Source organism: Antennarius striatus, chromosome 15 (genome assembly GCF_040054535.1).
Source record: "Antennarius striatus isolate MH-2024 chromosome 15, ASM4005453v1, whole genome shotgun sequence".
NCBI lineage: Eukaryota > Metazoa > Chordata > Actinopteri > Lophiiformes > Antennariidae > Antennarius > Antennarius striatus.
In genome coordinates, this window is record NC_090790.1 from 7,187,635 (window position 1) to 7,248,582 (window position 60,948).

General features: G+C 37.8%; 3 protein-coding genes across 4 annotated transcripts; 1 reads left to right on the top strand and 2 right to left on the bottom strand.

The window, feature by feature from the left end:
* Positions 1–43,102: 43,102 nt before the first annotated feature.
* ppp1r3c2a (protein phosphatase 1 regulatory subunit 3C2, duplicate a) lies at positions 43,103–44,787 on the top strand. Of its 2 annotated transcripts, none has more exons than XM_068335228.1 (3): positions 43,103–43,227; positions 43,370–43,442; positions 43,597–44,787. In XM_068335228.1, the coding sequence occupies exons 2-3, from the start codon at positions 43,429–43,431 to the stop codon at positions 44,582–44,584; spliced, it is 1,002 nt and encodes a 333-aa protein (XP_068191329.1). In that variant the 5' UTR covers positions 43,103–43,227; positions 43,370–43,428; the 3' UTR covers positions 44,585–44,787. The 2 variants fall into 2 exon arrangements, with proteins under 2 accessions (XP_068191329.1, XP_068191330.1); XM_068335229.1 differs by having other exon boundaries at positions 43,133–43,190.
* Positions 44,788–48,552: 3,765 nt separating this feature from the next.
* On the bottom strand, positions 48,553–50,826 carry LOC137608613 (phospholipase A2-like). The gene is made up of 3 exons (XM_068335110.1): positions 50,489–50,826; positions 50,255–50,388; positions 48,553–50,079 (listed from the first exon to the last, which is right to left on the bottom strand). The coding sequence occupies exons 1-3, from the start codon at positions 50,680–50,682 to the stop codon at positions 49,961–49,963; spliced, it is 447 nt and encodes a 148-aa protein (XP_068191211.1). The 5' UTR covers positions 50,683–50,826; the 3' UTR covers positions 48,553–49,960.
* Positions 50,827–52,970: 2,144 nt separating this feature from the next.
* Positions 52,971–60,371, bottom strand: prkab1a (protein kinase, AMP-activated, beta 1 non-catalytic subunit, a). Its single transcript, XM_068334388.1, has 8 exons — positions 60,289–60,371; positions 59,041–59,215; positions 58,766–58,935; positions 58,454–58,547; positions 57,590–57,704; positions 57,315–57,448; positions 56,102–56,170; positions 52,971–54,482 (listed from the first exon to the last, which is right to left on the bottom strand). Exons 2-8 carry the CDS (start codon positions 59,188–59,190, stop codon positions 54,405–54,407), a joined length of 810 nt encoding a protein of 269 aa, XP_068190489.1. The 5' UTR covers positions 59,191–59,215; positions 60,289–60,371; the 3' UTR covers positions 52,971–54,404.
* Positions 60,372–60,948: the final 577 nt, after the last annotated feature.

Below are 60,948 nucleotides of genomic sequence, written 5' to 3' on the forward strand. Positions count from 1 at the left end.
TTGTACCTATTCAGATGGTAACCCCTGGTGATTATTCTTAATGTTTATTATTGTCTGAAATGGAAGAGTACTACAAGTCACATTCAAATTGTTAAACCTTCGTTCTGTGGCTCATTATAACTCTCTAATGGCTTGCATATATAAAATTGCCTTATCTCTGCTGCAAATAAAAAAGCAACTGAGACCAAACCTAAATCCATGAGTGATTACCCCCAACAATAAGTAAATCTGCAGAACTAAAATTCAATTTTCAGCAATCCCACAGTCCTACAGCTAGACGCCATTCAAAGCTCGGGAGGATTTGGACTTAAGGAGACTTAGAGGTGATTTATGCAGTAACCCAAATGGTTGTGCAAGGAAGAAAACTAGGCACAGGCCCTCCTGTCTGCATGCTATGACTCACTGTATCTGGCTGCTCTCTGCCTAGCAAGGTAGGGTATTGCCATGTATTAGCCTGCCAAGGATTGTGCTCTACTGGGTCTCTCCAGCACACACCATCCCTGTGTCATACAGTTAAAGATGATGTTTTCTCACTGTGGGAGAGAGAAAGAGAAGCAAGATCAATCTTAAATGTCAAAGCTATTCGAGATATCTGACATGGTTAGTTCTGCTACAGTATACCAATCTATAAAAATAATTAGATTTTGCATCACTGTATATCCCAGTGGATATTCTGTGATATAAATATGATGTGTCAAAACAAAAATATAGAAATACACATTGCTATGGAAAAATGTCAGATTGTTAGGTAGGTAGGAAGGTGGTAGGATGCTAATTCATTGATTTTTGAGTAAGATGTTTCCATGAATTTGGTGGGACAACCTATAAACCAATTAAATATTGAAAATATACCTAATGAAAAGTAATAATACAGTCGATAAAATGACACTAAAATCTGGTAATGATGATATACTGTACAATGTGTTGTCATCAGCATAAGAAAAAATCTCTGCAAGCCTTATGCAATTGCATTGCTTACCTGCACAGTATACATATTGATCTTGGCACTTAAATAAAAGTCTGTTCAGTCTTGCGGGATGTAATGATTTAAACAATCCCCAACATGCTTAAAGGGGCGGCACAACTATCTTGTTCATTAAAAGCATAGCTTTTTCATCACCACTTCATATAGGCACACAATAAAACTGACTGGGTGCTGATTATCAGTCCACCCTAGGATGATTGCCATATGACCTAAATAAAGCAGAGTGTTTAAAGGTTCATATAAATTATTTATGATGTTGTTAACTATTTATTTACTCGCTAATGAATTCATGGCATGTGAAATAGTAACCCTGGCTAACTTAAGCCAGGGTTAAGATTCTATATTAACCCTTAAGATAATATTATCAAACATTAGTTCAAGGTTTTAAAGTACTGTATCTGTAAAACAACATATGCAGTGAACAATGAATGTAGATGAATGATAAAAGGAATTTGTGAGAATACAGTTCCCTGTTAACAAGCTCTATAGATGTTCATTTCATTTAGGCAGCTTGTTTGATTTCACACATTCATTCAAAAGATCATTGACTTCCTTTTCTCCCTCATTCTGAGCAAAAGGAGGGCAAAACACATTATTGTTTCCATTGTTTTGATCAGTTATTGACCTTTTTTTTTTTTTTTTGTTTTTTCAAACATGCTCATACGAGGACACTTTCTGGGGAACATTATCAGCAGTAATTCTTTAACATACATTTTTCACTTACCATGAAGCAGTGATTGGATGAAGGTCCTTGCACAGCCATCCTTTGACAGTACTGTCAGCACTAAGGAACAGTAGACAAGCTCTTGCTGATGATGATGGCTATTTCAGATATCAGTCACAGGGTGAGGTGAGGGGAATGAATAATAACCAGACAGCAAATAAAAAGGCTTGTCAAGTGCCATTAAGGAGTCACTTTCAGAATGAGAATTGCTGCATGACTGAAGGGGTCTAAATAAGAAATGAACTGAATTTCCATCGGAGGCTCAGAACAATAACAGCCATGAACTGTATTGTATTTCATCTCAAAAACAACATTTGTTAAACAAAATAAAGAAAATATCACTTTAAGAGATTAAAATGGTCAAGAGTCACATCTTAAAATACATCCTAATAAAAACCAGTTTTTTTAAAATACCAAATATCCATGCATATGGCTATCACTGATATCACTTACAGAGCAGTGAAGTGGAAAAATTCTAACGAGAGAGGGTACAATGTGTTTCTCAAGTGTTTCTGGCTGTCAATCATCATCTAATAATCTCAAACGACTTTAAGAAAATGCTCGCAGTTAGGATGATTTGACCCTGCAGCTGCCATGATACAATTTGTACATTGAGTGTTTGGGGTTTTTTTTGCTTATGACAAAACAAGTTTGCTGGAAGGACACTGTTATCTCTCAGTGATAATAAAAACAATACACTCAACATATTTCTTGAAATTAAGAATAAAAAGTAATTTCCTGATTAAAACGTATCTTTTCTGATAGGTGGTCAACTTAGTGAACCACAAATAGTCAGAGTTGCTTAAGCATTATTTGGCAGCATCCCGAAGGAAACAATTCTTGATTGATGGAGCTGCCATCCTTCCATCCATCCATCCATCCATCCATCCATCCATCCATCCATCCATCCATCCATCCATCCATACATACATACATACATACATACATACACACATCCATCCATACACCCATACATCTTCTTGTAGACCAGACAATTGCAATTGCCTCGTCTACAGCCAATTATCTGCCTTGTGGGTTATGGTTTGTTTAGGTCTAGCTGAACAGGTCAAGGGCAAAAGGCAGGGTGTATTCCAGACAAGATGCTACCTCATCACGGGGCATGAATAGAACATACCTATTGGTATGCTATGTACTTACATTCCTCCCTTTCTGTCAGGACCTGATATTTTGCTTCAGATCAATACCAATACTTCCGAAGTATTATTACCTGAAGGGAAAAAGAGCTTATAATTAAAAATAAGCCCAAATTCTGTCTAATTTGCAACATTTAACCTTGCAAAGTCCGATTTGGACAATCGATTAACTGCATTTTAAGAAAGACTGAAGCACCGCTCTCCAGGAGCAAAGCCAAATGTATCCATTCCCTAAATTATTTTTTCTGGGTTCATTCATCACTGATGGTATCATTTTAGTTTTATTAGTCCCATTGACTGAAGAATAAGGCAACTGTTAAAACCTGAGGGGGTCTTTAAAGCAATGGACAGCAGCATTGATTATACAGAGTCTTGTCCCTACATACTAGAATCGGCTTTTAAATTGCATTAATGAAACTAAATTTCAATTTCAACGAAAATGTGATGTGAAAAAAAAAGTACAGCAAGACAGCGCAGAGAGCTAGTGAGAAAGACAGCCGCCTGTCTACTTATATTTTTGTGAATTTTTATTTGCTGTGAAAAGGCTTGTTACTATTTATTTTGTTTTTACCTCACTGACATTAAACAAGCGTAGAAAAAAACAAATAATCCATATAATAAAACCTAGATAGATGATTCTGTAGACTTTAATAGATGTCAGAGATCCAAATTTTTACTCCCCTCTTGGTTGCACTACATTGATCCCATGATGCAACTCAGTAGTACAGTGCTTGATTTCCACATTTCTCTGCCTGGTGAATATTCATATCTTATTAACTATGCCTCTGGATTTCAAATTCAATCTGAAGCCAAAATAGTATTAAAAATAAGTCATAACAGCACCACACACATTTTTTTTCAGAATGGGTAACAGTCTCCATAATTACTGCACTGATCCTCATATAATTAGTTTTAAGCCCATACAGTTAAAAATAAGAAAGCCTCCGATGCATATCACGAAATATCAGTGTTTTATTATCATTCTGGCTGTACTAGAATTCTGTTGCTGTGCTAGAGTAGCCTGTCTATGTCTTCTGAACTTAGAAAGAAAATCCCAACAATAAAATATAACATGACAGAGAGAACCCATATTAAGATGACGAGAAGAATTTGTTTGTTTTTTTCTGTCCCTTAGACAGAAACAAGACTTGAACATTAGTCATCTGTGAAAGGAAGGAAATCTAAGCCTCAATGACCTTTCCTAAAATGTTTTGGATGTAAAATGATATATAAACAATCCACAGTTGAAACAAACAAACAAAGAAAGAAACATTAGAGCTTAAATTGGTTCACAAATTGCACCTGTAGAAAACACTGCTGGCTTCTCTTCAGCAGACAGAAATTAAATGCAGTTGAGAGTCATAAAAGAAAAGGAAAATCATATGGTCTCATGTAGTTGCAGAAAACTTTGTAACATCCATTACTTTTTATCTGAGGTGCAATTCCTCAGAGTCACAAGCTGGCTGGAGCCTTGAGATTTTATAGGCACACATAACCCCGTTGTCAGCATAATAATGAAAATTTATAGTGAGTTAGTGAAAGTCCAAGTTTTACCATGTACACAGAGAATAAGAATAAGAAACTGAACCTTTCAGGAAAGCAGAATGTCACCCAGGGACCTGTCCCTAATGCCAACTGAAAAATGCCAGTAGTCAGTGTTTCAAAAACCAATGTAGTAACAATTCTTACTTGTATGTAATAGTGGGGGGAAAATCTCCCCCATCCCCACCTTATAACACAGATGTCAATTGATACCGCAAAGCAGTTATGTATTGTAATTGTCAGTGTTTGTGTGTTCGTCAGTCAGCCCGTCTGTCCGTCGACCAAATATCTTCACAACCGTTGCAGATAGAGGATGAAAGAGAAAGCACATTACTACGGGGGGCAAAGGGGATGAAAATGAGATGATGACCTTGACCTTAAGAAAACTAGGTGAAGCTCAAATTTCAACTTTTGTACTTTTTTTTGCACATACTGTATGTATGTTAGAAAGACGAAACAATAGGTGATACATTCAGGGAGGTAAGGGTATGAAAATTTGATCACAACCTTGACCTTTAAAAACTAGGTCAAGGTAAAATTTTCACTTTTATATCTTTTTAGGTACACATCTCTGAAACCTGATGGGATATATAACAAAACGAAAAGCAACATTTTCAGGAAGCCATAGGCACAAAGATGTTATAATGGCCTTCACCTTTGGAAAACTAGGTCAATGTCATACTCGATAGTAGAATATAGAATTCATTGCTGCAACCGTTATGAAGGCAGGTCAGGATAAAATTTTGAATTCAGGGGTGTCGCGGGATGTTGTAGTCTCTGATTTCTTTGTTGATTATTGTTTTTCAATTGTTTTGGAATTCAGTTGTGTGCAGATGTTGAAAGTGGAGGTCTGGTTGTCACACCCCATTCTAACAGCATCCCTCCTCAACGAATGGAGAAATAGAGATCACAGAGCAGTACTAGCAAACAATGTCAAAAAACACTTTAGACTGAATACAGAAAGATAAAGAGAGGATATCTGAACAGGTGACACAGGGAGGAAAGAGTCAAAGACAGGGGGGGATGATCAAATAATCACAGTGAAGGGAAGTAAGTAACAAAAACTGAAAGGGGAAAACATACGGCGGATGCAATAATAAACTAAAATGAGAGAGTAAACAGACAGAGAAGAGCAAATGTGAACTGAAAACAGATTGGTTAAACACTGACAGAGGAATAAAAGGGCTAAATTAGATCATAATAAAATACAGGATGTGTAAAGCAAGAGACATTATGGAGAATTCAATTGACTGTCTATCTGTCTGTCTGTCTGTCCATCCATCTGTTTATCCACCTGTCCATTTATCTGTCTATTTAAATACCAGTTCTGTACAGACAAAAGATAACTTTAACTTATAATACAACAACAACCTAAAAAACAATCATGCAAACATTGCCCCGTGTGCTGTGTGTCTTTGCAATCTTTTGATGATCAGAATTGTGTAAACAGAAAAGAATGCAGCATATTAATTACTACTTCTTCCAAGGTCTTAGTGTTTTCTAATGCGTCTACTAAAAAACAAACCGAGTGGCTCATATAAAGGTGAACAAATCTTTGATCTAGAAATAAGTATTTATGTGAATGTGTGGTGTGTAGTCTCTGCTCCTTTGGATTATCTATTCAAAACAGGTTGGGGTTATGGTATTCATCACTGTGACAGATCCGCCTAGCTGAAATGTAATTAATTCGCAAATATGCTCATGTTTAAAGCTTTGCTGACTTTATATCCATACTCTTTTGACAGTTGCCTCTATCTGGGAAATTATAACACCAGAAGACCAAAATCAAGTGCTGTTGACTTTAATAAAGGACATCTTTTTATACAGGATTTATGACTACTGTGGATATCAACATTGTAAAAATATTAGACACATACAAAAATGTCAATATAGTTCTACTCAGATGTTTAATTACAGATATGGCACATATGTCTTTTATTAAGAAAATAATTCTGACATATTAATATTTTGATGCTTTAATTTCTAAAACCTCATAGGTTCATCAATCATACAGGTTGAGACAAGAGGTGACAGTGGCAATCCTTCAAATTTAGCCAAATAATTAAATTATTTAAAAATAAATAAATTAGCCCTTCCATTACAATCCCCTGATCAACATGTTGATGTTCAGGTGATAAATTCCCCAGCTCCTGTAATATTTAAGCATCAGTATCAGGAACTGAACTCTTTAGACCTTTACCTCACATTTTGAGACTTGTTCGACATCATAATGTCATGTTTGCATGGATGCTTACCCTTGACGGGCTAAAATGTGCTGTAAGAAAATAGCTTTTGAAATGCCACCTATCAGGGAAATTCTTCCTGCTAAAATGAGAGGTTCTTATTCTCTGAAGAAACATGAATTAGGGACACAGTGTGATGAACCATTTCTCAGTATGGAGAGCACTTTGAGAGTGTTACTCTCATAATTGTTACAGCATTTGGTCGTATACAGTCATTCAAGCCCATCCTAAAAAACAGATTAGCATTTTACAAGACTTGATGTTGCTTCAGATGTTTACCCACTGACTTCCTTTGAAATTGACACATTGGGGTCAGTGAATTGCCACTTGCTATATAAACAACCCTCCACCTGTAAATACATTTTCAACCCCCATAGGCACATTGTCTCCCAAACATTTTCTTCTCAAATTCCACCGTGTTAACCTGTACCTGAAAACACAACATGAACATCTGCAGAGCTTCATTTTTTTTGTCTTTTCTGATTGTTCAAACCTCAAGAATGCAAATGTTGTTCATCCAGTCACCCACAAAAAGTTACAAAATACAGTAAATAAAATTACATGCTGAATGTTAACTGCTTGCTTTTAAACACAGTGAAATTGTTGGGTGTCTTCTTGGCATGCTTTATATTTAACATGCAGACTGGTATCATACTGTAAGAGCTAAAGGGACACCGTCCACTAAGGCTTGCACAGTTGAATGTGTAAAGATGACGTTGGTGATTAACTGTCTCTCTCCTAAATCTGCTGAGCTCACGATCATGAAAAACACAATGTATTCTGTCCCATCTGTTACATATTTGTATTGGCACCTTGCCCATTGTACATATCAGAAAATCAAATTCTCCAAGCGGTTGGATACTGGTTCAGGCTGTGCACCTCTGCCTCCAGTCTATCCCTCTACGCAGGCACAAGCAAGCCTGTGATAATTTAATGCTTGCCGCCCAGGCCCTATGATCCTACGGGAGTGGCTATGCCCCTGTAAGTGAGGCTGAACGCTTTATCCCATGGCATTAGTCGTCCATGTTTGAGTTAATACCGTAGAGTAGAGCTTCTATCCAGAGGCATTAGTGTCTGACACTCAACAGCTCAGAATGGGGGAGGCTCTCACATCCTCCTATTGCACCAACACTCCCCCAACTCTTCTGTGTCTCTTTCATCCTTGCACTAAGGGTTTTGATCACAGTTGGCAAACTTAGCTGACATGGTTACTTTCCTGAGATGAAACATACAAGATAAAGCTACTTTCATCCAGAGGTATTACTGATGCACATCACAAGCATTCCTATACCCTGCTTGCGTGGCGCCTGCCATTTGTGCTGTCAGACCTTTTTTATCACACATCTACAGAGAAATGACTTGCGCATACTGTATGTATCATTTCAAAAATAACTTGTCCTCATTTGTTGCATAATTGTAGTGTGTGACTTTGTTAATTGAAAACAATTGAGATCAATCTAATGAGCTTATCTATCTCCTTCATTTTCCCAAACCTTTCCACTAATAATATCCACAAGATTCTGAAAAAAACGTATATGTTAAAAATATGTAGCAACTAATTACTAATATTGGAAATGATTTAAGAACCTGAAGGATTAGGATTTTCATAATCTAAAATATTTTCATGTGAGTAGTGTTTCACTACCATTATGCTTCTGCCCCCTCTCCCCATCACAATCACTTATCAAATAATTGTATGCTTTTACACACACGCACACACACACACACACACACACACACACACACACACACACACACACACACACACACACAGAGAAACCCAAGTGCAGACAAATTTGAATGCTACCTTCAGATTTGAATCTGTTTGTATCATTATGGTAATGAAAGGCATACAGCGTCTCTTGTCATTTAAAGCAATTAGAGAAAAAAATCCCTCTGCTTGAATCTATTAATTTTGCATTTCTGTGGAGCATTCCTGGATTAATTATTTTATCTCCATTTAATTTATTCTTCTGGATCATGGGTCAACAATTAGTGGCCTCTATCTGGACCATGAGAGGTTACTGATGAGACCACAAGACCGATACATCCTACAGCTGCTATGAGCTACAGTGGGTTTCAGTGAATACCCATTGTGATCAGTGCAGGTTTTACAAAGGCTGGCATTTCAAGCATGAAAGTCATGTGTATGTGTTCAAATTCATTCATGTTAGAGAGGAATGTATGCAAACATTATATTAGCAGTGTAACCGCGACAAAAAGCCTCGTGGCCCGATGCCTTATGCCATATTGTTCACGTGATTCGATGGCATCCCATTCGTCACCCAGTTTTGTTTGCAAGTCAGCCAATGTGGCTGAGTTGATTGCACACAAACAGCATGCTCAAGCTGATCCCACAAGTGTTCAATGGGGTTGAGGTTAGGACTGACGGCAGGCCGTTCCATCTTCTCCACTTCAAAATTTTGGAGGTACAGTAGTCCATGATAAACCTTGCTCTTCGGGGAAAGGCATTGAGGAAATAGTTTTCTTGGGGTGATGTCATCTATGGACAAGTTCAAGGCTTGTCTTAGACATTCCTTGTTATATGGAATTTGGCCTTTTGTTTGCAGATTATATGAGGGCTCAATCCAGACTATGCCGCAACTTGGTTTTGTGGAACACTAGTTTTTATCTCACAACACTGACCTTGTTTTTTTCCAGTGACTCTAATCATCCTATGCAACTCACGCACATGAAAACATATGCATATATTCATATTAAATATATGCGCATGGAATGTAATCTATATCTCTTATTGCTTTATTGAACCCTGCAAGGACCAATGATAATAAAGCAATGTCCTATAATAAATGGCTACAATATATCAAGCATGGATTAACACATTGAATTAGATTATATTCGTTTTTAGTCATAAAATATATGCAATACAGAGAATGTCAAAACATTGTTTTCTGGGGTTATTGACTGTTTTGTGGTTGCAGTCCAGACACCATGCCGAAGAGGGCGTCCACATTCTCAATGAATGGGGCAGCGAGTAATGAAACAGTTTTTGGTACAATTGTCGCAAACAGTTCGAAGCCCTATGGGGGCCATTCAGACATCACTACTACTGACTAGTGTAGCACAGCCTTTCACAGGTGGTGCCATTAAGACACCGGTTTGAGAGGATGTGGGGGTACTAGAAGCTGAAAAAGCAACAACAGAATAAGCTATTTGACGGGGCACAGATTTGTCAATTTTTTTATTTGTGCATCGCAGGTCCTTACCGCTGCTGCTCACCCCACAAATCCATGTTTCTTTGTGTGGTACCATTTAAAAGGGGGAATAAAAATTATTTCCAATAATTTAAGATTTATTTCCAAGTAGCTCTGTCACAACAAGGAAATTATCTACTAAACACAAATTTCTTTACTTTTTCTGTTTAGATACCTAAAAATATAAGCTTGTATTTGTTGCATGAAATCAAAAGTCCATAAAAACATCATTGACAACTATATGAAATGTCAGCTTGGGATGATGTAGTGCAGTCAAGTTACACACAGTTTCTACTAACCCACCTAGGCAACAAAGTGCAGAAATGAGGTCAAAAAACCAAATGGAGGAGACAGAGACATGATTTACCCAACTGTGATTCAGTGTACTATCAAATCAGTTAAGTTTGATATGATAGTATAATGCTGCTAGCTGTTAGGAGTTTTTGGTGAGAGTTTACTTTCCAGTAATATTAACACATTTCAAAAGAAAATTGATATTGCACAAGATTAATTCATTTTTGACCACTGATATAACACCCAAAGCGTATATTGCCATTCCTTTTTGGACCTTGGTAATGTCAATAATTACTGTAATCACTCTCTTTCAATTGCTCCCATTCTGACCCTGAACATAGTGAATCTGTCTCCATTGTAATAAAATGCTTCCTCTTTCACAGCTAAAATGAGACTTAAACAATCTATAAAGAGATTATCTTTCAAATGTGCAGTTTCTTCACATTTTGGAATTCATTCTTTGTTGCCTGATATTACTAGAGTTGTAATATGTTTCCTTGTGGAGCTGCAGTGAAAGAAACAAAAACACAGATTTTCAGCCATGGATTTTATTCCAAATCTCGTCCCTTAGAATCAGACTGGAGTCAGAGAATCAATCCCAGAACAAGTGTAAAGATATGTGTATGTGCGTAAAGATGAACAACCTCTGAAAACCAATGGATATAACTTTAAGAGTTATATCCACTGGCTTATTCATATACAGTAATCGCTGGTTACTCGCGGACCAGGACCACCCGTGAAAAGCGAAATTCCGCAATACAGTGTCCCCTCATTCCTCACGGATATACGTTTGCGGTATCTTGTGACTACCTACTAAAAATCCGCAATGTAGCAAAACCATGCATGTTGAAGCACGAACAAACGAGGGATTACTGTATTACTGGGCAGGAGAGTGAGCAGTGGGTAGTGCTCTTTATCTCACAACAAGAAAGATCTGGATTCAAGTCCCTTCTATGTTTAGTTGTTTGTCTTTTCTTCCTCTTCACTTATTTCATCTTCACTTACTGAGGTGTCATCTCATCTAGGGTGTAGCCCTGCTTTCGCACATAGAAGGCTGAAATAGTATTGAGAAAGGGACATGACCGATGAGATGATTGCATTTGTCTCATTTATAAGAAGATGGATGGACAAAATATAATTAACATTGGATTCACAAAGACTTAAAAAAATAAAGTGCAAAGAAACTGAAACAACTTCCAGTGGTCTCGTAATTATCTATATTTTCTTGCAGTAAAAATGCAATGAGCCATATATTGTAGTTATTTACGGGGGAAAAGACGATTTACCCACAACTCTCAAGTGCTCTTTCTGTGTATTTATTCAAGTGGATAGAAAGGTAGACATATGAGATCATTTGCATTTGGTTCCAATGCGTTTAGTAAATGAAACACCAGGAAAAAAGAAGTAACAGACCAGGAAAGAGCCAGAGTTACAAGACAATCTTAAGCATACTGAGCTGCTGTGAATTGATGTTGTGTGGCAATTAAAAAAAAAAAAAAAAAAAAGAACTTTCAAGTTGTGCTTATTATATAAAGATTATGACTTTCTGCTTTTTTCATTATGTTGATTGGTAGCTGCTTTTATTTAAGTGTACAGGAAGTGCTGAAAAGGATGTGCATGTATGGCTTTAGGAGATGATGAGATTCTGCTGTGATACTGCTTGACTGGGTTCAGATGTTTCAATGCCAAGAAGAAGTGCATAATGGAAGAGTTGCGTTGGATCATACAACAGGCATGGTTTAACCGTGCTGAGTTTTTATTATGTGACAGTTCGTTCAAAAGTTGATGGATAGCTGCTTTCGAAAACCAATCAAACGTAGTCAATAATCATAATCGTAATCAATAAGTGTAGCTGGATACGTTTTATTTGCAATGCAATATAGAGCAATTGGACTCCGAATGAGAATAACTTTTTTTTCCGTTTTCTGTTAAAATCTATTAACTGAGTTTTTAGTATAAATTGTTCACAGCTAATGTGTTCTGTGAAATTAGGACACAACATTGACTGGCTTGAATGTTTTATCAGAGACAGAGAGGTAGAGACAGACTGTGTCTAAATGTTTCAGAGAGAAGCTGTGTCCCACTTCATCTGCTAGATTCTCTAAAGTCTGCATTTCTAGACCAAGTGTCCCAAAAAGTCCAGCGTGTCCCATTTCAAAGGCTGCTTCAAATGCATCTGACAGATTGAGCCAGCGCTGGCATCTTCTTTGTGGCTAAGCTTCATTCCATAATACATGATGTGTCAATCAGTTGTTTAAACCAGCCGGCCCTGTTAACTTGCAGAGCAGGAAACATGTGCAATCAGATGGTGGTAAATGATAAATGCACCATTTGATGTATAATCACACAGATATACACATATGAATAATAAATTACTTTATGTGCATATACTGTGAGACCCAAGCGTGTCTATTAATATTAACGAATAAATGTGGCTTCACATTGCTCTAGTTAATGCAAGCTAACTATGTGTTTGGCAGTCGGTGAGAGACATTATGCGATAATGTCATCATGAAAAGTGTAAATTAAATTTTGAATGTATTGGAAAAAATAGCATCCTGAAATAAAAACTGATAATGTAAAAAGATGGTTTGTTCATATATATGAAACCATATGAGTCCCTCTGGGGCCACAGGAACTAGTAATAGTTTATGTCAGGTTCTTTGAGGTGCTCCAGCCCTTGAAGTTTGCCATTACACTGTGTCTACAATAAGTATTTCTTGAAATGAAGGTGACGTTTTACAGGGCTGTCATTTCACAGCCATTGAAAAGTGTTCAAGCTAGGAAAAGCTTTGACATTTATTCCATGTGGTTGTGAAGTGACTTGAATGTTCTGTGCATATAATTTCAAGCTTCCCTCTCAAAGCATCACACTGTGAAGTTTATATGATATATATATATATATATATATATATTTATTTTTTATTTTTTTTTAAAAACAACTTACAATTTGAATCTCCCAGATATTCAAAACTCAATAAATTAACAAGTATTGCATAAAAGAAAATTATTTAACACACACTCACTAAAGTCAATGCTCTCTTTTTTTAAATCCATAAGAATTAGATATGTCACATTACAGTATTTTCAGCACTATAAGGCGCACCTAAAAGTGGTTCTATCACTCTGTACATTAAGAGCGATAGAACCACGGAGCTCTTTAAAGTGTTTCTGTTTATCTAACAAGACTTATATATCCATTTCAAAATATTTTTTGCTGTACTATTCTCTCATGTCACTGTCTAACTAAAAATGGTAGACTTCAGTAAGCATTTTTCTGTGGGTGTTCACTGCCAACGTCCTGCTGGGCAGTTAGCAGGAAAGGCATGGTAGGTTTGTTTGACCTTGGTTGTCTCTGATTCATACAAACAAGTTGGTGGGAGCCTCTGGGAGGCAACCCTATACAGTAAATAAAGCAAAACAAGTTAATAAATTTTTGTATTTAGAAATATCAAAACATGAAGGAAATTGTTTCTTTTTTTAACAGAAAGTACAATGCGAATGGAAGAATAGTATTTCACTTCAGCAAACCTCGCTCAAGGAGATCCAATTGGCAAAGATATCAAGAAATATAACTAAACAAAGATCTTTCCAGAAACTGAACCACTTTCTCACATTACTTACCTTCCTGTCTTTCCTGCCACAGCAAGAGCTGCCAGGGAGATTTTCACCCACCCCTGGGAGTTAGAAAAAGAGGTGGCACGTTCTTGATAAAAAATAAATAAATAAATAAAATAAAAAAAGATTGCCCTCATTCCAATAAAGACACATTGAAGTTAAGGATGTGACTACTGTCATCTGGTAATTGCAACACTTATTGTGCTATGGAGTTAACCTCTTTCATGTGCACTTTAAATCCACCGATGGAAAGTCACATATGAAGAGCTTTTCTCTTTAGATGTACACCTGAAACTACACCTGAAACATAAATGCACTGACAGATGGGACTGAAGTAGAAAAGCAATTTTTATACATAAAACTAGGTACCATATTTACTAAAGGTCACTTAGGAACTGAGGTAAACAAGCATGCAGCAATCAGTCAATAACAAGTGCACTTGAGCCAACTACAGCATGCACTCACAAATACTATTGTCACTTGTTTTTGATCCACCGCATGAGTATTTTTAGCTCTAACCTCATAACCTCGTATGTTGCAAATGTGCTTTCATACTGTTGTTGAAACCACTAAAACAACATGTATATAGGGGCGGCATTTTAACTGTTTGTAATATGAAACATTGTAGAAAAGTTGAGCCTTAATCCCTGGGCTTTAAACCAGAATTCTCTACCAACTGGTTCATTCTGAACCGAAACAGTATTAAAACATTTGTAGTTTTACGTATCACCCAAGAATTGAATATCCTGGACCGTTTAAACAAAAAAATATATAGTTTCTGAACCGGTCAATAACTTTCCTTGTCAATATAATAGCTTTGTAGTAACTTTAAGACTTTAAAATTGACAATTAAGGCAATTACAGTAGTTTGCATACTGTAAATATGTCCCTACAGTAAACAGTACAACAGCACTGATCCATATACAGAACAGAGAATGTAGAATTTGCGTTTGTCAGAGCCTACCGGGGAGCAAACACGTGAAGCTCTGAATGACGCATCTTGTGATCAGTCAAAAACATTAAGAACAAACCGATAAATATCCGGACCATCGGAGAAAGTCCACCGAAGGAGATTGATTGCTAAAAAGAGCTGGCAGTACGGGGAACTCTGCTCTGAAAATGGTGAATGAAGTGAATGAATTAATGTCGAAATCAAACTCTTTTTTTTTTAAGATTGACAGACAAGTCTTTACTTGTAATGAATATCATTGAGATTCCCTTGACTGCTGATGATATGCCTCAACTTCTCTCCGCTCTCATCACACATCGAGTGAATGACAGGAAGTGAAACATGAGGTCAGATAAAACGGGGGGGGGGGGGAGAAAAAAATGGTATTAACCGGTTACAATTATTTTGATAGTTGTTTCTGTTCCAGAATATTAAAAAGTAAAGTTTTCGTTCCTGGCAAAATACCAAAAGTTTCCAGTTTTTGCTCCATGTATCGGTTCAAATCCCTGCTTAATCCTCATGGGGCATTCGTGAGACCCCACAGTAGCAAGTGTATGTCCTTTGTGCTGGGAAAGCAATGCCTTACTAGAATTAGATCTGACAGGGTTATTTCATTTGGGTTCCGTGGGAGGACCAATATAGATGAAGCAGGCGAAAATTAATAGAGTCTTGCAGCCAAATATTTCTGTGAGACTTTTCATTAGCAAAAGAGGGATATAAAAATGTTCAAGATGTTTTTACACTAATGGAATCGTATCTCATTGTACTTCACAATTTCGTCTTTTTCTCAAGCTTCTTTTAAATATTGTAGTTAGTCTACCTGGATCTGTCTCGTATTGTATCGACTTGAAAAGTGATGCATCTCATAGTGAGCTAGTCATCTGTGCAGCGAGTATATTAGAGTTTAAGGGTACAAGGAAGACTGGCTTGCATATTGCATACAGTGATTGAATTTGCGTAATTCATAGAAGACCTTCATCATCTAGAAAACATTGCATTCCTTTCTGACTTAACTTCTAGACTGTCCCAACCTCAGAATTTTTTAAGCTCTCCAGATAACACAATGAGCAAAAAAGAAAGAAAGACTGCTCTGACTTTCGGTGAATTTTTACAGTAAATGAAAATAGATAGTGCTAAACAGGACAGTGTTTTCAGTGTATAGTCTGGAATCTGTTCTGTACACGTTTTCCATTTCAACTCTTTTGTGAGAGCAGACCATTTGATCACTTATTTAGCTTGGTGGTTCAGCAGCTGTCTTTCTCCACATGTGTTTTCCTCTCTCTTCTTGTGTGATTGCAGGTCATAATGTGCGCATTTGAAGTGTTAAAAAATTATGGAGTGTTCTTGTTTTTTTCTTTTTTGGTTTTTGTTTTACCTTGGTTGTATTCCAGGAACCCATTGTTTTACAAAGTCGTGTCTCCCCCTTTTGAAATGTTTCTTTTTCACTCCAAAGTTGAGATCAGACATCACAGCTTAACTTAGAAATATGATTGAATTTGTGTCAAAAGATGTCTTCATTTCTCCTTTTTATCTAGACTCAGATGAAATCTTTTCACAACTTGGAAGCTGTTAACCTAACAACCACATGATGGGCTGTCAGCGAGAGCTTTTCAAGTGCACCAGAATATATCACACACCTTAATGAACACAGATTTGATTAGATCCCTCATCAAATAAGCCGCTCATACCAACAACAGCAGAAACATGGAAATCTAGATCAGTAACTGGGTTTCATGAAGTATGAATTACATTCTATAAATGTAATGCATTCTTTTTCCACTATATTCAAAAATTAAATAAAATCGTACATTTCTAAGATGTAAATTATAGTACTTGTTTTATAGATGCAGGACGTGAAACACGGCTTCCCTTCATGAAATCAAACTTTTGGAAACTTATTTTTTGAGGGGGTCATTTAGGAAAAAGCATTATTCATTGTGGATGCTCTCCTCTTCATCTATCTTGTCTGTTTCAGCATAACGATCATTTTGAAATGCTGAACTGCTGGTGAACATAAGTAGCAATCATAAAAAAATTTAAAATATGGATTTATGTCTTGACTTTTAATCCATTTGTGTTGTGCTATTCTTTGTCTCTTCTAATTCTGTGAGAATCATAGCAGCATTAGTTATCGACTACATTTTAAATCAGACTAATTAACATTTGATTTTGTTTTCTGTGCTTTTTTATTTGAATATTGCACAAAAAACAAGACACACAAATTGAAAAAGAGACACACAGTGAGAGACACAGAGGGAATTGAGCCAAAGGAGGGAATCTAAGGTTATTTTTCTCTTCTCTGAGCACTGTTCCAACATCTCTCCTGTCACAACACAGTTACATCCCAAAGGGAAAAATTGCACCTGAAAGACCTTCCAAAACAAAGAAAAAGCTCATGACATGATGGCCTGAGCAAATAAAAAGAGGAGGGGGAAAGTAAATAAATAAATAAATAAATACAGGTAGAAGAGTTGGCAAGTTCGGGAGGAGAATATGGGAACAGAAATGTCACAATTCCAAAAAAAAGACAAAAAACAAACAAAAACAAAAAAAACAACAGAGAAGCTCCAGGACCCCTGACTTCACACCATCCAAATTTCCCCAAAGTGATTATGGAATAAAGATAGTTATGCTAATTGGTGCTTTGCTTCTACATTTTCACATGATCACATGAACTCATTTACACTCAGAAGACTCTTACCAAACATAAAACCAAATTACTGAGTTCAAAAAAATATAGTGCAAAGTCCCAAAACTGTTTTCTTACAAGGGGAAGAGGAATGAACTATACCGGTACTTTTTATTTTCATTTGATTTCACAATGTTTTTCAGGAAATCTAATGTAAATTGGTTTGTTAGGGTTAAGGTTAGGCACACTTGCAGCAGAGCCTGAATGTTCCATATTGTATTGATTGTGTCTCCTTCTTCAAGTCATCTATTTTAGAAATCAAAGGGGGTGGACGTGTACTATTATGCAGTACCAATAAGGAAAACAAAGAAAAGCTCATTACAAATTAATTCAGATAGATCCACAATTGCCTCTATTTATGTTTCAAAGTCTGCATGTCTAATCATTTTAACCAGATCTGTTTTCAGACTGACATCATGATCAGGCCACACATATTCCTGCAAGAGCTGTCTACTCAGGAGTTAATCCTAAACCTGCAACCCTTAGGGCACAGCGTGACATGAAGATATGCTCTAAACTTTATGGATACCAGCTTTATCATGTGCACTCATGCAGTTGATGGCCTGCCTCTTGGGAGCTTGGTATGCTAAGTGCTGTATGCAGAGAGCCATGTATGAATGCCGGTACTGGCAATGCAAGATATGAGCTTGAATTTATGCAGGTTTCTGTTTTACTGACTTTTTCTTCTTCCCGAATAAGGTTACAGCATTGTTTTCAGGAGCGGATTTTTTTTTTTTTTGGGGGGGGGGGGTTCAGTGCTTTTCAATGATATTGTCCAAAACACATCACCCGTGAAAGAGGGAGTTGGACTTGGCATTGCTATAGGGTGCTGCGTAGGCACTGGGCTCTTAGGCAGACGAACAACTGCAATGTTTTGGAGGCCTCCCAGTCCTCAATCATACACATGGGGGTGAATCCCAGCAGACTGATGGGAAAGGAAGGCTATCATCAGAGGATGCATTTAATTTCCATAAAGATGACTTTGTTTCCTAATTAATCTCCTGGCTCTGTCTTCCTGCTTTGCTCTTGTCACTTCCTCAGAATGAAACATGGCCGGCAATTTGTTAAATCAATTATTCTAGGGGAAAGCAGGGCTTTCGGCGAGCTCATTCCACGCGCATGTAGAACACAAACTCTCACACACAGAATGATACACACACAGATGAGGCAGCGAGAGCGGCTTATTGTAAAGATGTAAGCTGGCCTTCAAGTGAAAAGGTGAGCGGTGACATCGGAATTCGGGATCTGTGAATTAAGAGACAGGAGCTATCGTCCTTGTTGACATGGCACAAAGCTTCACAAACACTTGGCTGATGAGGACTCTCCTTGGCATCCTGAACTCTTACAGGGGAAAAAAAAATTGTTGCTCAGGCTCAGGGGACATGATACTGAAATATAAAAAGAGGAAGGAGAAGTGAGGGTGAGGTGACAGCAAGGGATATGAGCAACAATGGAAAGGAGTGAACATAAAAGATGGATACCAAAGGGTAGAAGATATGAGAGAAGAATGAAAAACTTTTTATTTTTTATTTGGACATCTACTTTTTTAAGGAACTCTGTTTTCCATTTTCTTTGTTTCCCTCTCCCTCTTTTTTTTTTACATAATACTGATTGAGTATAAACTATTTTAAACCTGACACATGGTAAAGGTGCACCGGAGCGGATGATTAGGTTTGGGTTCCAAACAAAAACAACAAAGCACATTTTAGATCACGTTTGACTTGCCAATGATCTACAGGTGCACAGAAGAGATGTGGGATTCATTCCAGGACGAGAGGGGAGACGGTGGATTGGTTCCAAATGAAAAAGCTGACTTTCAAATAGGAAGACAAACAGAGAGGGGCCAATGGTGACGTCGACTCTTTCTTGTTGTATTAGGGGGAAGAGAAATAGTGTAGCAGGATGTGTTTAAATCAGGGCGCTCTATCTTGTAGTGGGACACATTTCATTAAGCCCAGCAGCTGGGGCTGTGGTTCCGTGCGTCCACATATCTATCATGTAAATCCATCAGGCCTGTCTCCTTACAGTGCTGACAGCATGTGTGGGATAGGACCCCGTCCCACTGATTACTGACTGGCTCCACCTATTCGTACTCTCTATGCTAAGATTTCTTGTTTGCACTCTCTCTTTGATTTTCTGTGGCACTCTCCTTTTTTCCTCCCATCGACCTTCATCCTTCATTTCTCTCTAAGCCCACTTTTTTTAGGGGGTGACAGATGTTGCCTCGCTATGCCTTGAAGCCTGCTGTTTCCTCTGTTTCACTTCATTTTCTCATGTGTCACCCATTTTCTCCCACATGTTATAACACAGTAAAATGTGAAAGCAATGTACCAATCAAGCATGCTACAAATTCAAAATGATGAAAATATATAAACAAAATGTACTTGCCAGTATTTATCATAAGTAAAATCTACAAGTAGTTGGAGCGTACTGTATGATGTATAGCAGATCAGACTAAATGATTAAAATATTGACAAGTGATAAATTAATTGTGGATGTGGATGCGGATGCCTTAAAGCAGATCTGTTAGTCAACATTGCATCACAAGGATTGAGCTTGGATTATTTAAGGGAAACAGCAGTTGTTGATATATATATTGCATCTACTGATTACTTGTTAAAAGGGCTTATGTGAGCAGCATAAACAATATACTCAATAATATCATCATTCAGGAGGAATGGTGAAGCAGACACTGGAGTGTGTATTGAAGTGGGCTTCTCTTATCTCAGTGTGACAGCACCAACTGTTTGAAGCCAATTGTTGAACAAGGGTGAAAGACTGATTCATGCAGAAGTGAGCTTAAAAGTATGAGATCTTGAGGTGTTTGTAGAACTTAAACAAGCAGTTAAACTGGAAATGTACACCAACCAGGCACAAGTACAAACAAGCTATTTGCTATTTTAGAATGAACACTAAACATTAGAATTCCCAAGACTTCTGTAAGATATAAAAGGACTGGATGGAAAGTAGATGAATTGCTATATTTAAATCAATTTGCATTAATTTGGAAGTTGTATACCACTTTACTGCTTAAGCATTAATTCATTCACCTATAAAAGTAATAACTGTATCACAATTAAAAGATTTAGGAAAAAGGAAATCAATTATGATACATTAAAGACTGCTCACAGTGACAGCTGGGCTTCATCGGGGATCGACTTTGCCATCAATTCTGTTCACAACGTTTTTAGACAGAATTGGTCACTTTACTTTCTGCAGATGATGTGATCCTGTCTCCTTCATTATACCTTCATCTTACACGGATGAAGATTGCTGCCATGTGTGAAGAGCCTGCATGAAATTCATTCATTCATTCATTCATTCATTCATTCATTCATTCATTCATTCATTCATTCATTCATTCATTCGTTCATTTTCCTGGCTGCTAAATCCGTTTGCACGGGTCACGAGGAGCTGGAGCCTATCCCAACTGGAATATGGCTTGAGGCGGAGCAAACTCCGTGCGACAGCTTCGCACCACAGAGCTACACAAAGACATACAAACACGCAAACACACACTCACTCCTACGGGCAATTTGGAATGGCCAATTAACCTGAAGTGCATGTTTTTTGGAGGTGAGAGGAAGCCAGAGAAACTGGAGAGAACCCACACAGATACGGGGAGAACATGCAAACTCACAGAGCGGGACTCTAACCCGGAAATGCCTTGCTGTGCGGCGACAGCGCTACACACTGCGCCACCGTGCGGCCCGGATGAAATTCAGCACCTTCAAAATCTGAGGCCATCATTCCCAGAAAGAAAAGGGTGGAATGTCCTCTACATGTTTGGGATGAGTGGACCTCAATATCTTGGGGTCTTGTTCATGAATGGAGGGAGAATGAAGTGAGAGGACAATTAATGGATCAGGGCAGATTCTGCGGTGAAAAGGGAGCTAAGCTAAAGAGTGAAGCTCATGATTTAATGGTCAATCTACTGTTACATCCTCACCTCTGAAATAAGCTTCGGGTACTGACCAAAAGAAAGAAGTTCATGAATAGAATCAGCTGAAATGGCCTCCTCCACAGTCTGTAGAGATTTGGTTAGGATGCCCCAGAGCGCCTTGCTGGGGAAGTATTCTGGGCATGTTTCAGTGGGAGGAGGCCCTGGGGTACACCCATGAGACACTGGAAGGGTAATATCTCTCAGCTGCCTTAAAAATGCCTTGTGGTACCCCAGAAGAGCTACAGTAGAGGAGGTGGTTGATGTGAGGAACATTTGGGCTTCTCTCCTGAGACTGTTGCCTGTGACCCAAACCTGTATACATTGAAGAAAAATGAAAGAATGAATAAATCCTATTTATAACCTAAATCACGAAATGAAAAAAAAAATATTAATGTCTTTTGACCATATCTGGGCTATTGGTTTGTGAATGATGTATTTCCAATTTCCAAACTGTGTGATAAACTAAATAAGTGTACATGAATAAAGCTCTTGAATGAATGTAATTTACAGTCTTTGCTCCAGTTGTATACCTCCCTATGTCCTGAACTGTCTCCAGCTTTCCACTATGCCCATCAACACGAATCACATTCTAAGATAGACTCACTACAGCGGATAAAGCGGTTCAGAAGATGAAGATGGTTCGGGAGCTGTAGGTTGGGGGGTTATACTGCAGCTCATTGTCTTGACTTTGCTCTTATGAGAGTGAGCCATTCCATATGTGCGCAACAAGTATAAAAGCCTGAGATTTTGTAGCCATCACTCAAAAAAAATCAAAGGGTATTTCTCAGATGACTTAAATCAAGTACTTGACCTAAATGCTACTGTTCTTATTAATTCTGTAGTTAATTAACAGTGAGGTTCTTTGAAATCCACTAATGAGGTTTTGTCAAAGGGTTAAGACGTATGGATGGAAAAATCAGAAGTGTCCGAAATCTGCTTATTTCTTATTATTCATTTCTACCACTGGTGAGATGATCAAAGATGACCTTCACTCTGCTCACTATCCTGAGGGAAAACTCCTCTGAGACAAACATCCACTTAAAAGCTTGATGCAGCATAGCTTCAGACATACTCTGTCCTAAATCACAGTTGTACCTTAAAAAACAACCGCAATTGCAGTTTTGTTTGAAATAAAGACAAGTATCAGTAATTGTTAGCTGAAAAAGAAAAAAATTGAGAGAAATCCGTTGTGGTATTGGTTGGTATTGTCCCTCTTTTTGTCTTTACTCATGAAACCCAGTTACTGATTTTACTGTGTGTATGTGTTCATGTGTGTGCGTGTGTTTGTGCATGCGAGTGGGTGGGTGAGTGTGCGTGTGTGGCAGGAGGAGTGCCTGGTTTTCAACGTCTACAAAAAAATCCAGAGTAAAAAAACTGAGAGCAAAGTCACTGGTTGCAAAGATTGGCAACAAGGAAAACATGAAACTGGATGGAATGTTTCAATTTATCCACAGTTCTTGCTGTTACTGTGGTTGTCTCTGTCTCAGTTGGCCCAGAACCCACAACAAAAACAGCTGAACCTTAACGTACATTAAGATGGGCATGGTGAATAATGAACTTACAAAATCAAAAACAAATGCATATGAAGCATGGTATCATTCTGATTTCAATTTTGAGGTCTGACCAGTCAGCCCAATTTCGTTAGCCTTGTTATGGTGGTGAGCATTGTCTTATTTTACGCATGTGTTTCAATGTGTTTCAACTTGCTGTGCAAGTCACCAGGCACCTTCTATTGTCTAAATGTACAATGGAAGAATGTGTTTGAGCTAATGAAATGAGTGCTATCCAAGGAAGAGGTATCTTCAGACTGATGCTTGAATAGTATGGTTTAGAAGTCCCCAGTTTGATGGTGACTTTAGGTGGTCTTAAAAATGATTGTAGCCTGCATTAATAAAAAACCTGACCTGATGTGTTTGGGCATGAAAACCAGAATGGTGCACTGTTCATTCTTCAAACAATTCCCTTTGCTGCTGTATTGATTATCCAACTGCTTGAAATAAATAGCTTTGAGGAAAAGCTCTGCATGTGGGTCAGTTTTGAATTCAGAATGGAACAATTCACATTTCACTACATATCAACAAAACATTGTCTCAAAAGGACACAGAAAAAAAAAAAATCCTATAATATTTGATCACACACGCCCCAAATCTAATCTCCATAACTCAGAAATGCTTTACGTTCTGGGTCACAAAATGTAGCTATTTCGCTGCGAAATACCTGTACATTGATACTATTTATATTTACGTTGGTGTTTTTTTTCTCATCATTTATTTCTTCTTGCCTTCATCCCTAATTTTAGAAATCCTTTTTTGAAAAAAGTACTAAATCTACTGAAACAACAACACTTTTATATTGTCCGTGTGCAATTGAAGACTCTTCAGCAAACATCAATCTTGTCCCCTGGGCTCCCACATGCCAGAGGTAAGAGCTGCTTTTTTTTGCTATTTAAACATTCTTTAGTCTAAAAATATCAAATCACCTCAATGAATATTCACCTTCCTATTATGCAGATACTATCTGGAGTGATGTCTGACTCAAAGTGACAGCTAATCAGCTGTTTTATTTACCAACATTCAATCAGTAAGCCCGATAAAAATAACCATTGTTATTTGAAATTGTGCCTTGTATCATTTACAAGTGGGGGTGACATATGTATTGTGCATCAAAGCATTTTGTTTTTGCCTGTGCCTGTAAGTTCTCAATTAGTTCAGTGAATCAGAGGTGGTGGTATATATTCATCTTTATGTTGGTAGAACAGCGTAAATCTTGTCTCACCGTTCTTTGTATCTATTTGCTTTTCAAGCAAACCTGTTGCTTGAAACCTCTTTCTTTTCTGTCTTGCCACCCAACTATCATTTGCCTCCAGGTTAGAGAGGTTAAAGTTGAATTGACAGTCTTTCTTTTCCACTGTGTAATCCCAGACTGTCTATGGTCCGATGTGAAACTCATCTCAAGACAGTGTTGATATGCATTCTGAATCCCTGTCTACACACACCTGCTTGGCAGGATGCTGTATTGCTGTAGAACTATGTGAAGATGGCCAATCAGAGGATTAAACACAGCATCTCTACCACCAGGGCAATGAGAGGGACAGCACTTCTTCCTGTGCAAAATATTAGTGTTCAAGGAATTAAAACGTGTTAAATATTACATTGAAAGAAATGATGGAGGGATTACTCTGGTAAAAGAGGTTGTGTTTTTACTCCAGGATATGCAGCCAATGACAATCCCATTATATAAAAAAATAAATCATTACACATTATTGTGCAAAAACATCAATGTGATCCAAATTTTAAAATGCCAAGATTTGTAGCTGAAAGAGAACCCAAAAAAACAAATAAGGAGTCACTGATAAGAGTAAAGACCAGAATTCGAAACACTACAATATCAAATGTGGTCCTACAATATGATTATCTTTGGTGCCCTGGAATTAATATAAAATTTAACTAAATGTAGTTGACTGATGTGCCTACACAAAGAGTCTATTTTTGGCCCAACCAGTTTTAGACGTCCACCTTATGTAAGTATTTTATGGTACGTCACCTGAATACCAATAATAAGCATTCTTTCAGACAGTTTTTAGAATTGCACATTGTGCTCAAGCTGAAATTATAGCGTTCACCACAGTGTGATACACAACAGCTTTGGCGCAGTGCATGTTCATACAAAACACTATGCATTTAGATGTGCTCACCAACTCTGTCATCAAGTTTCAAGCATCATCCGAAGTAAATTCCAATTTGCTTGCCAGCCGTTGCTGGAGTTGTTACTCCAGACAGCCTGTTCAATGGCCCCCTGATAGAGTAGAAGCATTAAGTAGAATCAAATAATAACAACTGCCACAACATTTTACAAGTTGTAGTTGCCAATATTGATCAAAAAGGATGGTTGGTTTTAAAACCCTGCACACAATCAAGTACACACTCTCTCTGTTCCTCTCTAGGTCTTTCAGTGACCTTCTGTTCATGTCTCAGCAAATCATTTTCTATTTCTCTGTCTCTCTTCCCAACTTGAGCAGGGGCAATATTATAAGACTACTGTGCCCTTTTATGGAGGGTAACCGTATCCCCTCCGGACAGGCTTCAGTAAATGACCGTGGGAAATGGGTGTACTTTAGAACACAGTGATACTCAGTCCACGTGGAGGGGGAAGCCTTTAGTGGCTAAATCCTCCTATCTGCTGTCTGGTGTTTACCCCTGGTGACATATCGCTACAGATCTGAAATCCTGACTATCCTTAAAACTCCATTACAGGCTCTAATCCCCAGCCATGCACTCTCTACAGTCCTAGTTCAGGGAAGCATTATGGTTAGTCTGAGTAATTTAATTTCCACTAAACCTATGCAAATATCTCTGAACATAGATTAAGTCTTTAGTCTCCATTTTTGAACTTTCACATGGCCATAAATTACAGCTGCCCCCACTTGTTTGCTTGTATTGTGGGATTTATGGCACGGGATGCTACATCCAACACAGTTTATAGACAAGACTTACAATTGTCATAAAATACACAAACATTAAAATGATAATTATTCAGAAAGTCACTTTTTTCATTTTTCAAATATGCAGAAGGATACTGAGGAAGAAAAAAAATATGGGGTCAAGGCTAAAAACAAGTCAGTAGATGAAAGGATGAGAATTTTGTGGCATTCTCAAAAGCTACACCAATGCTAGAAAATAAGTTATAATTGCCTGCAACATATGAAAAAATTGGCCTGAGTTTTGTGGTATTACACAGCAAGGATCTACCAAAGCACAAAAATAATGACAAAGCAAGAAGAGAAATCCGATCAAATGTTACAACTCTCAGAAACAGGCTTTCAGAGGGGGCATTACTCTCAGAGTTATACATTTTCTAATCAGGATACACTATATTCAGTGTGCTGTTTTTGTTTTTCAGATGTGAGGAAATTGAGATAAGTAGCACTGAAAATATAGTTCTCATGAAGAGAGAGTCTTGTTACATACTAGAATTATTTTGTGGTTTCAGGCACTCGAGATATGAATGTGGGAAAAAAAATGTGTCATCTGGCATAGGCATCTTTAGCATTCTGACGAAGAGCTAGAGTTAAGGCTTTCTCTGCGCAATAGACCCCCCGGGGGTTGAATACTGTGCATGAGTATAGAACATAAGTAGATGCGGTATTCAAAATAAAAAAAGAAATGTAAAACATCTGTGATTTGTATTTAAGATAACTGAATTAAAATTATGAATTTATCAGACTCATGCTGAATAATCAGATACTTTCAAGATTCATCGACAATATCCTGTTTAGTACAGTAGAAACAAAGAAAGATTTTATTTTTAAAAAGCATGTTTATTCACAGAAAACAAATTAACAAATAATCACACTCGTGCAATATTTGAAGAAAAAAGATTCACACAATAAAAAATAATTCACATACTAAGATAAATAAATGATTGAGAAAATGATAAACAAACTGAACAAATATATCATATTTAAATTAACCAATGAACACAGAACACATCTTTGACACACCACCTGTTCTTAAAAGTTTCCAAATCATTTGTTGCTGCAAAATATTTAAAAACAACTTTTTTAAAATTACTTCAGCATTGCAGTCTGACGAGCCTTCCACCTTTCTTTTCCTGCTTAAATATACTGCCATCATTGTTTGATCCAGAAGGTAATTTAAAAACTGCCATTACTCATTTTTTGAACCAATTATGTATACCTGTTTGTTAAAATTTTAACCAAATAAGAAGGATTCTCTCATGAAAAAACAAACAGAGTTTCCAGCCTCTGACAGTCCAGGAAACAGTGACATACAGTTTCTCTGTGAGAACCAAATAGACAGTTTTCCAACACATTAAAAAAAACAAAAAAACATTAACAAAACTGTTGACGGCCACAGCACCATCTAAAATCCTCCAGTGGACATCTCCAACCTTTTTAGTAAATGCTGGTTTGTAAAAAGACTTCCATGACGGCCTCACACCTGATGCCAAAACAAGGTGAATCTCCCAGGCAGAAACCTAGCCCGGCCAACATTGGTTCCTACATCATTTAGCTGTCAGAAAGGGGACAACCCTGTCAATTTATTTTATTTTATTTTTTTCAAAAATGAAATAACAGGAAAGTTGGGACAGTTTTCTTACAGGAAATCTAGAGTCTACATTGCTGGCTCTAACTTTAAGCCTAACCCAAATTGTTGGCAGGCTGGATGCTCGGGAATCTTCCCATGCGCATAAATACATTGTGAGTTTTTCCCTGCATCGACGTTTACAGAAATGCGGATACAAGAAAGACGAAATGCCGCAGATGACACACCAACAAGAAAGCTGAAAAGGCCACATGAAGTCCGACGTCAGAGCAAACTGTTCACTCAGTCGAATATTTGACATGACATTGCCATTGCCAGCCAATGATAATAGTAATTTTAAGGAAATTAAATGTAAAAAAACTGAATAGCATAAGAGGTGGAAATAGATATAAAATATCAATATTCAGGTCACAGTATGCGGTGTGGGTCTCATTTCAGCAATGGAAAGCTCCCCATTTTCCTGCAGGAGCTTCCACTTATGTGGGATCAACAGTTTCATACAGGATTCACCTGTGCTACATTGCAACAAATGTCAGATAAAAATCTGTCAGAGACTTTAACTTTTGCTACAAAGTTCTATCACTTTCGATACTCACTTATTTGCGTATTATATCTGCTGAAATAGAAACTGAGTAAAATAGATACCAAAGATATGCGGGATACTAGGGACACTAGGGCGGTAGCAAAATGAATAAATGCTCTCATTTAAAACCAAGTGTGACATCATTCCACATAAACAGGTAACTTTAGGAAGTTTACAATTTTTTTTTAAGTGAAAAGGTCATGGTCACCCTCCAAACAAGAGAATCTGTCACCAAAGGAAGAATTGTTAACAGATGCCTGTGTCAGAGACCTGCTGGCAGACTGCCGGCATCGGATCCTCCTGGACCCCCTCTGAGGCCTCCTCAGGGGGCGTTTAATGGAACAACAGCTGTGCCAATGCTATTTCTCATTTAATTCACTTAGAGGCTGCCTTCTTATCACAGGCTCAGAAAAAAAAAAAAAAAAAAAAACAGGTCACCCTTCTAGCGCTTCCCCCTTTCTCTACAGCTCCCTAACGTAATTGTAAACTTCTAAAATTGAATTGTGGTTCCAGAAAATTGCTCTGTGAATTTGATCGAAGCCCCCACTAGAAAGCAAATCCACAGGTTTCCGTGGAGCAAATGTCTGCTTGGCCAGCCCCCCATCCCAGCACATAGCTAAAGGAACACAGAATGCTCTGCACACATAATCATGCACACGCCCAAGAGGGCACACTAATATAATTAGGTACAAACCAATTATTCAAGCAATCAGTCTCAGTTTGATGATATGTCAACACTCCTTGTCGATCCTATTTCCCAAACTGTTCTTGAGCTGCATCACTAATTTTGTATTCATACACAGCATCCACAAAAAGCTTGCACTCTCTCCTCAATTTTAATCACTGTAGTCTCGGCAATCAAGAGCGAGGAAACTGTTGACAAGAGGTCAGAAGTCGAGTTATGAAATATTACAAAAGTGTGAATTTAAATGAGACACTCTGCTAGTTATCCTCCCTCAGTAAACATCCAAAATAGACTACTTAGCTGCATAACACCACTGTATTTGTGAGGAGAAGAGCAATTTAAAACCAGTGTAAAATTTTTGAGAGATAAAAAGACATGAATAAGACCTTGGACTAAAGATCTAGAGTATGGGTGATAAAAAGTAATCTACCTGTCAATCAGCAAAATAAATTTCTAAATGGAGTGTGATGCCTTTTTACTTTTTTAAGTCTTTTTATCTAAAATTATACAAAAACTACTTAGAAAGCATCATTATTGTTGGGTTTAAGGAGTGTTTCTGCAACCAATTTACATTTACAACACAAGCAAACATTGAAAAAAATTATCGTCATCTTTGAACGTCAGCAGTCCTTTGTGTCACTGAAGAGAAGCAGCATGTAAGTTAATACCTGAGTTATGAGCTTGTATGTTATTTGACTGAATGACAGAGCATTTTTCTACTTTTTACACAAGACTGAGATAAAAGATGAGCCATTGAGAAGCTTGAGCTGTCAATGAATAAGCATTCAGTGTCTTGCTCAAGGACACATCAGAAGTGGGTAGAAACGGATAGGGAGTTGTTAATGTAAAAAATGACTTGAGCAAGTGGTACATTGGGATAATTTTTTCTGCTGACAAGACTGATCATTTTCATGTCTTATTAAGGGCTTATTAAGGGCTTGGTTTCTCTTAACATAAATCAGTTAAGAGGAGGTGCATCATTCTTCAATGGCTTAATGCTGAACTTTACCCTAGTCAACTAACACATGTCACATACATGTGATGGTTATATGGAAAAATCTGAGCTCAAATCTCATTCACATTTGCTTAGACATTTTTTGTTAGTTTTCTAGTAAAGTTTTTGAGTAATGGTTAGGAGTGTTACAATTCACTGTAATGCATTTTCCCCTAAACCTTTTCACTTGGAATTTAGGGTTATGTAATGACGGTAAATAGCTAAATCCTACTGGGTGAAAATGTGGATTCCGAACCATGATCCTACAGAGAATTCCTCTTTAAAATCAGCAGCTAATATTTTTCTAAGTTTTAATTAAATCTAAGTAGGCAATTGTTATAAAACTAAATTAATGGCACATCCATCTACCTCAGTTATGCAATTCTTTAAATGGTTAAAAGAGATGGCAAATAAATCTGTATTTCTAGAATTTTATAGCAGACATAGCAGTTTTTTTGTGAATGTTCAAATACAGTCCCATTAATGACACAAGCTGTGTATCTCATGATGCATGTACACTAATGGGACACCAATCCAAGTTAAGCATTTAGCATTTTGAAGTTTGCATGATAAAGCACTACTGTGTATATAAGACTTCACGGGGAGTAGCAGCAGACACTCAAATACGGTACTGTATATTCACTTGCCAAGATGTCTTCCTTTCTTCGTTAGCCCTCTTTTCTTGGCTTCTTGACTAAAGTAATTTGAATCTACAGAATAATATTCTTTCCCGACTGGTTCACCTCTGGTGACCTGAGTGACACAGTCACAGTCATACACAGTTAAAAAAAAAATCCTTATAAACTCATTCCTCACTGCAGCAGACCACCACTGCCATACTTTCCCCACATATTCACTGTGACCTGCTTTCTGCCTCATCTAGTCAACCGTAGCCTGAAAACTTCAGGAAGACTCCTGAATTTCCAACATTGCAGATGAGACCTACTAATGACAATATTTCCAAAATATTTCAGGAGGATATGCCAACTTCTGTTGACATGCTATCTAGTTAGCAAGTGATTATCCCAAAAATAAACTGCTTTGGAACGTCTTATTTTCAAAGAATCCATCTTTTCCTCTTCTTCGTCCTCTGGATTAAAAGATCCAGGAGATATGATCCAGAAATAAAGACGAGTACAAGATCAGAAAAATGTAAAGATGACAAACAGCAGCCAAAGTTAGCTTGGTGGGGTTAGTTTGCTATAATTTTCAAATAAAGCGAAGAACATTTTGACACGATTGTTGGCTCCAGTTTGGTACCAGCTGCCTTAGTCTTTTGACAATAAGCCTTTTGACTTTAATTCAGCAACTGTCAGGTTGCCTGCATGCAGTCAGTGAGCCCATTTATTTGTGTCCTGTCAAGTAACACCAGTGCCACCATCTTCTTTGAACTGACAGAAGCAGATGATGACATGTTAGTGAACGCTGCGGTGGGACAGTTGTCAGGATTCAGAGCAACATCAGAGTGTAATTTTGAGCCCTTGCCATTAGATGCTCAACGGGGAACTGAGCAAAACAAGCCCCCTCCCTGTCTTTCAAACCCTGAAGTAACTCAACTCCTTTGTTTCTATCATTTGCTCCCTGATGCCTGTCATTCCTGTTTTCATTATCAGAGTACTACCTTGAGGCTATTGAGGTTAAGAGGGCCCGTTAAGATTCATGGAGTGGAGTGAAATGATCAGTGGATTGAAGAACACGAAAGCATCTGAGACCAATTACAGCACAGATTTAACATAAGATGTTCCCACCGCATTTTTCATGATTCCTTGATGAAAAGGCAATCAATCAAAGATTGAATAGCAGTCAGTCCGTGTAAATAGCAAAATCACAGACAGTTATTGACATTCTAATGTAGCCATAAGAGGGCACAAGGCACAAGCCACTGTCTTATTGTGCTGGTCCCAAGCCTGGATAAATACAGAGGGTTGTGTCAGGAAGGGCATCTGACGTAATACTTTTGCCAAATCGAACATGCGAATCAAATCTATGACTGCCATACTGGATGGGTCAGCTACAGAGGAATAAAGCTGACGAGCCATACAATGATGTAATGGGAAAGAGTAGTTGAAGCTAGACTAAGGGCAGAAGTGAGCATTTGTCAGCAGAAATATGGTTTCATGCCAAAAAGGAGTACTACAGATGCTGCATTTGCTTTGAGTTGTTGATAGAGAAGTAGAGAGAAGGCCAGAGGGAGCTGCATTGTGTTTTTGTAGGACTGGAGAAAGCTTATGACAGGGTGCCCAGAGAGGAACTGTAGTATTGTATGAGGAAGTCTGGAGTGGCAGAAAAGTATGTTAAAGCGATGCAGGACATGTATGAGGACTGTAAGACAGTGGTGAGGTGTGCTGTAGGTGTGACAGAGGAGTTCAAGGTGGAGGTGGGACTGCATCAGGGATCAGCTCTGAGCCCCTTCTTGTTCGCTATGGTGATGGACAGGCTGACAGACGAGGTTAGACAGGAATCTCTATGATGTTAGAGGTGGAGGTTTGTCCTGGACAGGAGAGGAATGAAGGTTAGCCGCAGTAAGACAGAGTACATGTGTGTGAATGACAGGGACCCAAGTGGAAGAGTTACAGGGAGAAAAGATCAAGAAGGTGGAGGATTTTAAGTACTTAGGGTCAACAATCCAGAGCAATGGAGAGTGTGGAAAAGAGGTGAAGAAGCAGGTACAGGAGGGATGGAACGGGTGGAGGAAAGCGTCAGGTGCGATGTGTGATAGAAGAGTTTCAGCTACAATGAAAGGAAAGGTGTACAAAACTGTGGTGAGACCAGCGATGTTGTTTGGCCCTAGAGACAGTGTCACTGAGGAAAATACAGGAGACAGAGCTGGAGGTAGCAGAGATGAAGATGCTGAGGTTCTCTTTGGGAGTGACCAGGATGGATAGGATCAGGAATGAGTACATCAGAGGGACAGCACATGTTAGAGGTTTTGGAGATAAAGTCAGAGAGGCCAGACTGAGATGATTTGGACATGTCCAGAGAAGAGATAGATAATATATTGGTAGAAGGCTGCTGAGTTTTGAACTACCAGGCAGGAGGCCTAGAGGAAGACCAAAGAGGTTTATGGATGTAGTGAAAGAGGACATGAAGGTAGTTGGTGTGAGAGAAGAGGATGCAGAAGGCAGGGTTACATGGAGGCAACTGATTTGCTGTGGCGACCCCTGAAGGGAAAAGCCGAAAGGAGGAGAAGAAGAAGACATACAGTTATTGACATTCTGCACAGTGGTGTAGGTAAAATGACAGCTTCTCATCAGCCATGGTTCACAATAATGTACGAGTCCAGATAACCCCCAATATAAGCCACCAGCTGACCAGTACATGAATTTACTTATACACATCCTTCAAACCACCTCGTAGCCTATACCACCCTTCTGCCATTTTTCATTTCATTAAATCCTGAATTATTCAAAGCAGATGAAATTGATTTCTTGATAGTTTAATCGCAAATCAAAACCAAACCTTGGACCCAGTTCATTCCCTCGGGGCAATTTCTGACAATCAAATATTCATGGAGAAATGAAATGTTAGCAGATCATTTCTGCGTCTAGCTGATTAGGAAGACACAATCAAATTTAGTTGGAGAAAAGAAACAGGCATGGAATTAACTTGAGCGATATGCCATGGAAAAAAATAATATGAGATAAGATTTGATTCTGTGATCCAGGAAAAGCCTGCGGGTCAAGAGTTTGCCCTTTTCTGTAAAATCAAGCCAATTTGCTGCAAACACATAAACATACATCGAGTATCTCTTTCAGACGTGTGTGTGTGTGTGTGTGTGTGTGTGTGTGTGTGTATGTGTGTGTGTGTGCGTGCGTTTGTGTGAGAGAGAAAGAGGGAGAGGGAGAGAGAGACAGTTTTGCTGTTTTTTGTAACCTTTATCACTGATATAGCCTGACTTGACCCCAGAACAACAATATAACATCAACTACACATTATTCAATGCAGGTTATTGATAATACATTTTTGACATTGAGTTAATCACATAAAAATGAGATTCCTCACAAGCAAGCAAGAATATAGGATTTAAATTTATATTTAAATCATATACGGAATTCCTTTATCCTTCAAATGTCACTTGCCCAATAAAGACTTTGCATAAAAAAAGAAAACAATTTCCAGGAAGAAGATAAGAAAATGTGTTACTCATGTTGTTCTTAGATATTTCTTAGTGTCATGGCTTATATTAATTTATTATAAAAACTGAATACATCATGGTTTTAGCCTCATTCGGGACTTCGTAAGAGTGACTCATAGTTGGATTAATTGGTAGCGATGGGATTGGACATAAAAAAGTGATACTAACAAACTATAATAGCATTTCCTCAACAAGAATAACCATTTTTTTGAGGGATTGGCAAAAACGCAATGACAATTCTCTATCCAAAGAATGAACTACCTGTCCATTACCAAACAAAGGAAGTCTACAAATTATTCAAATTTACCACTCGGATGTGATCCTTAGATTTGTAAAGTCCATTTGACTTTTAAAGTGCATCATAATTGAATGAGTTTCTAAACCTCTTTAAGAGAAAATAAGAGAGTGATAGAGGTGAACGAAGTACAAAGAAGAAAAATTCAAGACCAAATGCCATCAAACAGGAGGAAGTAAGGGAGGATATTTGGTGTACTTCCTGCCTGCTGTGCAGTTTATCCAGTCATATGCTTCGAAAGAGAACAGCTCCAATCTGTCAGATATATTAAATCTACGGCTTTCATTACTTAGTTAAACATACTTCGCTCTGCAGTTTATACGTTAAAGCAGCATTCTCTTCTCCGTTATTGAAGATTTAGTTTTGACCTGATTGCAAGAGTATTTTTTTAGTATACTCAGCTAATATTACCAAGAGCGAAATTATAGTCAATTATTTACAATGATTCTTCTTTATATATGGAATTTACCCTTCTACTTTTTCTTCCCAGCATTCATAACTCCTCAGTGTTTATGCAGCGCTTAATTATCGGTGTTTGCTTTCCCGCAGACTGGGGTTCTGGTGAAGTAAGGCCTTTAAAAAATGCTAAAATATACTACGAGACTCAGCCATGTAATGCCTATGGGATCACGACTTGCATTATCGGAAATAAACTATCCCAATTCGCCCTTTGCAAGGTCAACATACTGCATCATGTACCTGTGAAATGGGCTGAAATGAACAACGACACTTGAGAGTTTGCATTCCTCCTGGTGTGCTGCAGGTTTAGAATCTATTATTCACTTATAGCCATTCCACATGGGAACTTTCTTTCATGCAGTAAATATTGCATGTGCATTCTGCATATGCACTGTGTAGCAGCGGTGGAGTATAATACCAATGCACCAGAGACTGTGTATCCTGCTCCAGACCAGCCATGTCTCACGCACTCTATTAGACATGCTCTGCAACATATCAGACATGATCTATACAACATATCAGTATTGTCCATTTCCTTTTTTTTTTATTAAAAGACTCGACCATTAGAATAATACTTACAGTATTTATCAAAAAAGAAGAATGAACACTCATTATGTCTAATGTTGAGTGTATGCTAATTGAGTCAGACAAATGTCCAAAGTACAGTAAGTGCCTTGCACAGGGCCTTGAACAGTTTTTGAAGGTCTCAACAACTAACATTATTTGCTGATACTGTGTTTGTGAAAAGCCTTTCATTCAGGTTCTACCAGGCTGAAATAGACGGAACCACAAGTACCTGTGGGCTAGAGACCGACACCATTGTGCTATTCTTTATGAAGACAGTAGGATGCAGGTTGCATTATGTTTTCTATAAGAACCTGATGATGTAGAATGACAAAGTGTAGTTAAGTAGTTGCTATGGCTGATGCTCCACTGCTCTCTGGTGGAAGTGCCAGAGAGTGCATGCAAGTAAATACTGAAATAAGTGGATTAATCAGGAGGATTAAGGGAGAGAAATGATGTTTTATAATGATATTTGGGTTATATTCTGAAGGAAAAAGAAGTGATTGATCACTTTCATTATATTCTTATACCATGGTGGGAAGCAACTCTGTATTTGAATCTTACAAAAACGAGAGCATAGCCAGTTGTCACATTTCAATTGTAAGGGTTTTACTAAATAATGTTTTCTTTTCAGCATCTCAAATAATTTCTGATAAATGTTCGGCTAACCAGTAGACTATTTTTTAAAATTTCCTGTCCTTAACTGCTCCTCAGATAATTCTCACCAAAACTAATTTGCATGGAATCAGTAAAAGATGCAAGGAGTCATTCACTTTCCTCTTTATATGCCTGTCTGGTCCATTTCCTCTCCAGCTGTGAAGATTCAACCAACAGAAAATGTTTCATTGATGACAGCTGTTAATCAGAATGTTTCTGCAGTATTTAAATTAGAACATATCTGATTTTGGAATACCACTGACCTCTTAATAAAGACATCAATTCATAGAATGTTCAAGTTTTCAATTTTAACTGACTGATGTTCAAAAGGATAAATTTTGTTTTAATGGCAAAATCTTTTTGATTGCTACTTTGCACTAGATCAGATCAGCTTTAAGTTATTTACTGTCAACTAAAAATAACTATGACACTACAAATGGTTGGTATAACAGAAGCCCTTAGAACCAAAACGCATTTTAAATTATGTTTTTTGGACCTTTTGTTTAGCTGCAAGGTTCACTGAAGCCTCCAAGATAAGAGAGCTGATGTGTGCCGCATCTCTAACGGGTGCACAAACTGAAAGGCAACAGCAATGAAAGAGAGCACTGTTGACAATTAGTCAGTTGTAAAATACTGATATTAAAATACTAAAATACTGTATATACTTTGATGTTATCATTACTTTGTTTTTTTATCCATGAATGTGCAGTACTTATTTATTGCCCTATTTTATTATTATGTTATTGTTTGACTTTAAGGTCTGCGATTAGGTGTGCGTGGCGGACATTATAACACAACATGCACAATGCAAAGTGACACTTTGGTTGTACCTTGTGGGGATTTTGTTTCATACGGCACATATATACGTCTGTAATGCTCCACTTTTATTTTGCATACTGTCGTACCTAGGAGCAGATGTGCAGACAGCATGACTTATCAGTGCATAAGATTGTCATATTACATTTGCTCTGAGAGAAAATCTTTACCCAGGAAAGACAAGTATTAGATGTCACCTGAACAGAACTCGGAATCCCTCAAGACATCAAAGGTAACATTTCTCATGCTCATAAATTATAAAAGACATATGAATAATGTGAGGAGGTGACATGTGCTTCTAAACACATGACCTCTTCTCCACCGTGGTGATCTGGAAGAGCGGCCACACAAAGATGACTGAAGTCATCTACATAAATTAGCTTGTGCTGGTAGAAGTACAGGTGATGATAGACTGTATGAAGAAAATAAGACAGCAAGAATCCACATGGAGTCCACCTGGCCTTCCTTTCTACAAATTGCAATCTAACATCTGTGTGAGGCGATGGCATCTTCATTACATGCTGGTGATCCAGCAGAGAGAAAACATTAAATCTTAAATACTTCATAAGTTAACATCACAGTAATTATGATAGAATAACTTTGTCTCTTGTCACAGGGTAAGTCCTCATCAGTTTTCTTCATATGATTTTATATCATTTCAAAAAGGATCATCATTGTCTTTTTCTCTTTGTTTGTTTTAGAGGACAGCTGTCAGAGTCCTCCCTTGCTACCTTTGTGTTCATAGGCCCTTAATATTTCACTCATTATGAATGTGGGAACAGTGAAAACATTCTGACTTGTGTCAAAAATATTCCATCTGGTATGAACACCACATAATCCGAACAATAACAACACAATAACAACACATTTCTACACAGAGCTTTTTTTTCTATACAAAGAAAAACTCCTGTTGTAAAGTCACAGATGATATATGTGATTGTTTCTTCAGTAAAGTTTGTATTTTCCCTATTTTACAGAATGTATTGATCTACTATAATTCCAGGAAAACACATATGCGGACGTCGTGGTCAGCTACATCAGAAACTACCGCTCCAGATTAAACAAACAGTTTCCAGGTCCTGCTATTATACCCTGCTGCGATTTCTACAACAGCAGATTTAGACTTTGGTCTCCCAGCTGTTGCCTATCCAGCCTTAGGATCCCTGGCAAGAGCTACAAGCTAAACCCTTAGATGTGCTTATCTCTGCTGCACTCCTTCCTAAGCCTTGGACTGCAGCCCGCGAGGGTAAATATGGCAGCAAGTGCAACCCCATGAAGTCAGCTGCAAAATAGATTTAATATCCTAGATATTCTTGATTTCATCTTTAGCTACAAATAAACCAGTTAGATACTGTGGTAAGAGATCAGCAGAGTTCTCTCAGCTCTATACATATCCCAAATATCCTTCAGTTAAAAACAATGTTTCATTGAGTCGGCTGAATGCTACCTGTCATACACTGAATAAATCTGTCAGATTGTAATGATTACCACTCAGCTTCTCCTAAGATTGTAGATTTAAGATCTTCTTCAATCCAGGGACACATTGATTGCATTTCATGTCAGTATGATGGAAAAATCATCCTCCTGAAGATTTACTACCCATTCGACGTTGGTGATACATGACAGTAAATACCGTAAGTCAGGCGTGATCTGACTTTTCTTTGTCAGTGCATTGTTTGTGGAAAAGTAGAATACAAAAATATGTATATGAAATTGATCACAGAGGGTTTTTTAACAGATGAGACAATTTTTTTTAAAAATATACCTTTATTCTTTCTGATTAGAAGCGTCAAAGAATGAAGAAAAGAGAATATAACCCATCAACCACGCAACATTTAATTAAACAACATGCTTAAATATTCCAGTGACATTCTCCGACATGCTATGGTAAAAACAAGCATAACTATGCTTGACTCTTACGATTTAAAAGAAAGACACAAGACAAACCTATGAATATCTAGAAAGAAACAGCAGTACATACTAATTATACACTTCTTGTATATTGTTTTCTGTTTTGATATTCTAATTACAATCATTATATTGTATGATACTTTGAAATTCGCATACCCTGAATTCAAGGTAGGAGGATTCAAACACAATCACACACAAATAATAATTAAAAAAAAAAAAAAAAAGTCACTACTCAGCGTCCTTTAAATGGTGGGTGAGTGTCTAAGAAAGCTTTTGGATTAATATAATATGTGACTAAAATTTTATTTTTGTATTATTTGAAAAGAAAATAATACAAAAGTCTGCCCTTGGCCACAATAATCCAGTTGCTGGGTGCATACATAATCTTGAGAGTCTGACTCTTACAGGAGACAGAAGTACCGCTTTCTCCTCCCACAGGAGGGTGCTCCTCCCGTATCCCTTCTGGCTGCATGGGGAGTCAGCACAAATGAGGATGGAAGTCCTATAGAGCACTATCTTCAGTCAACCAGGGGTGGTAATGGGGTTACAGTGTGCAATTTGCTGCACTACCCCTGTAAACTTACATCAGCCTCCTTCATCATTCTTCTTAAATGCTGAATCCTAATCGTTCTGCCAGCAGAAATCCAGCGTTGGCTTTGAAGACGTTATTTTTCACACCCGAAAGAAATAAAGTTTTGACTTTGAAGATCTCATTATTGCAGCTATATTTCTTTTTTTTCTTTTCCTTTTTTACATTGTCCTGGAATTAAGTTGAGTTTTAAAATACTGTCTGAGGCATTTTGAATTTCAAATTCAAACTTCAAAAACTTTTAAGCAGCATATCAGGCAAACTGGTTTGCAGCAGTTTATTTAAGTGGTTAACGGCTAATTTAAAGGATGACGAACTGGGTTATTTTATCATTTAAATGCTTATCTGTTATTACTGCATGTGGAACATGCAAGACACACTTTAATGGTGAGAACTTTTTAGAAGCCTCAATTTAACACTACGGATCTATCTGTAGGAGCCATAAACTAAATGGATCATTAATTAGACTGATCATTTTATAGTGAGTATGTCTGATAAGAGGTTTTCCCACCATTAAGTATTGAAATGAAATCAATTAATTATTGAATTAATTATAAACATCCTCCTTATATTTCAAACTTGAAATAATTCCCAGTTCATCTAACAATCCCCCAAATGTTTTTTTTTCTTATCTGCGTACACCACACCACACCACAAAATGTTTGTGTGTGTGTGTGTGTGTGTGTGTGTGTGTGTGTGAGTGTGTGTGTGTGTGTGTGTGTGTGTGTGTGTGTGTGTGTGTGTGTGTGTGTGTGTGTGTGTTGATGTCTGTGTGTCTGTCCATTAAAAGGTGCTTTGCCTTTATACCTAGTAAGAATCAGGAAGCAAACACATCTATTATGTGTCACCCTATTATATGTTGATCGAATAATGAATTGGCGAAGCATTGGCTGGAATACAATCCATGCAACATATCTGCATCATTTCATTTTAGCTTGTTCTTGTTTTTATCTGCAACACCACCAACATAAAAAATCAATTGATTCCCAGCAAATTTTAATAATGGTGAGACACAATGTCAAACCAACAAATTGTTTGATTGCCAATTCATTGCCTTCATAGTACCAATGTCAGTGGAAGAACAACATTTTAGTTCTTAGTTTTCATTATTTTGTTGTTACATAAGCAACTATTAACATTCATGTTAAGGGTTGAGGGTTCTTCTTGAAAATGTGTTTATCACACCAAAGTCAGCACAGAGCAGCAAACAAATAAAGTCCTACAACAGCTTTCATTCCTCTGCTGAAGCTGTTTACCACCCACACACATATGATTATCCTTCCTGAACCATGCACCAACCCTCCAGAACATGCTGCAGAAAGTGATAGTCAAGCTTTATCTTGCAAGGTTAACGACAGTTACAAAACTACAAATATCCCCACTGTGGGACAGTAAAGGGTTATCTTATATTATCTTATCTTAAAACTTGTCTGGATCAACCCTAACCACATACATCCAAACACATGACTGAATGGACCTGCTCAAAGCTACTACGATCATGGACTTTTACACACTGTAACATCATTCAAAGCATGCAAATATAGTAGAATCCTAATGTGTTTAGTCACAAGTATAATCCGCTAACCTCAGACAGCTCCCTGTTGTATTAGAACAAACGGCTCAGTTTACACGCACTCATAATGTGTTATGCACAAATTAGGGGTAATTACGGGAGGTGTCATTATGAACCAAAGAGACAGCAGCATGTTTGCGCTGCTGAAAAATTACAGCATCGCTGGCCAAAGACTCTTTAAATCCTTTTGATCCCATATTAATGACACACTTGAGCAGGAGAAATATAGACAGACAGACAGACTGCTGATGCATGCCGAGACAGACACTGTGCAAATCGATGATTAATGATCCATGCTCTGTGAGTCAATAGGAACTCAGTGAACACCTGTGTGCAGCAAACACTGGTAAATATGCAACATGACTTCTGGCAGCACTTTATCATCTTTGTTCCACAGATTAAATAAAGCACTACTCTGACTTCATGGGCAGTGCACATCATATGTTATACACATGATGTAAGCAAATCATGGCCAGGCAGGTCTCGAGACAAAAGGTGTGTCCAAAATGTCCATCAATACATTCATTCACACATCCCATTCTTCAGAACATGATTACTCAACAACCCTTTGCAGGAATTCCTTCATATCTGGTGCAAACAGTAACACAACTCTAAAGGAAGTATTGGTTAATAAGATACAAGGAAACATTAAACATTACATTGTTTAACAAGAAAGAGGAATGTAGAGAATGACACAGGAACAACCTGCTAATTTGCTATTTAGGAATTTGATAGCAAATATTCTGTTTTTACATTTGTCTTGTTTTGTTTTGTATCTAATCAAATAAGTGTGAGGAACCCCCAAGTGTCATCGGTGTAACTCATACAAGTAAATTGTCTTTTTCTATAAGCTTTGTGGTGTAAATTAGTGTTAATACACACCAACATAGAGTATAAGGCAGTACGACTGAAGATCACACACACAAAAATACTTCCAGCAAGTGATTTTCATTCTAACCCTAACCCTGACATCATCAGGAGCTGGTCGACATTCTTCCGCTACCATAAATGGAGAACAGACAGTTAAGATTGAAAAACAGATCTGGTGTTAGTACTGGCAGGAAAGTACATCGATACATCGAGTATCTCTTTCAGACGTGTGTGTGTGTGTGTGTGTGTGTGTGTGTGTGTGTGTGTGTGTGTGTGTGTGTGTGTGTGTGTGTGTGTGTGTGTGTAAAACTTCCCTCATGGGATTTTTATGTGACCTCACCTTAATGGAATATGTCTGCTTAAAAGACATGCCCAAACGGTCAACATACTTACAGTGTCTGTAACATGTCTGGAATTCATGTCTCCTGACTGATGTCTCTGACCTGCTACAAATAAGTAAAATATTCAGTTTGTTGTATTAATATAAACGATTTATTTGCTTGTTTGTTTATTTACTTTGTGTCTTGTCTGTTCATTCAATGGGTTGCTCTTGAACAAATCTATCAAACGGTTCTATTCATGTTTAGCCAGAACCAAGAACTTACAATAGAGAAATCTGGTGTGTGTGTGGCTGGAACCACAAACCTCTTAAAATAAAATGACAGAATGTGATTGTTGGTACCCGTCATGATTTTACAAACTTGTAAAACTTGTGTAAGCAAGCTTAAGTAGAACCAAAAAAAAAATCTATCAGTTGGCTGCTGAACTTCAGCCAACTTTTAAACATGTGATTGTTTTTCAATAACCATCCAGGGTAGTGCAATAAAAAATCCCCAGGAACAATATTTATTATGAAATTAATTCCAACAGGTACAACATATTGAAATATGTAACCAGACTTGTGATGCTCTATATTTTTTATTACACAGCAAACTAATTTGTTAGCTTTCCTCCTTAATTTGATCAAATGACAATACAGTCGTTTTATTTACAATTTTTTAAATATAGTTTTATGCTACTACTAGCAATCAAGAGAGTAAGAAAACTTAATAGAAGTAGTATTATTTTCTGAAATTGCAGAAGAAAAGCCAAACAATAACACATAAAATGTAAAAACAATGGATGATGAACAAACTGCTCTAGGCTGTTTGACATTTAAGCAATTTCACCATAGGGGATTTATTAAATATAAATCAAATATTCTGATTCTGATTTAGGTATGAAGGCAAATAAGCTTGACTATCTTGACTTTCACTGTGCTTGTTCTAACTCACAAAACACAAAAACACAGATGACATCATCTTGTAAGTATGTTCTTCTTTACAATCTTTGGCTTACGGCACATTTGTCATTGCTTGAATATTTCTCTTTTTGTTTCACTTTAATCATTACATACATAAATCTACCAAAAACGTTTTCTTTTTTTTAGTCTAAACTCTTAAACAGTAAATGAAGCATTAAGTAATGCTGTGGAAAGGCTCCCTCAGTGGGCAGGACTTCCCGATCACTGACTTGAACTCCACCCACATGTACAGCAAATGTGGTGTCACAGGAGGTTCAGCTTCATTAATAAACTCCAAGCCTAAGCTCCACAGAGAGCAGAGATGCCGCGGATCCACAAAAGTCTTTGATTCTAAGGTACTCATTTAAGGAAACACATGGGTGTGTGCACTCTGTGAGTATCTTTCTATCCAAAAATACTTCCTTTTGTATTTCAGGGACTGTTTGCGGTCATTTTGACAGCTTCACTTTATACTGAATTCATTATAACTCTCTGAAAAATGTATTTTATAATTAAATCTGATTTCTGCCTTTAGACTTTGATACAACCATCTGGCAAAGACAACAGCTATGCAACATACCATTTAAAGTACAAATGAAATGTACAAGGTAAGCTGCTCCCTACTTTCATGAAGTATTTTTTAGTGAAATTGCAATGTCCCATAGGTAAATGTTAGTCCATATCAGGTGCAATTATACTGAAACATTCCTGTCTCATTATAATTAAGCTCATTTTAACATGGCCATATCTTCCTTCTCTCAGAGATCTCAACGCCATTGGCAGTCACCCACAGCCGGTTGGGTTGCCGGCCGATCTTGCCATGTTTTTGAATCATAATCAACTGCTGTACATGTCACCACTGAAACCCACAAAGCCACACTGTCAGCCAGCTGATGGTCCAACAAGGCTCAGCCTTCACTCTCCATATTGCACCTCATCTTTCCCCTACCCGCTACCATCATCGTTGCGCTCTCCTTTGCCAGGATTGCTTCGGAGCTGCTTACGCAGGGACGGCGCAGGTCATAACAAGAAGCAAGTGGTATTTGCAGATGCAAGAGGATTGTCTCTCACTGCTGTGCATCTATTTATTCCAGAGTCCACTTCCTTTGATTCAATTCCAGTCACAAAATCCCCCCCTGCTAAGCTGCAATACCAACAGTCAAACATGCAGCGACGCTACAAGCTGAAATTGGGTTTTCCTCAGCCAGCACTTGATTTTAAAGCCTTCTTTGCCCGTCTGAGGGAGACTTATGTCCAGCTGCAAAGCTGTAACATTTCAGAGAACACCTTAATTGCAAAAGTGTGTGTCTGCCATGTCAATATTGAAAAGGATGTACATGTTAGGCTGACCTTCAACTCCTGGCGGAGTTATCATGACATTCCCTGCACTTTCCTGCAGCAGGTGCCCTATGGAGGATCTGATATTGATGTTTTTGCTTTTGGCTTAAGCTTACCAAAGAACCTAGATCCAAAGGAAGTAGTTGAGTTTTGTCTGTACTTCAGGCCTGGACCTGGTGAAAGGCTACACTGGGATGACAACATGGGGCAGAATTACAGGCTTCATATCGAAGGAGGTGGATTGAATGCTGATGAAGGTAGTGCTGAGCATTGTTACCCCAAACCATCACACCTTCAGCAACTGCCGTTGCCTCAGTACACATCTCAAAACTCTGCGATGCTTCAGTATCTACAGAATACTTTATCAAAGAAAGTCAGAGCAGAGTGGAAAACTCTTTGTCCAACAAAGTAAACTACTGAATTTGTCTAGTTGCTTTGCAAGAAAAATATCTACAATTGCAAATCATATGAATCTAATTTATCTAATATTTAAAAGAGAGTGCCACTTGGTATGTATGGACTTTCTGAAATCTCCAGCACCTGAGTACAACCCTGGTGTAATGTGAATAATGTATTACACATTAATGTTCCCATTAAATCTATTTTTTAAAAGAAGCCATTCTTTCTCTTTTCTTCCCTCTCCAGAAGGTAAATTATTTAACACATGCACATTTACAAATGCATCTTAAATTTGACTCGACTATAATGTGTGTATTTGTGCGGTGTGGCATGACATAAGATGTAAGACACAGAGCCCTGGTGGAATAGAGAAAAAAACCTGAGACTTTTATTTTGATGGAAAACACATGCATCAGTGCTCAAAGAGATTATTTTATTCCAAAAACTTTTTAATTCTCAGCTAGTAACTAACATATCAGATGGAATGAAGGACCTTAGATGGAATGAAGGACCTATCCCTAGGACCTATTCATCCTGTTTCTGGCTCAGATTCCCATAATGTTCTTTCATGCATCACGTCATGCATACCAGACAGAGTAAGTCAACTAGGTGAAACTTCTTCAGGGCAAACTGGCACACATAGTTAACAAGGGAGAGCCTGCAAATGTAGGCCTGTCAGGCCAGACCTCATGGGAGCAACATTACCATGTATCTACTATAACAATTAAAATTATGAACAGTGTGTCGTGTCATTTCTAAATTCATCCACCATTCTCCAAAACAAATGTTAATTTCTTAGATGTGGATGTTACATCACCTTTCAAATGATGTTGAAATTACTTTCCTGACTGTATTTTTTATAGATAAGGGAAAAAATTTCATTTGAGCCAGAAGGATGTGTGAGATCTGTCCTTTTCCTGTGGACCAGGGAGAGGGTAAAAGTCATAGAAAGTGCCACTGTTCAAAATGTGTCTAGAACTCTCTGGATATGACTAAGACGTTGAATCGTAAAGGCACCAAAAATTATCAAACGACGTGTTAATGGAGTTTGTGGGAGAAACAGAAAAATGAAACATTACGCGACCGGACTCCTCTCTTTATCTATCTCTGAATCATTCTCGAAAGTTGTATTTTTAAGATTAAAAAAATAGCAATAAGTAAATCAACTTCAAAGGGAAAATGATATCACACTAAACTAGGAAATAGGCAGTCACAGACTGTAACATCCCACGACACCCCTGAATTTCATAGGTCCGGGTCATTAAAAGACCCATGATCAAACTAGTGAATAGACTAGTGCATATGGAGAAGGCCAGTGTAAGTAAGACCATAGATCAAAGCTAGTGCACAGGTAGATCAAAGCACCAAAGCAATCTACGAACCTGGAGTCTACTTGACTATTTGTGGAAGACAACAGAATATTAATTTACACTGCATCATCATTAATCCTGCTGAAGTGGGTCATGCTGTTGCCTCGCAGCAAAGATGTGCTGTGATGGGACCATTTTGTGTGGCATCTGCATGTTCTTCTTGTTTGTCTGGGTTCTCTGTGGGTTTTCAGGCTTCCTCTCATAACCAGAAACAGCAAAGGTGAACTGGTGACTTTAAATTAAACAGAGCCGTCATTGTGATTGGTTGTTTGTCTTTGTTTCTATGTATATCCCTGTGATATACAACTTGTCCAGTGTGTACCCCACCTACTGCCTAAAGTAAAGCAGAGAGATGAATGAATCAATTAGTGTTCTCAGTGTGGCAGGACATTTAAATTAGCAATACATTTAAGTTGGTTTCTTATGAATAAATGACATAGGATATCTTTTCTCGTGCTTTGTAATTTCTCTAGGTGATGCAATTCATGTTTTGTCATGATGGGACTATTTTACCCACCTGCAACCAGTCTGCTATTAACAAGAAGGATCGTTCTCATAACTTGGTCCCATCATGAGCAGCAGTTACAAGCCACAGATGAATCTTATATTCATGCTTTATAGGAACCCATATCAGTGTATTGGTGCATGTATTTTATGTGTATGCATTCTCACTTCTTGAAGACCTTCTGGTTTTTACTTAATTTGCAATAATTGCCATTGATGTTCATTCATTCATTCATTCATTCATTCATTCATTCATGCATTCATTCATTCATCTTGTAAACCTGCTTCATCCGCTGTCGTGGGTCACTGGAGTCTATCTCAGCCGAAGGGTGGGCGTTAAGCAGGGGACACTCCGGGTGAGATGCCAGTGCATCACGGAGCTACACAGATACACAGACACAAACGCGTGCACACACTCACACCTACGGCCAATTTGGGACTGGCCAATTATTTATTTATTCAGGGTTTGTTTGTTTTTTTCTTTCCAGACATATTATTACAACAGACTTCACTTTCTTCAGATTACAGGTTACATTTTGGCCATTGCTTCCACAGCGTGTGTGCAATCCCCTTTTACTCTAGTCTGTTGTATTGCCATTTTTCCCAGCTTGCGATGCAGCATTAAAACTCCAAACCCCAGAGCTGTGATCCTCGACACCTTCCTCATCCAATGGGGCCAGACACAGAGTTTTGAACGTATCCCAGCTCTCCAGCATGTAGCCACCCATAAAAGTTCCATCTGGGCATTGGCGCTCAGCAGATCCAGCTGGTCTGGTTGAGAAAATTCTGTCAATATGGTATTAAGTGACCAGCTCAGCAGCTCCATCTTGGTTTAGCAGGCTTCGTGTTGTGATGCAGCAATTAACCTGAAGCACGTTTTTGGAGGTGGGAGGAAGCCAGAGAACCCGGGGAGAACTCACGCAGACACGGGGAGAACATGCAGAGCGGGATTCGAACCCGGAACCACCTAGTACTATTCATGTACCATCATGAAATGTTAGTCATACTCAAGGAAGTACCATTGAAGAGGGAAGTACACTCGTCTTGAAAGGCTAAATACTTAACGACAAGGAAGTGAAATTAAATTTTGCGTTTCACATAAATCAAGTCTCCTGTATCACATGCTGCAGTATAAGACATCCAGTCTGCTGAGCCTCCTTTCTTTTCCATCACATCTGGTACAACACCTCTGTTGGCGTGGTAAATAATAGGTTACTTTGGCAGCACCAACCGCATGGGCCTGTGTCCACATGCAAAGGGTGGAGTCATTATTGGATACCGTTGCAGTCATAGCTGTGAGTCTGTGACTGTTCTTTTGTTGATAATGTGTCAGCTAGACTCCTTGTATTGGCTTGTATCCTTCCAGTAATAGTCCACACATATAGCACTACAGTTCACTTTCGTTTTGTGCAATGTGAGCAGTTTGCACGTGTAACAAGTTTGAATACACAGTATCTGAAAGCGATTTTTATTCATGAGTGTCAGCAGCGTGGGATGAGTGTTACGCGTTACATCTCTCCCCTCTAAACACTCAGCATCACAGAACAAAAACAATATTAGAACGATGATGGGCGTTTGTTTTCTCTTTTGCTTTGTTTCTTTTTTTGTTGTTGTTGATGTTTCTTTTCTTCACATACCTATAAACAGTGAAGTAATGGGAAAGTCCAGTCGCACTGTCATCACACAAAGCAAAAAACAGTTCAGGTGTGTCCTGAGAGACCAACTGTTCAGCTACAGGCAACACTTCAGCGCAGAAAAGATCCCCTGTCTTCATTTCCTGTTTCTCTCTCCACCGTCTCATCTAGTAAAGGCTAAAAATACCAAGCAACTGTCCCAGTAAGCAGACATTTACATTCACCCTTATCCCACTCTCATAGAAATTAAGTAGTCTTTCCCATATAAAAGTGATACAGGAAGTGTGGTCTTATTTATAGAAAATGATTTAAGCAGTACATCAATCAGTACTTGATATCAAGGACAAAATATGATCATCATATGTGTTTCAAAATTAATATTGACAGTACAAGCAGAAGATACGAGATGCAAAAATACAAAGAGGATGAAGTCAAAATATTTTATTTTTCATTAACAAAGAATATGATATGTTACAGTTATTCCTCAGCATCATACAGGAGCAAAGGAACAGGAGGAGAATCCTGAAATTCATGTTCCACAATAGAAAAACCAATGCAGATTATCAGTCTTTTTTTTTCTTTTTTGCAATCAATTAAAATGGCACTGATTAATGGTGTAATAAAACACAAATGATGCAGTACTAAGGCAATGACAATCAGAATTAGTCCCTCATTTGTAGATCTTTTAATGTGCTTTAAAGCGCTTTCATCGAAAACAATGCTTGGCATTAGGTTACATTTCATTTGACATTTCTTGCATTTTATCCATAAGCCATCAGCCACCACAGCTGGCTGATGGCAAGCAGTCAGCTAGCTACAAGCTGCTGGTTCTTCCACTGTGGATGTTAAGTGTCATCTCAACAATTGCCTGAAGACTGATCCAGTGGGCTGCAGACACAGCTGTGATCACAAGAGAGTGAGCCGAAGCTAACAGCGGTTTGTATATGAAGCCAATTTGCCAAACATATTTTTTTTCTTCTTTTGCCAAGTGATTTCAAAAGAATCCCAAATTTTGCTTGCAAAAGTCTGGCAACATGAGAGCTGTGTGCGAAAACTGAGAAGAGGAAGAAATTATTGCTGTGGCTGTTCATGTTGACACTTTTGAGGAGGAAAGCTTGTGCTGTCAGATTAATAGAAGCTTCAGAGTCAACCTTCCTGACTTCACAAAAACTGGTTGGTCTCAGTGTCCTCTTACCCTGATAATGAGCATAGTGACAAAAAGATCACTCCCTTCTGACTACAAGCATTTTACAGTTACATTTTATAGATGGTTTACTTATTTAGCTTCTTTCTGTAACAAATTAAATGTATGTGTGGAGTTATAATGTTGGCAATAAATATTTAAAGGGTTTAAAAACATGCAAAATGAAAAAAAAAGGATGCAACTTGGAGGCTTGCTTGCATAAACGTTGAAATAATTTATATAAGAAATATTGCAAACAATTACAAAATGAGAGTGCATATAGTCTGAGATTATGACATGTTTGGTTAGCATTCAAGAGATGAGTCTATGTGTAGTGAGGACGGGGATATTTATAACTACTTAAATCTAATACTAATAAATAAAATAGTTCATTGGCATCGAATGGCTGAGTCAACGGTTCACTGAACTACTGACCTCATCCTGCTGGCTCCTGAAAACTGCAGGCCACAATGCCCTATATGGTTACTGAGTATTAGTAAACAGTCACGGGGGTAAAATAAGAGATGTCAATCTCAATGTAATGTATTTATTGTAAGGAGTATCAGGTCATTTTCTTAAATGAATGTGTCATATTTTTTGAATATTTAGAAACCATGGATCTCAAAAGAATCGATCTGTCACTTAGGAAAACCAAGAAATCAAACTGAAAGCCATTCCTCATTTGATACAATTGTTCTTCACTGACAGTTCTCACTGGGCAGGTGCTCGTGATCGGGGTTCCAGTGGGATCTGGAGAAACACTCGACGGCCTTCCTGTCACACTCACATATGAACATCTCACAAGCGTTGTTTTTGCCTGAAGATAAGACAGCTTATGTTCATCACTAGGCAAAGAAAAATTGCTATCAAAGTAATACACTCAAAACTCTGACAGTTTTAGCAGTGACATTCTCATTGTCTTAATTGGAAAGTGGCTGCCCTGATTGAAAAAAAGCATATCAGCTTAACCTCGTAAGGTCAAGCATACTCACTGGTACAGGTGACCTTTCTCTCCTCCGCATGGCAGCTGTAGTGATACAACTCAATGTAAGGATTGTCCACAATAGGCCAACAATCAGGGTGTTGTATAGCGTCGCTGTAGCACTGGTCGTGTACTTGACAACATCTATAGGTCCAAATGTCAAAAAATGTCAATTTTGAAATACGTCATAAAAGGATTTTTTTGTTTTTTTATGAAGTATGAGGCAGAGTCATAGAATCATCACCTGTCGAGATCATCCACAGGCTTGCCAGAGCCTCCTCTACCACAATAACATCCATAATCAGCGTAGTCGAAAAGAGGCCAGCTATCGGGCATCACACACAGCATCATCTGTCTGAACTGGTTGAGGGCCTTGTAGTCCATGGACTGGACTGCAGTATGACGAGCAGACATAATCAGGATTCTATTAATACTCATCTGGATAATGTATGCATTCTCAACCACCAGCTGCCATCATGTTGCACTCACCAAGAGACAGGCCAGCAGCCAAGAGAAGTATACCATAGAGGGTATTCATCCTGAGCAAGGTTGCAAAACAGGTCTCGTTTGAACATAAGGCGCTGTTTATATATCGAGTTTAGAACCTTGAGACCTGAGCTGTCACCTGTTTAAACTAAAAAGTGTCACACGTTGCATAAGCCCCCTGTTCACAGTCCTAAACAACTTTAGTCTTGTGTTCTATTAAGACTAAAGTTATTCAGTCTTGAAGTTACAGACTTGTCTAAGATTTAGGGTAAAAAAAATACAGATATGCACATGCTGTTCAGGAAACTCATCTGAAAAGTCTCTATTTGGGTATTTATTTTCTGATTTTGTGCAGAAAAACCTGACTTTAACCCCGTACAGCATTTTCAGATTTGGCTTAAACAGATTCTAAACTAACTGTCCATCAGTGGCTGACTTTTCTTATGCTCTTGTAGCATTGATTAGAGAATAGAGTTGATTGTAGCATTATCTGAGATGTTCAGTTCACATGTCTTGGTGATCCTGTTTTCAAGAAAAACTTCATGGTTGCTGGGAAAATACAAAAATGTAGAACATGTATCGTGTGTGCTGAATTTCGATCGGTCTGAAAGCTTGTGTTTGCAGTCATATTTTCTTTTGGATAAACTTCCTTTCAACACTTCTGGATTATTATGCAACACCCATGTCAAGAAAACAAACACATCCTACAAACAAACCCAATATCACCATATGTAGAGAGACATGGAAAATCCCAGATGTTAAGTGCATGATATGATACCAATGTTGACATGGACATGCTGGCAGCAGAGCACTCAGTATTTTACTTAAGCAATGTAGAAAAACACTTTGCTGTTTTCATTTAAAATGTTGCACAAACTGAATGTTTGCTTAATATTTTGTATTTGCTTTTCCAAGCTAATTGTACATAGGAAGGTTGATTGGACAAAATATGAACTCACTTTTTAAAAATGAACTGCCTAGATTTCACTGCCTTCTACAGATGAATTATTGAGGCTGATACACACATTATTGACGAAGTGCTGCAACATAATAAAAAAGGAAAACTGCTTGTGAGTTCGCAAGATAATCTTTAATATAAACATTTCTCAAAATGTAAAATATCATCATACCAGCATGGTTCAAAGAGAAAATCATTTTTAATGATAATGGAACTTATTCCAGCACTTAGTAACATTTTCACATCCATGTTCTGATATAACATCAAAATCTGAGAGCAGCTGTCAAATTTAGTGGCTTTTATCATAAAACAAATATAGCTGATGTAACTATTATTTGTTAGTTGAAATTATACCAAAATATCATTTATGACAAAGTTAGGGATGTAATTACTGGCTAATAATTTACTTACAATCTAATCTTTCAGATGTCAGTGACAAAAATGCCATTATATAGAGTACTGCACCACTTTGATAAGTAAAAAGAAACATCTGAGATTTCTGAAAAAATAAAAATGATTACAGAAAGGAAGTATTAAAAAGTCTATTATAAGATTAAATAATTTTTATGAGAAAAATGTCATATGACATATGACAATGAAGTACTTTTATGAGGAAGAAACTGCTACAATAAAACATTATTTTAAGAGAAAAAAACACACAAGGATTACCTGTAACTCAATATTACAAACAAATGAAATTTCTGAAGAAAAAAAAATCATGCTAAAAGAACTCTCTGGAAGCTTTTAAGATGATGTAAAATTAGGGTAGTGTCATAAGCACCACAATCAGGAGTGAGAAACATGTTGCTAAGCTACACTTGACAAGTTGTTGGTCGGGATCAAAACTAAAGAACTAATTTTAATTTTAATTTAATTTTAATTTAATACACTGTTATAATCCCCGAAGGGAAATTAAGAAGGCACACTCTAGTTTTTGTTAGTCAATCAAATCAAATCACATGCATGCATATGAGTGTGTACAGGCCCCTGTAATACACACACCACACACAAGGGGGGCTGTAGGCATGCAAGGGAGGTAGAGTGGCAGGCAGCTCCTTCTTGGTGCACCTCAAATGAGCAATTTTGTAAAGGGGACGGCACCTTGCTCAAGGGCGCCTCGGCAGTGCTCCAGAGCTGAGCTGACACCTCCCACTGTCAGCTCACCACTGGGTATTTTTTTTTTTTGGGCGGGAGCGGGAATCGAACTGCCGATCTTGGATCATGGGACGACCTGCTCTACCGCCCACTTTACCACTGAGGCACTGCCGCCCCCTATTGAATCTTTTATCACTATTGAATCTTTTATCAAATCAACATCATATTGCATATTGTAAATTTAAAAAGACAGTTGGAGAAGGTGGATGGCAGTTCAGAGCTACTGTTGGTTGCATCAACATGCTCATTTGACTGTAATATATCAATTTCAGTCTCAAATGTTTGTTTTTCTTTCCCTCAATGTGGCCCAACTATAAAAAAGACATTTTCAACAGTACAACTCTGTCACACATGATCCCACCCTCCTCCTTTCCTCAGCATTGCAGTTGTTTCAAGTTGGTGTTGAGTATCACCTGCTTTACCTTCATTTTTCAACTTTGATTCATATCATCAATACTTGTTATATTACATTTTCACAAATTAACCATGAACGTCGTTTGTATAGACGCTAATGCTGCTACTTTAAATTGATAAATTTAGTTCCACAGCAGATACCAGTGATGCCACAGGCAGAAAGACAGAATCTGGTGTGACCTGGAATGTATTCACATTATCATGTAAATTGTGCAAAGATGTGACAGTGTGAAGACCATTACACCTCCTTGAATGATCAAAAGGGTGATAAGCAATAATGTTGATAAATAATTGTGTTGTAAGTGTACATACACTGTATGCATATTCTACTTTACAAATAAATATGTGTTAAATAGTGCAAAACATATATATTCTAAGGTTTAGACCAAATTCAAGTCAAAAAATGATGATGGTCTTAACTGACCACAACACTTCAACTACAACTACAAAATGAGTTTTGTTGTTTGTTTGTGTTTGTTTTTGACAACAAAACAAAATAAACCACATCATCAACAAAAGCAGAAAATAACAAATATCACCAAGGTGCATTATAGAAAATAACATCTGCATTTTGCAAGGGTGTCATTAAGGAGCTATTCCTCAAGGTAGACAAACATGAACTTGAAAACAGTGCAGAACTACTTCAGTGCCTTTTTTTTCTCCTTCTGAAATGTATATCAAATCTTGATTGTATAGCTGCTATCTTCACTATCATGGAAACCTTCGGGGCAGACTTTCCCAGCATTCCCAGTCCTACTCATTACTTTTTGATCAGGGTGTCTTTTCTCATCTTTTTCACTTCTCACTATACTTGGCAAAGATAAGGTTTTCGAAACTATAGAGTGCAATCAGTGAACAAATACAGACAGGTTATGCAGCACTGAAGACATATTAACATCCCACACAACTGTGTGAAAGAACGGAATGTACAATAAGTGTACAAGACATAATCTCAGGAATTTTTGTCTCATATTACCTTATGTTGCTTTAAGAATATCATCCAGGTGACTGCTAACCTCTGTTAACTTCCTTTCTCAAATAAGTGGCCTGGATTCACCAGTTCCCTGTCTATTATGGGATGAAGATGGTTTATATTTTGTACAGTCTGTACAGTTAACACACAGACAGCATTCAAAAACGCCTTCGATCAAATGGGCTTATACAGCAAGGTGGTGACATACTTCTTCTTGTAACGATGTGTCGCACTTAGCACCATCACTCCATCCTGTAGTGGAAAAACAAAACATGGAGGAAGAACAGTCTTGAGAAAGTCACATTTTTAAAACAATTAAATGCATGGTTACAGCTCTAAAAGAAGTAGGCCAATGGGAACAATGCTATCAGTCATACCATGTGCAGCACCAACGGATTAATGAGAGGGCCACCCACTAATCTCTGAGCCACTCTGCTTTCTAATCCCTGTATACAATGGGACAATATAATGTCTACCAGTGATATATTCCTGTCTACTGCTGTTGAGCAACTATTTGTGGAAACTAAAGCCTTCATTTCCCTTCTTTACAGCTAATGTTAGTAAGTTTTCAAGCATCGTTTTCACATCAAATGAATGATGAAATACATTTTTCCCATACTGTAAAACAAAACTCTTCTACAAAATTGATTTTATGGATGGGAGCTTCCAACAGACACGATAAAAAACAAAAAAACAAAGCGACTTACAGGAAGGAAAAACTGATTTAGTAATAATATGGACCAGTCTAAATTGGAATGAATCATTAAAAAAAAAAAAAAACTTAAGCAGGGAACCACTCAAGGGCTTTCATTGTTGAACAACTACAAAAGGTGAAGCATTACTGTCAGATGCGAGTAGTTAATGGAGCGATTAACTGTTGCAACAAATGAGAAAAGGATTTATAGGGGCCTGCAGGTGCATGTCAATAAGGTTAGGTTAATCTTTTAACAAAGTGTTAATGCTGTCATGTTGAAGTTCTCATCCATGTCTCACGGACAAGACGTTTAGCAACTACAAACTGTCAGCTGAAAGTCCATATCAACAAAAAAACACAGTCTGTGATGGGCAATAGTGGTTTATAAGTAAGCCAGTCAGATTACTGTACTTATTTAGATAAGTAACATGCCAGTAAGCTTATGTTTTGGGAATGTTCCCGAGTAACCAGGGACAACAGCTCTCCAGTGAGGTCTGATTTACTGAATCCCAACTGATAGTGCTGCTATGAAAAAATTGGACCGTAACACAGAAGCTGTCTCGTTTGCCAGGTCAAAAAAAAGAAATAGAACATTTGTGTCCAAGGACACAGATGGCCCTACTCCTGGAAACTCAGTTTAAGCTAATGTGAACCAACCACAATAAAGCTTTAAGTGACTGACTAAAAACCGGAAGGAAAATGGTCTAAGTTCAAATTTGCCTAAAAATGTGAGAATAAGGGAACTCAATAAAGCAATTAGGCAGTGCACCTTTAGGTCTTCTCCACAGCATGTGCAAAATCGCATTGAATTCTGTCCAATGGTCATTGAAAATGTGTTTTAGATGAGAATCCAAGAACAGTACAGCCTGAACTTGTGTGAGCTATATTTTTCCGGCTTTGCCCTGATTTAGTGCTATTCCAGTGCTGCTATTTATAGCATGACTTGAATGTTTTGTTTGTTTTTCCTGTCACAATGGGTGGGAAAAGGGCAATTATCTGTCCTCCCACACTGCTAATTAGAAGCTTGTTCCCATGGTTAGAACTTTAAAAATGTAGTCTGTACTTCTAGCATGACAGCAGCTGCAGGGTGTCACTGAGGAAGAGTTTCCCACATCTCAGCGGTCACACAGTGTTGGTAAGTAGCAGAAAAACTGACTCAATCGGTCCAATGTCTTACCTTAATGGAGAGAGCATAGAGGTGATTGAGCATGACATGGTTGGGTTCTGGGAGTAATGCAGGATCACACTGGAAATAAAAATGTTTTTAGGTATTTAGATTTATATATGCAACTTAATAAATTACAATTATCTCAGGGTGATACAGGCAAGCCTCGGTTTCCGACCACAATTTGTTCCGGAAGGCTGTTCGAATACCGATTTGTTCGAATTCCAAATACATTTTTTCTCATTACAAATAATGTAAATGGTCTTAATCTGTTCCAAGACGCTAGAAAACTACCTCTTTTCAACATAATATCCATCCATTTTCTGCCGTTATCTGCGTATTATATGTTATTTCATAATGTCATTTACAGTATATATCAAATTGTACTGTAATGAAACATATCAAAGAAATGTAAAACAAAGAAGCAAACACAAGAAAGAAAGAAAGAAAAAAAAAAACCATCAACGTAATCAGATTAGCCTAAGGTACAGGTGTACTGTTGTCTTTTGGACAGAAGTTTACGGTACCGTAACTCGTACCATAGGCAATGGAACGCAAATTCAGTGAAAAATTATTGAATACAGTAAACTAAAATAAAAAGCACATTATAGTTAAAGCATAAGAACAATAAAGATAAGAATTTTTACCTCTGTGGTGGTTAGCAGTTGTGTTAAGAACGATCCTGTGATACTCTTATTTTGGGACTTCCTGTTGTACCCGGAAGTGGTTACATGTAAATATAATACGCTTGTTCTATTGAGTGCGACATGCGTAATGTGCCTGTGTTCAATTGAGTGTTCAGGTGAGCGTAGCGGGCTCCTGGTTCAATAAGGCAGAGAAAAACGTATGTTGTTCTGCTTATCATTCACCATGCAAATTTCGGATGAGCAAATCTGCTATCGTAACAAGTTGGCATACGTGAACGTTGGAGAGGGAGAGGAGGAAGAGGATGGATGTTACTGCGTCTGTTTGTGACTTCCAAGACAAAAAATTTTTAGAATTTTTTGGTCGAATTCCGATTTGTTCGATGTCTAAAGCCTTCGAAAAGCAAGGTTTGCTTGTTTATCCCTTTTTTAACTGGTTGCTGCAACTTGTTAATTCAAATATTGAGAAAGAATTTTGTTCTTAAACAAGTCAATATTTAATTTTAAGCTGTAAGACAAACCATAGAATGACTATTCCATTAGTTTAAAAACAATAATGGAAATTGCTGGGAGTCACTTACAGATATTCCGGTGTCTTTGTTAAGAATGACCTGTAGCAGGTGAGGTGGGAGTATGGGTGGACACTTGAACTTCTCTTCCTGTTTAGGAACATAGGCATCCTGATGATATGGGCCAGGAGGAGAGCTGGACAGGTCTAATTAAGGAAAGGGTGATACAGGATACAGTGAGACTGAACATCATTTTTTAGCAGTGACACACACTTTTTTTTTAAATTACAACATAATTTCAGCTTGTAACAATCTAAGCAGGAGCTACAATATTTGTCACAACTAACCTGACATGTCAGAGCATTTCTGCGAGTCCACCATGAGAGCGTCAAACACCTCGAAGTCAGTCTTTTTCACCTGGATGACATTGTTGACTGTGCCAAGTTGACTTGTTATAACTGGCTGTCAGGGAGCATGACACAAACAAAATAGCACGTGAAATATTAGCATGAAAACAAGCTACAACTGCCTCAAATAGAATTTGAGGCAGTTTTATCTAGACAAGCAGGGCCCTACATAAGAGATGTTTATATACTCATTTGATCCCCGAAGGGAAATTAACAAAGCACACTCTAGTTCAAACGCATGCATACATGTTAGTGAGAACAGGCCCCTGTAGCATACGCAAACACACACACAAGGGGGCCTGTAGGCATGCAAAGGGAGATAGAGTGGCGGGCAGCTCCTTCATGTTGTGCCCCTCATGAGCAATTTTGTTCAATACCTAACGGGTGATGGTGGTTTTTATTTTCTCATTCTTTGGTATTATAGGATACCTTAGTGCAGTTTTCAAAAAGGTGGCAGATAATTATTAATAATTTAAAAAGAAACATCTTAAATAATAATTCTCAATATTGACCACAGTAGTAGCTCTATGATAAATGAAAATATTTTAAGGTAATATATTTGATCAAAGAGATGAAGCAAATTGCAGGGGGGAAAAAAAACAAAACTATTTTCAAAGCAATTTTTTTTTTAAATTGATTTAGTTTTTTTTTTTTTTTCCAGACATGTTAATATTGTGTAAATTACCTTAATATTTGTGGCAGTTTGTTCACGTATGAAAGATGTGATTCTTGTTTTCAATGTATAACAACAACAAAAAAAATCAGAACAAATAATTACACTGGAGTGTGACAAAGACTGCTGACCTCAGCTGGATCATGGGTCCATTGGCCATCAACGTAAAATTTGTACTGGTGCTCCCCTTCGGGTAGATCAACAATGGCCACAAAGGTGTTCTGACTTTGACAAATGAAAAGAGAGCGTTTAACACAAAAGAGTTAATACAGTAACTATTTTTTTAATGTTTAACTTCATTGGTATGCATGCCCCAGTTAGTGCTCTGAACTAAAACAAGTTATTAAACCATTCTGTCCATATAATAACTAACTGTTTCATACAAAAAAAGTTAGACCGATATATCTGATTATTATTAGCTGAAAAACATTGACATCTTTCACCTTCTAATAAGAGGAATCTTGTTGACCCAGTTGTTGAAGGAACCAGAGAGAAAGACCTCTTTGCCATCTCCAGTCCAACGAAAGACTGTTGGTCTGTCTAACGTTGGCCCTTTGTCATCTGCTTCTAAGTCTTGCTGCCAAGCAAGGAACTCTTCTTTTTCTAAAGGAGCCTAAAACACCCATTAAACACCCAGTATTAATTTGTTGATTTGATTTCCAAAAGTTTCCGGGGAATCATCAAATTGGCACCGGATACATTTTCTCTGTATACTCACTTTCATATCTTCCCCATGATATATATCTGCATCCTCTGGGCTATCCATTAGAATTTTTGGCCTTTCTCCTTCTTTGGTGCCTCGGCTGTCCCGACGCTGGGCCTTCTCCCCCTGGCCCATGGCAGCCCTCTCACTGCTTGTATTTCCCATGACTGCCTCCTTGTGAGCAAGGTCACTGAGGAATTAGAAAGTAAAACCAGCAACTCAGAGACTTTGCTCGATTTGATAGGTGATTAATCATTTATTCAGGAAGAGTATCGGTACACCTAAAGTTCCTTTGTAAGAGCACATGAGTGAAAAGACAGACAGTATTGACTTATTGCGCACAGCTCCAGGTAAAAACACTGGATAGATTGGACAGACCTACGCTCCACATCTCAAACTTTACCGATTCTTTGCATTTAATAGCTTTATTAACATTTTATAATCATTAAGCTAACTTTACAACTTCAAACCGAATTCCAAGATGCAGACATTTCCATGCACCTCCTGTGTTACTGTATATTCATAACAACCTTGTTGGAATCTTGTGGGAATTTAATTTATCTTCGCATAATTCCATATGAGACTGTTAGTCTTATATAGTCACATATGTTTAGTCATATATATTTATATATCATATATGTGTTATAAATAGCCACAAATGATTTGGAAAAAAATTTTAAAAAGTGTGTTCTTTTCTCTGTCACTGTTTCTAAAATATAAGGAAATCCACACATCGTTTTACTCTTCTGCTTAAGTGTTTTAAATTAAATTAATAAACAACCAAACAAGTACGCATCTGTGAAATAAAAGGAAAATATAGTTATGGATTATTTTCAAAATGTTTCATATACCTAAAAAGACTCATCGTTCTCTCAGTTTGATGTTATCTACCCGCAACCTGAGGCGGTGGGAAAGCTAATGGCACGTTAGCTCATATAAACTCTGATGTGCATAAAAAATAACACCGATTATTGCCTCTAATAGGATTAAAACAATCGAAAAGCGCCACTTTGGACGTGCAGTACAGTACAGTACAGTACAGTACAGTACAGTACAGTACAGTACAGTACAGTACAGTACCGCCCAGCTAACGGAATGCTCGTCTGCTAAAGCTAACGACTGTTAGACGTTAGCATCGGTGCGTGTCGTAGCCGGCTGGGTGTCCTTTGACCCAAATGTAGCCCTGATCCCTGCACAGAAATGTTAAAACTGTACACAGCAAATTTGCTGAAAATAAACGAAAATGTTCGAGTAACAGTTTACCTGAAAAATACTTTTTCGTTGTAGTGGAACCTGTCAGATCATCCCTCAACATGAAAACAACACAAAAAGAAGAAGCAAACACGCCCACTAATCTGCGCATGCGCAGTACTCGAGCTGGACGAGGTGCCCTTGTTTTATAATTACTGAATATTATACTGTGATTACATTGAATCTATATTACGTGTATATTTGGCTGTGTATTATTTCTCCATAAAAGTTTTCATTGGTTACTGGTTGGTTTTTGTTTAGTGTGCTTAGATGTTATTGTCCTTAGCGCTCTGCACCGAGAGATGCAGTTTTATGTTCTTTACACTAGATGGAAGAGTTAGACAACTGTTGTGAATTGACTATCAGAATGAATATGTTGATGGCAGCAGTACACATACACAAGCATAAGATTTTACATTATGCTGGACTTCAGTTATGTATCAAGCACCGTCAATTATGCGCAATTTAAAAACATGCCAATCTAATAGAGTCATTGATGAGCAATTTAAAAACACGCCAATCGTGACTTTTTACATCATAACTACATGTTGCAATTTTTAATTACTGATTATAAAAATCATATTCAATCATTCACCACATTCACTGAAGTTTTTTATTCATTGTACTGTATGTTAAGTGAATGAATGCTGCTTTCAGCTTCCAGACTTAAAA

Coding starts and splice junctions, on each gene's coding strand:
- prkab1a (XM_068334388.1), bottom strand. CDS start 59,190: ATGGGAAATACAAGCAGTGAGAGGGCTGCCATGGGCCAGGGGGAGAAG. Junction 58,936..59,040: donor ATCATGGGGAAGATATGAAA/GTGAGTATACAG, acceptor TGGGTGTTTTAG/GCTCCTTTAGAAAAAGAAGA. Junction 57,449..57,589: donor GAAATGCTCTGACATGTCAG/GTTAGTTGTGAC, acceptor TTCCTTAATTAG/ACCTGTCCAGCTCTCCTCCT.
- LOC137608613 (XM_068335110.1), bottom strand. CDS start 50,682: ATGAGTATTAATAGAATCCTGATTATGTCTGCTCGTCATACTGCAGTC. Junction 50,389..50,488: donor CCTGTGGATGATCTCGACAG/GTGATGATTCTA, acceptor TTGGACCTATAG/ATGTTGTCAAGTACACGACC. Junction 50,080..50,254: donor GAGAAAGGTCACCTGTACCA/GTGAGTATGCTT, acceptor TCTTATCTTCAG/GCAAAAACAACGCTTGTGAG.